Genomic DNA, 57,500 nt, shown 5'->3' on the forward strand with positions numbered 1-57,500 from the left:
TGAAGCCGGAGAGCTACGAGAACGTCCAGTCGCTGCTGACCAACTGCATCTACCTGCAGGACTCAGAGGTGACGGTCCGGGGCTTCCGCATCTACGGCTCGCCGTGGTGAGTTCTTCTTTTTACCTGCTCTCACCCCATTTCCAGTCATGTGTGTGTGTGTGTGTGTGTGTGTGTGTGTGGGGGGGGGGGGGGTGAACCCCCGGAGGACGTCTGGGTGTGGGGTGTCCAATCTCTCTTTCGCAGATAAATGGTCGCTGAGTAAAGATGCTCCCCGGTGTGAATAAAACTGGGGTGGAAGTGAGTAGGCTGTGTGTTGGCACGTCTTACATTTACATTTACAGCATTTACCAGACGCCCTTATCCAGAGCGACTTACAATCAGTAGTTACAGGGACAGTCCCCTCCTGGAGACACTCAGGGTTAAATGTCTTGCTCAGGGACACGATGGTAGCAAGCGGGATTTGAACCTGGGTCTTCTGGTTCATAGGAGAGTGTGTTACCCGCTAGGCTACTAGCACCCTGTGGTATAATCCGACCTTTAACACAGGGCACCGATCTGCCGAATGTACAGGGTGGGTCATTTACATGGATGCCCCTTAATAAAATGGGAATATTGGTGATATTGACGTCCTGTTTGTGGCACATTAGTATATGTGAGGGGGCAAACTTTTCAAGATGTGTGGTGACCATAGTGGCCATTTTGAAGTCGGTCATCTTGGATCCAACTTTTGTTTTTTCAATAGGAAGAGGTTTATGTGACACATCAAATTTATTGCTAATTTCACAAGAAAAACAATGGTATTAACATAACTTTATTCTTTCATGAGTTAGTTACAAGTTTCTGACCACTTATAAAATGTGTTCAATGTCACCAACCATTCCCATTTTATTAAGGTGTATCCATATAAATGGCCCACCCTGTACAGTGGAGGTCCATATTAGTGGGCATGTTGCCACAAATTTAGGCCCATTGGACTCAGTCCCCCCCCCCCAAACCCGAGAAACTCGCTCTCATTTCCCCTCTGTCCTCACAGCACGATCTTCGGAAGGTTGGACTAGCGTTGTAGCTCCTCCTGCCGATGGGAGGCTCGGTCGCTACGGACTGAGCTTTCGCGACGGTGAGACGATGTGTGTCAAGACTGGTCTTTACCCTGGCGAGGAGGACCAGCTGCCACGTTGGACTGGTTCCCCACCGAGAGTCTGTCCTCTCGCGCCTTTACCCCACCAGCAGCATTTCTTTTAAATGCTGGAACATTCCAAAAAAACCACACCAGTCTACGAACCCGAAGAGCACAGAGTTCCTGGTTCAAAACCCCACTTACTACCACTGTGTCCCCGAACAGGACACTCGACTCCTAGAGACTGTCCCTGTAACTACTGATTGTAAGGCCGTCTGATAAATGCCGTAAATGTAAATACTTGGAGAGTAATCGGGAGAGGATGTAAAAGAGCCCATCAGATAAGGACATTTACACCAGTAAGTTCATAAAGAGTTCATAAAGAACCTTCTGTCCTTCTGTTTCAGCTACGATGACGGTATAAACAGCGGTTGTGGAAAATTACACTCTGTTTCCACCACAGATCAGAGGTCATTATTCCAGATTACGGCTATATTTATAGGCATTTCACACTAAATGCAGTTTGGGTTTACCGGTGGCAGAATTTCAGAAATTCCACAGCAGCTGCAGAGCTTCACGTTGCCGAGCGGTTCCGGTTCCGTGTGCTGAACCTGTTCTGAGTTCTCGACCTGAAAGGGCCTTGCCTGTCCCACGCCGGTAATACATCTCGCAACTCGATCAAACCGGGATGGTGGTCTGGGGGGGTAAAAAAAAAAGTTTAATAAAAATAAATACATTTATTCTAAATCACAACGCTCCTGAAATTACTCCGCAGAGTGTCGGAATCAGCATATATGTCAGAGAAAATGGCGATGGAACACCGAGGAAGATGAAAAAGAAAAATTGATTAGGAATATGGATATTGATTAGAAATTGAAAAGTTAAAATGCCAACAGTTGCATAAAAATAAACCGTGCGCCATTAGACCAGTCGGTGGAACAAATGAGCGATATCTACATTCCTGTGTATCCTGCCGTTGCTTGAATCAGTTCAGCGGCACCCGGCACGTTCTGCAGCGTTTTCAGCATATGGGCGGCAGCACTGCCGACTGCCTCGACGTGCTCTGCGGCCAGAAGACGCGCTTCGTCACAGGACAAACTGCCGTCCTGCACCGGAATGTCCGGCACCTCCTCAGTGGTTTAAAAACTCGCTTCTCTGCCGTCCCATCGTAGTCCGGTCTCCTTTCAGAAGCTAGTGAAGCAAGCGCCGATATTTCTTAATGGCCAAAGATTGATTTGTAATGATCGGTTTGAGTTTGGTGTGTGTGTGTTTGAACGAGAGACTCCAGTTGGGCATGTCGTTTGGTTCTGCGTCTCGGTCTGTCTTTCCATCCATCCGTCCACCCCACATGTCGCTGGCTCTGAAGCGGAAAACCACACACACACACACACACCACCCCACCCCCCATCTTCATCAGGAACAGTGGGACGGGGCTGCGAAAAAATCCCGTCTCCATGGAGATCGTTCTCTCATAAAGAGCGGATTTATGGACTGAGTCTTCCGCCGCTCGGAACGTCAGCTGCCCGTCAGCCACACCTGGACGGGGTCGCCACGGCGGATCGCCACGGCGACACCGTCTGTTTATGCGACCGGCCATTTGTCCGTCATTCACCCCGCTTGTAGAAGAAAACACCCCCATCGTTTCATTTCATTTATTCTCAGTCAACCTGAATACATTTTACCTTCCAAACACACACACACACACATGCACTCCATCCTCCTCCTTCTTCTCCTCCTTTGCGCTGCTAAATGAGATCTTGGTGAGCTGCGTTCTTCCATTTTCCCTAAAACCTGACTATTTGTCATGCAGCAGTTTGCAGTTTGCCGGATCGGGACAGCAGTGTGTGTGTGTGTGTGTGTGTGTGTGTTTGTGTGTGTGCGCAATTTCTCCTCCACTGACAGTAATGCAAGTTTACAAGTCATTTGTCATTCCCAGATCACACATTGTCCCTCCTTCCACTGCTGGGGGGGGGGGGTTGCGTCGCTTACTGAAGTCGAGCTGCTGAGGCGGCGTAGGAGGATCAAGTATTAAAGATGCATTCACACACACACACACACACACAAGAAACTGCTGGGGTGGGTATGAAGTGACACACACGCACATGTACGCACCGAGCGTGGCACACGTACACAAACACTGGCGTGGCGTGCATATGCGCCGGTGCTCACGCGCAGTATGGGGCCGTCTGGACGAGCGCCCCGGCGGCATATGGTCCCCCGCCTTGCGTTCCGACTTTTCCAATGACTCCTCAACGCGCCGGCTTCCTTCACGTCACCAGACGCGCCAGAGAACGACGAGTGGCGGCGAATGTCCCTCCGCATGTTCTGCTTGGTCCATGGTTTGGACCTGGTGCCCAGTGTGTCCCTGGCACAGTACATTTACATTTACAGCGTTTACCAGACACCCTTATCCAGAGCGATTTACAATCAGTATTTACAGGGACAGTCCCCCCCCTGGAGACACTCAGGGTTAAGTGTCTTGTTCAGGGACACAATGGTAGTAAGTGGGGTTTGAACCTGGGTCTTCTGGTTCATAGGCGAGTGTGTTACCCACTAGGCTACTAGCACCGTACAATTGGTGGATCCTCGCTGAGGGTTTGTAATATTCGTGCTGCTGAATCCGCACTCGGAGCGGTTTATCCGCAGAATTCTGCGGCGCTTTGAGTTCAGCAGGGGTCCGTGGAACCGAACGCGCGCGGAACAATGATGCATCCTTTATGGAATAAGGACACCAAACCCACATTGTGTGACAGAGCGTCCCCTTCATCGGGAGAAGAGCGGTGGAGGAGGGAGGACGTGAGAAGGAAGTGGGAGTTGGGGTGGTGGGGGAGGAGAGGAGATTCGTGTATTTATTTATTTATTTATTTATTTATTTTCAAAAATTAAAATCGAAGAAACGTTCTCTGCTGCCCGCCGACTCCATGCGGAATAATTAACGGGAGATGCAAAAGACTCCTTAATTAGATTTTTTAATTATTGAGGATTTGCCTCTCTCATATAGTGGCCCAATTAAAGCACCTCATCAAAAAAGAAAGAAAGAAAGAAAGAGAAAGAAAGAAAGACGGGAAGTGTCCCGGTGCTTTGGTGTCAGAAGTGGGAATGGTGCGGCCCATTTGTGTGATGAGGATGAGGAAGGCCGAAGCACTCGGTCACTAATGAACTGTTTTTGTGGGATGGAAGGAATGGAAGGAACAGGAGAACGTTGAATAAAAGAGTAAAGCGTCCGTTAACGACCCGCTGTGTTAATTGTTTTGTGGCTTTGAAGGCGGCAGCTACCTGATGCTTTCTTCCTTTCACTCACGTATCATTAAGGAGTCGCGTTAAAGAAGATTAAAAAAAAAAAAAAAAACGCAGCGTCCTCCGTCCCCGGGGACGCACTGATGGGTTTGGATTTCTGGGCCGCGCCTCTGGGGGACGGCCTAAATTAACAACTGCGGAGCTCAGGGCGCGGTTGTGCCCCCCGGCCCTGTCCCCGGTCCTCTCTGTTTCCTTTACCTCACGATTCCGGGTGCAGCAGTGAACTTCCTGCTGTCCATGGGACTTTACAGCGCGGGACACCGCTGGGATTTGTCTTTTAATGACAAAAAGAAATTGCTGCTATTTTAGCACTTTTCTGGTCTGTTAATGTCCTCCTTCGGCTGCGCTGCCCTGACGTTCATTTGAAGAGCCGTCAGTCACAGCGTCCCGTCCGCAAGTAAACAGGCGGCAGCGAGACAAGGAAGACTGGAGACTTTGTGTCCTTCTCCTGTGAGGAATTTTGCTTTTAAATTACCTGTAAATTGGTCTCCGGGGGATGGACCGTGTCTTACAAATACACACACACGCAACACACACTCTGAGATGTGTGTAAATGAGTGTGATTTTGCGAGCGTGTGTATTTTTACACACTTTCTTAACCCTAAATAACATGTAGCATGTGGGTTGTGTTCACTAATTCTACATTAAAACGCCGTTGACCCCCACGTTGGCGTTGGTAGACGTCCCGTTTGTGTACACGGGGTATCGGGAGTGCAGAGGACGCCTGAGCGGGTTCAAAGAGTCCAGAATGAGGGAGCAGGGTGTGACATTAGTGATCACAACTCATGCTCTGCGTCTTCTGTGCTGTGGTCTTGCACCCCGGACATGTGAACTTTGACCTCAGTGATGCACTGGCCCCGCCCCCGGACTGGCCAATCGCAGTCTGCACGCCAAATCGGCGCCGGGCCAATTAGAGCGACGCCCGCAGCTCCCAACCCTCGACCTGCCAAGCCAATGGCGCTTTGTCTCCCGTCATGCCTTCTGTTGCCATGGCAAGGAAGCGGCGCAAGTGCGATGCCCCTGGTGCCAGCTAATCATCACATTTCGCGCCTCGGGTGGAGGAGACGGAGGTGTTCCGAGGAACGGGGCTCTCTCCCCGTCTCCCGTTTCCTTTTCTTCTCCCTCACGGAGAACTTTGAAATAATTTCGGTCTCCTGGGCTTTTACACATTCTAATTTCCAACTAAATGGGACATCTGTTTGAGAAGAGGAAGATTTGCCACGGTTACCAAGGCAACTATCACTCTGCAGGAACAGGGGGAAAGAAAAGAGAAACGAGTCCAGAGCCTCGCGGACTGAATTAGATTTGAGTGGCTGGAGAGTTTTCTTCAATCTGAAATAAATCTTTACGTTTCTCTCTTCTCCCTCTTTTTCTCTCCATCTTTCTTCTCTTTTTTTTTCTGTCACCAGTCTGTCACCAGTTAGGAGGGGACTCTGTCCCCCCCGCCCACACCCCGCTCCGTCTGGTAATTGGTCATTATTAAATGCTACTTAGACAGGTATTTGTTTGCGTTTGCAGAAATGGGACGGGCACGTTCCAGAATGCGGGAAGGCTGTCCCGTGGTTCCACGGTTCTTTAGCCGCAGGATGGGTTCTATAGGGCTGAGCAGCTTGCTGCAGGTCACTTCTTATTCGCCGTTGGGGGGCAAACCGCCGTTTAACCAAAACACCCCCACCCCCACCCCACCCCCACCCCCCCCCCCCCCTTCGCTCCACTCTTTATCCACAAGGCAGCTCCATATCACACACACACACACACACACACACTCCCCCACTGCTACTGTCCTGCACCTGCTCCTCACAGCACCAGTTTAAGGACCTGGCACCATCCATAGTGCACACGCGCACGCACACACACACACACACACAATGTGATGCGTCAAGTCTTCACGTCACCTCCTTTATGCTGCGTGCTTATTTCAGCCGTTTCCTCCTCATCTGTATTCCCACACTCGGTCCCCGCCGGAACGTTCTCCAGGGTGGATTGGGGTGGTGGCCGCATCAGCCCCTCCCACACCCAGGAAAGACGTCTCTGATGTATTGCCGGCGTGTTTGTTGCGTTCTTGTGCTCGATAAAAGTGTGGTCGTCCAGGGGGATCTCATTACCGCGAGTTTGGCGTCTGTCTGCGCCACCGATTCGTTGCACCGAACCGAGAGAATCGCAAGGAGAGCCCAAGATCCACGCCCATCCCTTCCTGTTGTTGTTCAGGTTATGGAAACTCTACCAATCATCCGTGAACTCTGAACTGTGCCCAGGCTGCAGGAAGTGAGATTCAGATAGAGAGGTGGGGCGGGGCAGGGGGGTGTGGCAAACACCCCATGGTGGGGAGCTACTGAGTTCAAAATGACGAGAAATGACAAAAAAATTGAAAAACTGTGAACTGAACATTAAACATCAACCTGAAATAATAAGGAAATGTGTGCTATGTGCTGGCAAGAATCTGACAACAACGCAATTTATATCGCAAATTATTCATCAGGATATGTTGCCAGGTTTGGGATGTGATCAGAATAAAAAATAAAAGTCTCTGTATTCAGTTCATGTTACATATAGAATGCAGTTACCTAAAAAAAAAAAGAGAGAGAGAAATACTTAATATAGATCTACTGCAATATAAAAATTAAAGCCACTTTACACAAACAATAAAATAATTATGTGCATGAAGTTTGTAGGGCACGTATTTGCTTTGCATGCTCTAATGCGGATGGCGGTCAATATTCTTGCTATTTTAATCATCTTGATGCCGAAATGCAAACTTTCATTGACAATTTCCCCATGTTTCACACATGTATAAGAGATAGAGAGGTAGATGAAGAGGCTTCTTCTGTACCCCTGTATCATTTTTAGTACTCTGAAATCATTGTATTTAAGATTGTATATAAGATTTTTTTTTTAGATTCTGTATTGTTGCTGTTTATACTATTGTGCTTGAGCGACACCATCGGCTGCAATCAAATTTCTTGTATGTGTTCACTCATACTTGGCCAATAAAAGTGATTCTGATTCTTCTCTTACCAACTAGGTTAGTTCGGATGAGAGAGGGGTGTGTTTCGACACAGTCAACATGTACAGTTTGTTCTGGAGACAAACACACACACACACACACACAGACAGCAGCAGTATGAAGCTCGCAGCAGATATTCTCCAGTGACTCTCTTTGTGGAGAATTTGAAGAAGGTTGATTTTCTAAAGGAGTTCTTCTTTCTGCTGCATAAAACACGCACACTCACACCAGGATGGTCCACCTAGGCCAGATAAAGAGCTGAGCAACACCATTCATTATGTACTACTATTACTGCTCTCGCTTTGTGTGGTGTGTGTGTGTGGGTATGTACGCACTTGTCAGGTTGTGTGGGCAGATGTCTCAGTGCGCAGATGGTCACCACAATTTTGGCCTCTTTGTCTCGATCTGTTAGAACAGAATGGTAACACACACACACACACACACACACACACACACACACACACACACACTGCACCTCTGCTGGGACAGGCTATGTGAGGCTTGATTTAGCGTCATCTCTTTTATTTCTGGGTTAATCAAGATTATTTTTTTATCTTTAGGCCTAAGTGTGTGTCTGTGTGTCCACATACCAGCATACAAACAGCTCTGCTGGACGTTGGTCCATTCTTTCTCTGGACTTCAGACCTCCTGTTAATGGTTGGTCTCTATAGTAGGCCGAGAGGATCCTGTTGTCATGATTGACAGCTGTCACACACCCTTCTTCCTCATTCTGGACAATTTAATCCCCCTCCTGTCAATACGTGACACGCCCAGGTGTTGCACAGCGTCCATCTCCTCCCTTTCTCTTCCGTTTCCTCTCGTTCTCTACACCCCTATTACATAAACGTGGCCATGCCCACTACCAACACCAACATGCAGGTTATAAGACGCTTTAATTCCAGTCAACGTGACCACGCCCACTACCAACACCAACATGCAGGTTATAAGACGCTTTAATTCCAGTCAACGTGACCACGCCCACTACCAACACCAACATGCAGGTTATCAGGCGCTTTAATTCCAGTCAACGTGACCACGCCCACTACCAACACCAACATGCAGGTTATAAGACGCTTTAATTCCAGTCAACGTGACCACGCCCACTACCAACACCAACATGCAGGTTATCAGGCGCTTTAATTCCAGTCAACGTGACCACACCCACTACCAACACCAACATGCAGGTTATCAGGCTCTTTAATTCCAGTCAACGCGACCACGCCCACTACCAACACCAACATGCAGGTTATCAGGCACTTTAATTCCTGTCAACTTGACCACGCCCACTACCAACACCAACATGCAGGTTATCAGACGCTTTAATTCCTGTCAACTTGACCACGCCCACTACCAACACCAACATGCAGGTTATCAGACGCTTTAATTCCAGTCAACGTGACCACGCCCACTACCAACACCAACATGCAGGTTATCAGGCGCTTTAATTCCAGCGTTCTGATTGAGGAACTAGTGAACGAGTGACCACAGTGACCACTCCTACATTTCATATAGGGACCCCTAATCTTCCCATCGTATGGGCCAGCGTTGTCATCAAGAACTAGTGTCTGCTGGCTCATGGTGGTAATGTTAACGTCACGGTGTCCTCACTTTTAATGAAGGTTTGGAGGACATGGGGACATGCGGGTCCTTTTCTTCCAAAACACAACTTGTGTGACGATGCAGTCGTTTGTGAGGAGGATAAGTTGTGCGTCGCACTCCACGCGCTTGTCTCTCGTCTTCCTTTTTCGTTCAGCCACATGGCTGATGCGGCACAACAGGAGAGCGCGTGTGTGTTCTGTGTTGTGTATTTTGTGCACGTGTTTATATATTTGAATTTTATTTGTCACGTACACAGTTATACACGGTATGATATGCAGTGAAATGCGTGTTTTGGAGTGTGGTGTGTGTCTGTGTGGGTTTTTTTTGCTGTGTGGGTGTGTGCATGCGTTGTGCTTCTCTTTGATTAAACATCAAAGTCCAGCAGCTCTGAAAGGCTCAGCATGAGAAACAACAGCCCTTCTCCTCCACTAAGAGCTCAGTGTGTGTGTGTGTGTGTGTTGTGTTTGGGAGATTTTTGGAGAACTCTACATACTTGGTCACTAGAGACTCGTGAAGCTGTGATGCTTTTAATTGAAACAAGACCTTAACAAGGTTAGGTGTGTGTGTGTGTGTGTGTGTGTGAGAGAGAGAGAAGGTTAATATTAATTCCAAAGTGTGACTCGTTCTCCCAGAAGAGGTGAGCAAAAGGGAGTTATCAGTCAGAGAAATAATAGTGTTTTCTAATTATACACCAACACACACACACACACACACACACAGTCACTGACCTGCTTTCGTACCCCGCCCAGCTCACCTGACTTCCACTCTGTAATTAGGGTCATTAAGCCATCAGCGTCTGTAATTAAATCATCAAGAGGCACAAATGTTGCTTCACACACATGCACGCACCGACACACACACACACACACACACCCAAACCTAACACTCTTAACTCTGTTCTCCTGTCTCGCTCGATCTTGTTCTTGCGTCTCTCCTGATCGCTTCTCGCTCCTTCCCTCCCGTTCTCTAACGAGGCTGAACTTAACCACCGAGATGAAATATTGAAGATCAGCGTCCTGCTGGCCTCGCGCTCCCAGCAGCCGCTGAATGATTCATAAAGACGCAGCAGTGATATCATTATGGCATGAGAACACACACACACACACACCTCACACACTCGTGGAGTAAGCAAATGTGCTGTAATTGTGTGTTTGAGGGATGCTGGGTTAAAGTTGGCCATGAGGGAAAACGGGCGGGAACATCCTTTACGGTCTTATTCCCTTTCCCTATATTTGTCTGGTGCGCTTTCGGGGGCTGCTGGACATGCGGGGACGGGGGACGGGGTGCTTCTGTGGGAACATCTGTTTCCAGTCCGTCTCTCTCCTCGCACAAGTCATCAATCATTAACGGGCAAAACACCGCGGCGGTGCCGCTGCCTCCGTGCGAGGGTCCGGTCCCCGAGCATCGCAGTGGGGCTGCGGCGGCGTCCTGAATTAAACTGGCCCCGCCCACCCGAGCAGGAGCGCCAGCCTATGTGTGCATGCGTGTATGAACCCCAGGAAAAAAGCTGGGAGAAAGATGGGGATTTGTGTAGGACCGTGATATGCAAAACGCTGCACAATAAAAGCTGTTGTTTCAGATGACTGCAGAACAAAAATGAAGGAAAAAAAAAATGCATTTAGGCAAGCAAATCGGAACACGCGCTCACATACACACACACACAAAGACAAAATACACACACATACAGCACAGGCGTGGAAGATGGATCTGAAGACAGATTGTTAGTGACATTTTAATTTTTACTCCGTCACTCAAGCTTGGTGCTTCTGCCATCAGAGTGATGGGATGTATGGGGGCGGGGCAGGGCGGAGTCTCCCGTCCTCCTCCCCAATATCATCCTGCTTTTCTTTTCTTTTCTCTGCATTTTTTTTCCCATGTTCTTTGTTCTGCACTTCCCAAAAAAATTCCCACCTTTAATGTCACTTCTGTGTGTGTGAGTGTGTGTGGGGAAGGGCAGTGGTGGCCTAGCGGATAAGGAAGCAGACTCTTAATCAGAAAATCCCTTTTATGGCTGCCCACTGCTCAGGGTTAAATGCAGAGGACACATGTCGTTGTGTGCGCTGTGTGATGTGTTGTGTATCACCACGTGTAACTGTGTGCTTAACAGGCAGCCCTGGTATTACGGCTGGGGTTTTAACCTCCCACGAGGTCAGGCGCTTCTGGACAAATGGAACCAGATTCCAGATTCTACAGACATCCTGGTGACACACTGCCCTCCTCTAGGTGAGTAAAGCACACACGTACACGCCCACACAAGTTTATGTGTGTTTGTGAGGACGGAGAATAATTACAGCGTGACATCTGGGTCCCCGTGGGATTTTAAATATTGTATTTAATATGTCTTAAATGATTTAAAAATGGCATGTGTTTTTCTTGTCCTTTCATAGGATTATCTCTCTCTCTCTCTCTCTCTGGGGATTTTTGGTAAATTGGGAATGAAGATTTTGGTTAGTGTGTGTTGATGAGTGGAAAAAAACATTGTGAAAGATGTTGCCCCTGTTAGCCTGTAAAGTTCTAAACAATGAAGTTGCCTTTGGTCTTCATATTGCTGCTGCCTGGCTGCTTTGTTCATTCAAAATGAGTGGAACTCTATGGAACAATGGATAATCCATTCTATTACAGTGATTCATGTTATCCAGGCAAGAACATACAACGTGTCTGTTGTATGTAATTATGACGGGAGCGTTCACTGTGGGGTACCCCAGAGATCAATTTTAGGTCCATTACTATTCACTACTTACTACCCACTTACTACTATTGTGTCCCTGAGCAAGGCACTTAACCCTGAGTGTCTCCAGGTGGACTGTCCCTGTAACTTCTGATTGTAAATCGCTCTCATAAGAGCGTCGGATAAATGCTGCAAATGTAAACTACTGCTGCATGAAATTGAGTGTAGGACATTTACGGATGCATGGATATTTAATGAATCAAATGCAGCAGATCTGAGGAAGACCTGGGTGTGCGCATTGATTTCAAATTTTCACTCTCACCAGTGTGGAGAAGACGTTTAAAAGGTTAATCGAGTGCTGGGTGTGTGGAGCTAAAGTCAAGGGAGATCACGGCACAGTTATATAACTCCCTTGTTAGATGCCCTCATTGGATACCTCAAAAATAAAGGACTTACTGCATGGATTTTAGGTTGTATTTGTTCAAAATGACATAGGTTACATAGACAAACATAGGTTATCCAATGAAAGTTGAACTTGATGGAACTTGAGCAAAGTGTCACGATTTGCTTTGCTTTTAACTTCGGAAGAAATGCTTCAATTTTAAAGTGAAAAAGACGCCAGGTCCTCACATCAATATAAAAACAAACCCGTGTGTCGGCGTGTTCAGTGTGTGCTTGCATGTGTGAATTGGTGGTTAGCAGATGGAACTGCTACACCAGGCCGGTTTCGCTCAGAGACAGGAGACAGTGATCGCAATGCAGCAAATCCCAACTCTACTGTACCAGACCACGACACACGTATACACAAATATACACAGACACATACACACAGGGGAAACACACATATTTCCTCATAGCACCATCAGATACACTAACCCAGACTATTAGGGGTGTTAGAAAATATCGATACAGCAATATATATTATATTTTATTGATATAGGGACATCAAATATCAATGCGTGTGTGTGAATGTGGAATTTTAGGCAGAGTGAAATCGCTCAATCACATCAGCTTTCAGTGAACTATTGCAGTATGTACAGTACCACAACATATCGTGATATAATCGTGTTGTGACCTGTGGATCGTGATACATATCGCATCATGAGATCCTTGCCAATACACACCCCTACAGACTAACACACATGCTTATAAAACACATTGTACATCACTCTGGCACACACACACAAACACACACACACACACACATACACCCTGAAAAAGAAGCTGATTTACTGTCCCAGCGTTTTGCTGAGTGGACAGAAGCAGTACACTGATGTGCACATAAAAATATAGAAAACCCAGCAACCTTCAATGCACTTAACACACACACACACACACACACACACTTTACTCATGGAATCACAACTACCTGATTCCTAATGGCCGAAGTGGTCAACTCGGCCGATGATGTGACCCTCTTGTTAAAAAATGTGTGTAAAACGTATGTGTGTGTGTGTGTGTGTGTCCTGTAGGGTTTCTGGACTGGGTACCCAGGAAGATGCAGCGTGTTGGCTGTATGGAGCTGCTGAACACGGTGCAGAGACGAGTGCAGCCCAAACTCCACGTGTTCGGACACATCCACGAAGGTAACGCGCAGTCACACAGCAGACGTGTGGGATGCCACCAAATGAAATCAGGGCGTGTGACAGAGTGTGTGTCTGGTAGAGTCAGTGAGTGAATCAACTATATGTGCATATGTCACTTTTTTTGTACTGTCGCAGTGTGCGTGTGTGTGTGTATGGAATCAAATTTGTGGCAAAAATTTGAAACGAAAATTCAAATTCTGACGAAAAAATACGACGTTGAAATGTAAAATAAGAGGTTGGAATTTTGACAACATACATTTTTCATTACATCTCTGTGTTTTTCATTTTTGCTAAAGAGACTAGTAATTTTGCTGCTTATTTTTTTAGTTTCACTGCTGGCTTTTCAGTCGCTCCGCCCCCTTTTACGTTTACACTGCCTGAAGATTTGGTTGATTTGGTTTTCTGACAAGTTGGGCCTTATCAGGGCTCTTAGTTTTATAAACTCAAAATCTATAGAAATCGAATGAGAATTGCTGGTGTCGTCCTCTTGTAAGTTGCTTTGGATAAAAGCGTCTGCAAAATAAAGTAAAATAAAGTAAAGGTTGCACTTCTGGGCCAGTTCTCTTGTGTGGGCGGGTCATCGCCTCATCGGCCAGCAGGTATTTGAGTGACAGCTCCATTCCACGAAATTCTGTCACTGCGAGATGCGCGGGGTTCGAGAACACGCAAAGCAGCAACAGCTGACATAGCAGTCACGCGTGGGTCACATCATAATCAGCGTATTTGTTCAATGCTTATGTACACAAGTCTTATTCCATATATGATTGCAAATGGCTGTTCACATTAGTGTTCACATTAGTGAAGGGAAGTGCCTTGGCAAATGTGATTTATCAGCACACAAAACATTCATATGACAGGTAAAGCTAAAATATGAGGCTACAGATGTTAAAAAATTAAGAGTTCGGGGGCCATGCGTCAACTGTCCCATCACTAGTTCAGAGGAACGGAGCTGGCACTCAAATACCTGCTGGCCAATGACGTAAAAGGGGGCGGAGCGACTGAAAAGCCAGCAGTGAAACTGAAAAAAAAGCAGCAAAGAGATGTAATCAAAAATGCATGTTGTCAGAATTCTCTTGTTTTACATTTCAACATTTTTTTTTATATTAGGGAAGCTTTGTTTTAAATTTTTTGGCACCATTCTGATTCCGTATGTGTATGATTTTGTACATGGTATCTGAATCTTTAGTTTAGAATCTGAGCAACATTCACAACATTTCTCATTGCAATAATAATGTCAAACAATTTGTATTTTCGTGAAATGACGCTGTGTTGGTCTCTCAGTTTCAGATCATGAAACTCTTCATTTTATAAATAAATTTCTGTTCTGCAATGGGTGCAATATAAAGGTTTTTATAGCCAACGTGAGTGTTTTAATTTTTTAAATAAGCTTTCATAAAAAGTGAATATGATGTTAGCAGTGATGTGAATTATTGACAGCTTCACTCTCGCTCCTTCAGACACTGTGCGTAGGCTGTAATATGTATATATGTGTGTGTGTGTGTGTTCAGGTTATGGCATGATGACCGATGGCACCACCACGTTCGTGAATGCCTCCGCCTGCACCGTCAACTTTCAGCCCATGAACCCACCCATCGTCTTTGACCTGCCCAATCCCCGGAGTACATGATTGTGCACCTCACTGCCACGCCCCTATATCAATTTCTTCCAATCAGGGAATCAGGTGTATGGACAGGTGGGTGTGGTCTTGTGTACAGAAAACCAGCGTGTCTCCGGACGGAGGTCCTGCGTTCCAGAGAGACGAGCCGCTCTGCATCTGGAAGACGATTGTCAGGACACACAGATGGACGCTTGCTGCACTTCAGTCGGCCCGACAATCTAACGACTGTGTGTCTGTGTGTGTGTGTGTGTGTGTGTGTGTGTGTGTGTGTGTGTGTGTGTGTATGTGTGTGTGAGGTTATGGGTAGGTCAGCTGGGATCGCGATCACTGCATGCACCGTTTCATATCCCTGCTCCCCGCTGCCCCTCTGCTCAGTTTATTTTTGGCCTTTTTAGACTTAATTAATCATTTATAAATCATTTATTTCCTGACTTCCTGCACAAAATATTATATGTCTCTTTATTTCATTTATTTGGTGACATAGAATATCATATGAATATGCAAAAATATTTAAAATGTAACTCAACTAGTCATTTAGTTGGCCGTAAAACTTTCTTATCTCTCTCCCTCCCCGTCTGTCTGGTCATTATGTGACCATTTGTATCCTCGTGGTCTGAATGTCTGCGTCCAACTGGACTCATGATTGATCTGGTGGGAGGGGAAGCTCTGATGCATCAGTGGAATGTAAAATAATGTTGTTTCTTTGCATATTTGCATACTTTCATATGGAATTTCACTGTTTATATATTTTGTCTGTACATTTTCTGTACGTTTTGGTTAATATGCTCAGCTGTCCTGAACTTGTAGAAACGATGCTGTCAAAGGCATGAAATTTGACCAAACTGGGCTGATGAATGTAAATCCTGGTTCTAACAGGTTATTATGGATTTAATGACCTGAGGTGCAGATTCTGTTTACAAATGAGACCCAGAAATTCAGCTCTTGTGTGTGTGTGTGTGTGTGTGTGTGTGTGTGTGCACGCTCATGCATGTGTGCGCCAGAGGAAACAGCCTCAGGACAGAAGAGTGAAAAATGAAGAGAAAAGAGAGAAATCAGTAAAATGATGAAGACAGACTGACAGCTGGAGTCTTTTCTCCGCCTTTCATCTTCGAACTTTTTTCTCCGTGTTTTGATTGGCTCCGTTTGCCGTGGGTCACATGTCGGTTCTCTAATCCCGTGTTCTCTATTGTCTCCATGGCTGCGTTCCGTGTCTCTTTGTTGTTGTGTTTCTCCGTCTGTTTCTAGGGGCATGCCGTACACTGACTGTAGATGTGTTCTGTTCGCTGTGTTGTGTTTCGCTTGACTGCAGTGGAACCCGGAACGTTCTATTCGCAACGTTTACAGAGATCAGCCACACAAATTCAATTAAATTGACAAACTGGCACAAGTGTGTCCTGTGTTGTGTTATCTCTTTCCCACACACATATATTCCACCACATATATGTACTCAAACTATGTTTGGAAACTTTTTATCTGGTTCAATCATAATGTTTCATTCAGATATCTGCCTGGTACCACAAACCTTAAAAAAATCCGCCACCACCTTCCAAAGCTCAGCACGTCTGACTGAAATCCGTCCCCTCGGATAATTACAGACGTGATCTGGGGATTTAACACCATTCCTGTTCTTCCTCTCTTCGTTCCCCCATCATCGTCTTCCCTGCATTCCCCTGGGCCTTCGGTCTCTTCTGCGGTCTGTCTCTTGAAGGCTGTTACTGCATCTTCTGATGAACACACTCTTTAAACAGATGAATAATCACAATAATGCAAACCATAATAGGGCTTTCTCAAATTCTGCTTGTATTTCCCTGCACATGCGAGAATGTTGCTGGATACGTTCAAGTCTGCATGTCCTCCTCAGAACTGGGAATTGTGGGTATCGTTTCATCATTTTATCATGTAATGTCGTGTTATCTGTGGTCTGATGGAATTGTGTTGTGTCGTTTAACATTTTCTTGATTTGCATGGTTAAGTTGTGTCATATTATTTTGAGTTGTATCGTGTTATGTGCTGTCGTAGTGTTGTCATCTTCATGTCATGAATCGTGTCTCCTGTAACCGGCAGGTGGACCAGGCAGGAGAAGCGCTTGTGGTGAGAGGCCAAATCAGAATGAGGAAGAGGAGGATCTGGTGTCTGCGTTGGCTGTTGGATCCTCCTGCCGGTCTGTGGAGGGTTTGGTTGTGGAGATGCCGGTGAACCACAGTCTGTGCATTTTAGCGTTTTGGAAGGTCGTTGATTGAGGGTTGCCAGATTTGTCTTCACCCACCCACTTCCCCGTGGCTCGCGGCTCTGTCGAGCTGCTCCATGGGGAGTCTTGGAGAAGCAGCCCACCCCCTCGCTCTTTGTTCGGCGCTGGCGCTCTCCTGTGCCAAAAAGGACTAAATCTCCCAATTCTGTCATCAAGGAAGTGTCAGAACAGAGCCTGAGGGTGGGAGGTCCCTGCTGAGATTTTACCCAATCTGGCACCCGCCCTCGTTTTTTTTTTCTCCTTCCCTCCTCCCTCGCCACCAAGCTCTTCCTCACTCATTGTGTCTCTGACAAGAGAAATAAAAAAGAGACGCCATTTTATATTCGGACGGGAACGGCAGAAGGGCATTGTTAAAATTGCCCCAACGCCGCTACCAACTTGCAACACGCACCGGTGGAGGGTCTCCTGGTTCATCCACGACGGTCTGAACCACAGCCAACTGTGAAAGTTATGAGCATGAATCTGGGCTTATGTGTTCTGCCTGGGTTCACGTGGGTTTCTTCCTCCGTCCAATGGCGTGACCACTCGGCAACACTGGGTGATTATCATGATAAATGATTGGTGACAACATTTATTGGTAATAAATGCTCAATATGCACAAAAATGACCTCGTGCCGGGTCAACAGGAAGCAGTTGTCTCAGGACAAGGGGTGTGGTTTGAAGTTATCCTCCTCTGTCCTGCTCAGGAGGTTCAGAGAAATAAGGAATTAGTCAGCTGTAGGTCAGAGGTCAGAGTTGAGAGTGGTTAGAAAGACTGTGATGGCCCTACACCCATCAGGAGGCTGTAATGCGCACAGGATGAGCAGAAGTGCTGAAGAACTGGAGGTTTTCCGGTTTGATGTACCTCTGATGCCTTTGTTAGAGTTGAAATCTCCAGAAATGTGCTGATTAGTGGGAATTGGAGCGTCGGGAACCCGAACGTCTCCTCCTTTTCTCATTTAATTGCCATCCACGAATCTCCCGAATCCTAAAACAAAATTCTTCTGCTTTGCAAACACGGCTAACTTTAGCGGCAGGTTCATGCTAATGGGGGTTTTAGAGGATTGAAATGAGACTGACGTCCTGCTGCTTCCCGGGAGCCTCCAAAGCTCGTAATTAGCCAGAACACGGAGAAATCGGAACGATTCTGTTCCGGCGCCGCTGCCTCACACTAATGAGATGCGGGGAGATGTAAACTATATTTACACAGTGAATAATTTCTCCGGTAACTCATGGAGCAAAGAGGAGAGAATGGGTCCAAAAAGCAGACAGCTGTTCCATTTGTGTGTGTGTGCCTGTGGTAATTTTAGTGTGTATTGTGTAAATGTTGTGTTAACCCTGAGTTGCTCTGGGGGGGGCGCGGCCCTTGTAAAGATGGTCATGATGCCCATTAAGGTGTGATGGTTATTTTGTGTGTTCGTGTATTCTGTTTTCATTCAATGGTGTGTTTTGCTAGGGGTGGTAGTAGCCTAGTGGGTAACACACTCGCCTATGAACCAGAAGACCCAGGTTCAAATCCCACTTACTAGCATCGTGTCCATGAGCAAGACACTTAACCCTGAGTGTCTCCAGGGGGGGACTGTCCCTGTAACTACTGATTGTAAGTCGCCTGGATAAGGGCATCTGATAAATGCTGTAAATATAAATGCTTGTGTGCACACTCATGGGCGTTGTGTTTTAGGGTAATGTTCTTTGCTGTGTGTGTACCATACATTTATGGAATTTATCAGACGCCCTTATTCAGAGAGTCTTACAGTCAGTAGACACAGGGACAGTCCCCCCAGGACACAATGGTAGTAAGTGGGGTTCGAACCTGGGTCTTCTGGTTCATAGGCGAGTGTGTTACCCAATAGGCTGTTACCACCCTCAAGGAGACACCCGTTGCCATAATGGCCAGATTTAGTAATGATCATGCGCGTATAATAAGATCAAACGGTGAATAAATATTAGCAATACTCCTTCCCGGAACTGAAGCTTCATCTGGGTGGAGGAGCCAAGTAGCTCTGAGCGCTCCAGAATTCCAGGAATTCCGCGATTCATCATGGTGGTTACCGTGTACTTGTCCAGAATCCCAGACACACTGACAACCGTCAGTTCCATTGCACACCTGCAAAAAGCAGCTCTGTGCCTTTCTTGTAAAATCCTTGGTGAGGACCAAGTATAATTAGTGTTCTATATGTCAAAACGGTATAAATACTTACAGCATTTATCAGAAGACCTTATCCAGAGCAACATACTTCTATGTTACAAAACGTTCGTAATCCAAAACTTATCCCAGTAACCTACATTAGTTGCTGTTATCTTAGTAAGGTCAGTTGTAATAAAGTGCATTATAAATGTTGATGTCATCACCCTTCGCCTGCTCCTGATCTCCTGTGTCCTGGTTGTCCTCACTCAACCCTCCCCATTGGGGGATACACTGCCACCTGCATCGCCAGTCTCTGGGGCTGTGTGTATTATAAACGTGTTGTTTTGGGCACGTTACTTTAAAAAAGAAATTAGTTAACTCCTTGCTACGAATCCCATTCAGCCACCGCGCCAAGGGGGGGACATGCGGACGGACCACCGAGGAGGACCAGCATGAAAATGTTGGCTCATTGTTTGTGCCAGAGGACTGTGCCACTTGCTACGTCCATTGCTGAAACCACAAGCTACAACTTCTCGTTTAGTTCCCAGCCCACTGATGCTGCCGGACTGCAACCTCCACATTCTCGGCCGCCAGTTTTGATGAAGGGTGAGACGATGAGAGGAGCTTCATCAGACTTGAATTGCTCATTACCGACATGGATAATATGGTATTATGGTATAATGTACATTTTACGTAAGGAAAAATAAAGACACTAGTTGTGATCTCGCGTTTCCTGTGTCGCTCTTGCGTGAGGGTTGAGTGTTTCTGGTTGGCCTACAATTAACTTTAACTCAACCTTTGCCAATCGTCCCCTTTTCATTAGTCTCGGCCTTCACCAAAGCATGGATGAAAACAGCTTAATTACAGTAACATGCCGCATGTTATTGTCAGTTACTGTAACAGCGTTGTAATGATAGAAATAGTATCTGGTTACCTGTTTTTTATAGTTATGCCGTTATGGTAACATCACTGTAAATGTGTACAGTTGTTTCTCACTCGACAACACATTTTACATTTACGCCATTTACTAGACGTCCTTCTCCAGAGCGACTTACAATCAGTAGTTACAGGGACAGTACCCCCCTGGAGACACACTTAAGTGTCTTGCTCAGGGACATGATGGTAGTAAGTGGGATTTGAACCTGGGTCTTCTGGTTCATAGGTGAGTGTGTTACCTGCTACTACCACCTTACACCACATAACTGCTTAATAACCCAACTGACTGTTCAACCTAATTAATTTGATTGGCTGATCCTTGCTCTGCATTTGAAAAGTTCGTTTTTAAGCTTTGCGAGCCTTCAGCATGTCTCCTAGCAAGGCTTTGGTTTTGAGAATTCTTTCTGATGAAAAATGTGTGATTAATTCATTAGGATTTTTGTCATTGATTGACTGAAATTATTTAAATACGGTATATTCTCATATACCATATACACGTCATGCCCACGGCCAGGGGGAATTCCAGTCCTGACTATCGAGTGCCTGGCCACACCCTGTTGGCCCTCCTGCTCCTTGTGATCTCTTCCGATGCATTTCAGGATTCTTCATCATCATCATCATCATGATCAGCAGCAGATTTATTTAAATGAGCTGTCAACTTCATCTCAAACATGTATGTGTAAGTGTGTGTGTGTGTGTGTGTGTGTGTGTGTAAAGCATGTCAGAACCCCAGCAGGAAATTGTCACATCACGACCGTGGTGCCGTCAAAGCCAATGACCCAATTAACAACAAAGTCAGATCCGCAGGTGGCCAAACAGCCGCTTTCCCCTAAACAAAGATGCCTCTGCCATCGGTGGGGGGGGGGCGCACACCCACCGGTTGCCATGGACACCGCCCCCACACATCACTTCAAATAGGTGCTTTTGTGTGCGGCGCTACCTTCCAGAAATTAGTCGTAATTAACAAGGCCACTCCGGAGATTATTTTCTGGGCAAACATTTTAATTAAAGCATCTCCATCTGCATCCTGCAGCTTCACTTAGAGCCAATATCCCCCTCCTGCCTGACGGGAGCGCCTGCCGCGCCACGCCTTTTTATCCCTGCCTCAGATGGAGCGGCTGAGGACGGACGGATGTGTCTCGTCCGACTTCGTTTCACCGGGGGTCGGGGGTCACTGCTCTGTTCACTTTACAAACTCTTGGTTCTGACCCACCTTCCGATCTGGTTTCCTGTCTGAATGCGACAAGCCTGTCCCCATTCGGAGGCTCATTTTAAATGCGTCCTTCTCTTCCCAGTCGTTGACAGATCACCCTCATTAACAGCTGACCGCATTACCATTGGTACTATTTGTTTCTCTGACTGTTATTACATCGTGCTCCACATCTACAACATTACTTTGGTCTAATCTCTCTACAGACATTATGGTTCGTTGCACTTTATGTTGTCTTCTTTGTACCATGTATATTGTGCAGTGTTCACATAAAAAATCTTAATTGTGTATTGTGTCATATACTGTATAATTATTTTTTTCGTTATTCAGTAATCAGCTTTAATATGGTGACAGGGGTAACGTCCACCACCAAAAGTGCCTTCAAGTGTGCATTAGAACTGAAGAAGGTTTGATGTAACACGTTTCCTTTGAAATTATATGGATGGGAACAAGGCAAGCCAGTGGAAGCACCAAGACTCCCGCATTCATGTGGATACCAGAAAGCCCAACAGATGCCTTCAGAGGTTATTATGGCCTCTTATGGTGTCTAAGGCCATGACAAGGACGTAGCTAGAATTCTGAGTTTGGTTGCCCAGATCCTTTGGAGGATGCGGACCACAAATGCTCGGCCTTCATAGACCACAGCCACTGGATATTGTTAGATGAGGATGTCTTAGTCTACAGATAACACCATGTTGGTATGCAGTGAATCTTGGGACACAGTAAAGGATGCAAGATCTGACAGTCTCCCAAGTTTATTTCTAGAGCACTTTAACAGCATTTCCACTGCACCATAAAAGTGGAGTGATCGTCATCGTGAAACACTGCAGCACACGGTGACGCCGCGAAATGTGTCCTCTGCTTTTAACCATCATCCTTGGTGAGCAGTGGGCAGCCATGACAGGCGCCCGGGGAGCAGTGTGTGGGGACGGTGCTCCTCAGTGCCACCTTGGCGGGTCGGGATTCGAATCGGCAACCTTCCGATTACGGGCCCACTTCCTTAACCGCTAGGCCACCACTGTGTACAAGTGTATACAACAAATACAATATGTAAATAAGACCAGGAATAGTACCAACTTTAAAAGCCTGAGAAGGCTAAAGAGAACAAATTAGTTCTACGCCTAGAGTTAAAAGTAGAGGAATTGGAAGCAAATTGAATTTGCGAAGGCTCCGCGACTCTTCTGCTTAAGGCCAGATTGGAGGATGTGCAGCAGGGCATTGCCATTAGATCTCAAAGATCTGGGGACTGGATGAAGATGATCAATATCAGTTATGTATTGTGGCAATGACCTTTCAACCCTCAGTAGAAGATGCCTATATATTTACATACACACACACACACACCCTACATGACTTTTGGGTTCACAATCATAGACTCTATTGTTATCAGCATTGTAGCCAGATAATCTTTGTTCTCTGTAAAGCTTTGTGAATTCGGGTTTGGCGACACACAGAACAATCGAAGCAAAAAAAAAAAAAAAAGATCAAATGGAAGGATACGTATCAGAATGGATATAAATAAAGACTCGGCCCCCGAAAACTTTAGCGAATTAGGAGCTAATTAGAAGTGTGTCGAAATCACAGAGGAGCGAGAGGATCTTCAACAATTAATGAGCTGAAAGGATCTAATCTAATCTCCACTCTTCATCTCATCTCTCATCTCCCCACTGCCCGGCCCATCCTCCCGCTCCCGCCGGCTCTGTGGGTCGCACGTCTGCCAGCTTTCCACGAAACGCGTGGCGTGGCACTGAGGTTGGCGCAGAAGTGCGTCAAAAGTGTACAAGTACAGGTCATCACTGCTCCAGATGTGTGTTGGCGTGTGTGAGGGTTTAAGGGGCTGATGGGACTGATGATAAAAATTGAATAAAATTGCTGAAACAGAAACAAAGAGTCAGACGCAAAGTGAAAGAGAGAGTAGTGTGTGTGTGTGTGTGTGTCTGTCTCTGTGTGTGGAGGACAGAAAAAAAAACACCAGAGGAACCCAATGCAGAGGATTCTGCCGGTTTCAGTGTCCTGATTGGCTCCTCCGTCTCCAGTGGAGTTTTGTTCTTAATAGGAAACTGATAAGAGACGAGAGGGAACAGCTGTCACACACACACACACACACAAATACTCAAACATACACAAGTACATCAGTCATTAGGAAGCCCAGCTGTTCATCCTGCTCTTCATCAGCACACATTACACACACACTCACGCACACACATACACACGCATGCAGTGGTGGCCTAGCGGTTAATGAAGTGGCCCCATAATCATAAGGTTGCCGGTTCAAATCCCGATCCACCGAGGTGCCACTGAGCAAAGCACCGTCCCCACACACTGCTCCCCGGGCGCCTGTCATGGCTGCCAAACTGCTCACCAAGGGTGATGGTTAAAAGCAGCGGACACTTTTCACCGTGTCACCATGTGCTGTGGTGCAGTGTTTCACCATGACATTCACTTCACTTACACACACACTTCAGAGCCACTGTTTCATCAGAAAATGCTATTGAGATACACACCTTTGTGAGTGTGTGTGTGTGTGTGTGCGCGCGCTCAGAGTTGTCAAAGAAGAAAGAAAAGGAGGAGACTTAGAGGAGAGACTGACTGCAGTGGAGACTAGAAGATGGAGTAAAGAGGTAGTGAGACAGGTGGACTTCAATTCCTTACGAAAAAGAAACCCATTCTATTTTTCTTCTCCTATGCCTGGTGGTTTACTGAATATATTACACACACACACACACACACACACACACACACAGAATCACACAACAGCAGCCGCTGCACCAGCAGGGACCGGGAAATTAATCGGAGTGAATCAGAATCACAGCAGCACTGAACAGGTGAGAGCGTGGCACATACACCTCAAGTGTGTGTTTTGCTGCTGAAATGTGTTTGTGTGCAAGGCTGATTGTGTGTGTGTGTGTGTGTGTGTGTGTCAGCCAGCTGCTTCAGGAGCGGGCAGAGTTTTCTGTTGTTCTGTCTCGCTGTACGCTGGACCAGACAGAGAAATGTTTAAAAATGTTTCTGTAAATGTGGTGTGGTGATGGATGAGTGGTTGCCATGGCAACCGAGAACCCCATTTAGTCTAATGGCAGATTTGCGCATATGGAAAAAGTCCCAGACCCGTCAGAACCGGCCTCAGCTTTCATGGCTTCTGGGAAATATGCAGCGTTTGAGTCTATTGAGAGTAGGTAAACAACTCAAATCACCTTCACACACACACACACACACACACACACCTGTCTCTGTTGTGAACACTTATTGGCCTACATCAAGTCTCCCGAGTGGGTGAAGTCTTATTATAGAGCGCAGAGCCTGGCATTCACCGTACGCCAGAGTGGTGCACTGGCACCGATCCTCAACACACACACGCACACAAACACACACACAACTCCCAATGCAGCCATTAAGAAGAACATTCATACCTTCTTCTGCCAATGGGCTACATCAACACACACCTTCCCATTCAAGACTACTTCCTACTGACCTGAACAACATCAGTGCCAGGGTGTGTGGAGCAGGACGTGTCAAGGCCTTCAGTGCCACGGTGACATCTGAACACGCAAGGCGCTGTGCCACTGCCCATCTGCTTCACGCTGCTTCTGCGACTGGCCATTGGGAGCTGCTAATAACTGGGGTGGCGGCCAGAGGCCACCGGCTCTCCCACAGCCTGTCACTTGACCGGTCAATTGGCTGGTCAGCCTCTCTCCACGCCAGTTATCTGGCCAATTCTCATTCCGATTCGAAATCTTTACACTAGTTTAGCACATTTGGAGTCATTTTTCAACCCAAAAATGCCACCATTCAGGAGAGATTTTTTGAAGATACAAGGCATAATGTGATTATATTCCTCGTCCATCTGTCTCAGACACACTGTAATTCAATCTAATGCTTCATTGGTCCAAAGATAAGGAGGGATATCGATCCTACATGTGACCCACGCAGACAGTCACCAGCTACACTGCTTTGTGTGTTTTGGACACGTCCAAAGTTATCAAGTTTTTGTGATTTTCCAAAATGAATTGCTCCATCTTCCACTGTTTCGATGTTTGGTGTTAATCCCTAAGATGTAAATTGAACTGAAGGGCTAGCAGACCTGATCGCTTTCTGTTCACTTGTTGCTAGGAGATACATTCTGCGTAAATGGGAAGACTCTTCACCTCCAACATATGGACATTGAATCAGGGACACAATGTGCAACGCGAGAAAGTTTGTGAAGGGGAACATTAAGAGAGTCTACTTTGTTGGAAGCTGGTGGATTCCGTTAGCTGCTGTATTTATTAGGCATCCTCCGTTTGTCTTCATAATATATAATTCAGTCTGTCTTGTCTGGCTTCTTGCAGTTGTTACTGTTCTTTTTTTTTTTACCCCCCTCAGGGGGTCGGGGTTTGATGTTTGTTCTCATTTGAAATGTTATAATGGGAATGTTGATTTAAAAGCAATACTTTGGTTAAAAGAGAAAATACATCTGGTTGACTTAAATGTTTTAAATGATGGATAACTGTAAGATTAAAACCAAATTTAGTCTTGTGCATGTGTGTGTGTGTGTGTTTTTGTGAAGACTGAGTTCCCTGCATCTGTTCCTCTGTCTCTCTTTTTGTCTGTCAGACGGTGGAACACACTGTACTGAAGTGTGTGACGCATTCATGCTGTCTGTGCCAGCCTATATTTTACACACACACACACACACTTCTGTGTGACTTGTGTATGATTGTGTATGAGTGTGTGTGTACGGGCGTGGATATTTCGCTTCTGTCTGGCTGCGTCCCGGTGACAGTTCGAACAGATCGGAGCTCCGCCTCCCCGCATCAGCCGCACCGCTCAAGTTTTACTTTCAGCAGCAGCTGCTCTGTGTCGCTGTGATGGAATCTGAGTGTGTGTGGGTGGGTGTGTGTGTGTGTGTGTGTGTGTCAGATCTGTGCTCAAGGGAGGAAATTTTCTAATTTACCTTAAATTCGCAAGGAAGAGGCTGAGGGACAGGCGGGCAGCGCTTTCTTTTTACAGACATCAATTATTTATCCAGTCAGACAGACAGAGCGAGCGAGAGTGAGCGGCATGAAGTGCGAGAGGCAGACAGGCAGACAGTAAATGCAGGAAATGGCCCTACAAACTTGGACTTTGGCAAATAATTCTTTTGACTCGATAAGTATGACCAGAGGTTTATTTTTGACCACCATCATCTATGCTTCTGTCTGACACACCCTGCGTACAAGGAGCATCAGGAGTGTAGAGAACGGGGGCAAACGGAGGAGAAAGGCAGGAGATGGACGCTGGGCGTGTCATGTATTGACAAGAGGGGGTTTAAATCATCCAGAAGGAGGAAGTAGCGTGTGTGATACATGTCCGTCATGTCTGCAGGCCCCTCCTTTTTCTTATAAAAAAACGGAATCAAATTCATCTTCTGATCGTCATAAATAGTCACTCAGCAACAACAACAAAAACATTCCGAACAGCATCCTAAAACTGGTCATGCGCTGTTGGCAGTGGTGCCGTATCAAATCCCGAGGTACAACTGAGATGCCACCGAGCAAAGTGCCGTACGCTGCTCCCCGGGCGCCTTTCATGGCCGCCCACTGCTCACTAAGGGGAGGGGTTAAATGCAGAGACCGCATTTCACTGTGTGCACTGGGTGCTGTGCTTTCACATCACGTCCCAAATAAGCCCTGCCTGGCCACATCTTTGCTGAGTGGTGATGCTTCTCCTCATGCTCCACAAAAGCCGGGTGAGGTCTTTGTTGCATTGGGTGGGTGGTAGTAGCCTAGTGGGTAACACACTCGCCTATGAGGGGGGACTGTCCCTGTAACTACTGATTGTAAGTCGCTCTGGATAAGGGCGTCTGATAAATGCTGTAAATGGGGGGCAGTGGTCGCCTAGCGGTTAAGGAAGCGGCCCTGTAATCTGAAGGTTGCCGGTTCGAATCCCGATCCACCAATGTGCCACTGAGGTGCCACTGAGCAAATAATATAATAATATAAATAAAGTGAAGTGATTGTCACATGTGATACACAGCAGCACAGCACATGATGCACACAGTGAAATTTGTCCTCTGCGTTTAACCCATAACCCTGAGTGAGCAGAGGGCAGCCATGACAGGCAGTATGTGGGGGTGGCGCTTTGCTCAGTGGCACCTTGGCGGATCGGGATTCGAACCGGCAACCTTCTGATTACTGGGCCACTTCTTTAACCGCTGGGCCACCACTGCCCCACTGCAAAGCACCGTCCCCACACACTGCTCCCCGGGCACCTGTCATGGCCGCCCACTGCTGTGATGGGTTAAATGCAGAGGACAAATTTCACTGTGTGCACTCTGCTGCTGTGTATCACAATGACAATCATTTCACTTTTAAATCTGTATTATGTTATGCCTCTAACCCTTGCAGACCCTTTGTTTTGTCCTTTATTAATAATTTTATGTCTGATGTTTGCACTACATCAGTGAACCGGACACGAGCACAACATTTTCTGCTGCTTTCCCCCCTGAAACGCATGAATATTGCTGTAAAAGGCAATAATTGTGTTGCTACACATGAGCCTCTGCTTAATTAAATGCAATCTGAAGCTGCCAGAAGGTTAATAACAGAAACATTCATACTTTTTGCGTTTATTAAACACGCCGCTGAGCCGTTATTGGCTAAGAAATGAAGGTTTTAGGCCATTTTCAAATGACTGAATCTGAATAACAATGGGCCTGTGTGGGTGAAAGTGTGGTGGGTGGGAGGGGGGCGGAGATGCCGTTTGATTGACAGGACACATTGCAGCTCTAACTACTTTTCTAAAGCCGCTGACGATCGCTTTTGTTCAGGAGCGGTTCGTCACTGTCATTTTTCTTTCCACAGAAAACACCAAACACACAGCCTGAGGACACAACTTTATTAATAAACCAGCAAGCAGCATGATTGTTGTTTTATTGAGAAAGGAAAAGAGAAAAAAATTAAGTTGCCTGCAGACAATCGTGTGGCATAGAGCAGAGGCCTGAGCGGCGACGCCCTGTCCAGTACAGACATTCAAAAGCAGTGGCGGGGAAGGGAGGATGATGGGTGATTTACGCTGTGCCACACCCCCTCCTGAGTCTAGCTGCTGTGCACACGCACACACACACACACATACACACATCCAAACACTGATTAATGATGTGCTGAAACAAAGACGGTCAGGAGCTCAATGTGAAACTGAGGCAGAAATGTCAACATCATACAGCCACCAATCAGAATGCTGTGCCACTAGTGTAGGGTGGGGACAACGTTTGGTGAATTTTGGAAATGAAAATGCCGTATTGAGTGGCCTATGTGGCAGCAGCGCTGGATGTAAACAATGAATCTTTATGGGCGTCACGCGGACGCTGTTGTGAAGGCGGGGCACCTGCAGACTGACCTGGGATCAACACCAGGAGCTACTATGCTCAACTGATTCCAGGTCAGTGGCTCACAACAGTTGAATTGGTGAGAGGTCACAGGTCATTGACAAGGGTTGGCTTGAGTGGCTTGTTGATTGGTGGACAGCTTGATTGACCGTTTGGGGGTGGAGCCTGTGAGGCGTCTCACAGGCTGAAGTCAAACATCAGGTCGGACTTGCCCATCTTCTGTCGATACATGGCGTCAAACTTGTCATTCATGGAGACGGTGAAGATGTCCTTCCACAGCCCAACACGTCCTGTGGGACAAATGGGAGTGGTCAGCGGGTCACATGACCAACAGAAACGTGCACCCCAGGAGCCAGTCCACAATCTTTAGTGGACTTCAGTGTTTACTGGATTCCCACTCACCTTCACTCCCTGTGTGTGTCAGTTAACCTAAAGCCCTACAGCCAGCAGCACTCAGAATCCATGCACTAAAAAAGTACACGAGGGAAACAAAAGACAGAGACTCACAGCAAATTAACCAACAAATAAGCAAACAAATACACAGCGCATCATCAAAATCATAAGGAAATCATAAAAAACAGCAACAAAAATAATAAACCAGCCAAAATCATTTCTTTAGTTTTTCTCTAAAGAGAAAGGGTCTCAACATTCGGCTGCATGGGCTCCATCTCACCACAAGGGGGCTCTGTAAACCCATGCAGTGTAAATCAAACACGGACAAGCTGAAATATTAAAAAAAAATCTCGAAATGTTTCTGTTCAATCATTACAATGAGCGGCTGATCATGTGACCCCCTCCATCACTCTTTAGAACATTCTCACACCAGGCTGGGAGAACACGTGGAGCATGTGGTACTTGTAGCTGAAGTGGTGCTGATATCAGTGTTTCAATAACCACACCTCTGTATTTACTATTTGCTGTGTGTGAAAAGCATTCTGGGATATTTGACTAACTGTGTCACCACCTGATGCATCCTTGACCAACAGTTTATTTTTTTACATTACAATTAACACAGCCTCTAGGGACGCACGTGACAGTGTATTTCTTGGTGTTGGTCCCAATCCCGGGTAAATGGGGAGGGTTGCGTCAGGAAAGGTCGATTGTGTGGACAACCAGACTGGCAGTTCCGCTGAGGCGACCTTTAATGCCTAACCCCTAACCCCCGAAGGAAAAAACTACAGATCTCTACATTAAAGTTTTCCTCATCTATCTATCTCATATAGTTGTATCTCATATATGCTTTCTTTATATACAGTACAGGCCAAAAGTTTGGACACACCTTCTCATTCAATGTGTTTTTTCCCAGAGGGTCACCACAGCCACCAGCACCGTTACAACTACAGCTTCAAGTGGACCAGTAGCATCATTATGGACACGTAATCTAGACCATGACACTGGACTACATTCTCCAACCCTACAACTGTAGGACTTATTTTTCTTATTGGACAAATCATCCCCAACCCTGCACTGACACCATTCGCAGGCTCACTCTACCCTGGAAGGGGGTCCCTCTCTGTATCACTCCTTCCCAAGGTTTCTTCCTTTCTTTTTTCTCTCTCCTAGAGTTTTTTTGTGTGGAGTTTTTCCTTGTGTGCAGAGGGGTCAAGTGTGGGGGGTGTCAACTGTAGGGCCTGTCAAAGCCCATTGAGACATACTGTATGTGATTTTGGTCTATATAAGAAATAAATGTTGTTGTTGTTATTTTCATTTACATTTACATTTACATTTACAGCATTTATCAGACGCCCTTATCCAGAGCGACTTACAACCAGTAGTTACAGGGACAGTCTCCCTGGAGCAACTTAGGGTTAAGTGTCTTGCTCAGGGACACAATGGTAGTAAGGGGGATTCGAACCCGGGTCTTCTGGTTCATAGGCGAGTGTGTTACCCACTAGGCTACTACCACCCTGGTCATTTTCATGACCATTTACTTTGGTAGATTCTCACTGAAGGCATCAAAACTATGAATAAACACATGTGGAATTATTATATACTTAACAAACATGAAAACATGTTTTATATTCTAGTTTCTTCAAAATAGCCACCTTTTGCTCTGATTACTGCTTTGCACACTCTTGGCATTCTCTCGATGAGCTTCAAGAGGTCGTCACCTGAAATGGTTCTCCAACAGTCTTGAAGGAGTTCCCAGAGGTGTTTAGCACTTGTTGGGGTCCAGCTCACCCCAAACCATCTGGATTGGGTTCAGGTCCGGTGACTGTGGAGGTCTCCACTTTTTGTTAAGTACATAACTCCACATGTGTTCATTCATAGTTTTGATGCCTTCAGTGAGAATCTACCAACGTAAATGGTCATGAAAATAAAGAAAACACATTGAATGAGAAGGTGCATCCAAACTTTTGGCCTGTTCTGTACATATATAAACAGACACACAAAAATACAATAAGCCATCAATGAAGTACTCACAAGTAATTAACAGGGTATAAACCTTTTTATATTCACTGTAGTCACAGCCCTGTTAATAAATTGTGAGTACTTCATTGATGGGAACATGAAAGCACTCTGGATAAGGGTGTCTGCCAAACGTCATAAATGTAAATGTAATGTAAATGTTTAAACGTCAGGTTTTCATGACGTGGCTGTGTGTGTGTGTGTGTGTGTGTGTGTGTGTGTGTGTGTGTGTGCATTTAAATATACAACCATCTTATTGTATTTTTAGCTGTCTGTAAGGGTTATGTGTCACAGTAAAGGTGGGAAAAGTTTTGCATCACACACTTTTTTTTACATCCACTGTACATGTGAACTTTGTCACAGAACAGCAGCTGGTCCACGACAGAGGATGTTTCACAAGTTACATTCTGCACCCTTGATGCTTGGCTCCCCCTCGCCACTGCCCTCCGTGACCTCTACATCCTCGCCCTCTACTGCCTCCACCAGTACATCTTCCTAGCAACCTGGATGGCATAACTCGACAAATGCCCCCCTCCCCAACTACGTTCATCAGTTTACAAAGAAAATGGAGGCGCAAGGGCAGTTAAAGGAATGGATGCCAGATTTACCAGTGACTCCTGTTGATTTTTTAAAAATTAGCATTTCGGAACTATTTGGTGAAATGCTGCCCCCTGTTTGCGTTGAGCTTAAATTCTCCAGGTGAAAAAAATCTTGCACATTGCAGCTTTAAACCAAGATGAACATTTTATGCTACGTTTTTTTTATCAAATGCAAGGTTTTGCTGTATGTGTATTTTTAGACAGGCTCAGCCGGACTGTCTCTTTCTCTCTCTCTCTCTCTCTCTCTCTCTCTCTCTCTCTCTGTGTCTGACGAAATGAGGCCAGTGGGTCGGACTGAACTGAGGAGGTCTGTTGCAATTCAGGGTCACTTCGGTTCAAACTCAGCATCTCCCCTCAGGGGCTCAGCAGTCTCCGTCTCGCCAACTGGACACGAGGTCAGGGGGACGCCTGATTCCTGAACGTCGGTGCAGATAGCTGTCTGTCCCTCGCTCCGTCTATCTGTGCCGCCCCGGCTCACCTCTGCAGATTGACAGCGCCTCCGAGTTGCAGCACTGTTCGATCAGCTGACTGCAGCTCTCCAGCTGGGCTTTGCTGTAGGACACGCCCAGGAACCGAGCCAACTGTTCCACCAGCGTGCTGAGGTCCTGCGCACATGCACACACACACACACACACACACACACACACACACAATAAAGTTTTTCCTTTGCGTGGACTGTAGAGACATAAGGGTCTCTTCATCATGCAGAACACATCACACAGAAACCATGGTGTGTATGCATGTGCCAACATGGGTATGCATGTCTGTGTGTGTGTGTATGTTTCAGTGTTTCAAGGTGTGTGTGTGTGTGTGTGTGCATGTGTGTCTATGTCTGTATAGGGGGTGGGGTCTTGTGTACTCTGGACCCTCTCCTGTTCATTCAGCCTATAGAACCATGTCAACAGTCTATTTACTTAATCTGTGTGCCATCGTCTAACCTACACATCACCTTCCCCGGAAACTTCCACCACACTCACACCATGCTGACCACACCTCCTCCCAACATCCACAACATCAGAACTGGAACTTAGAAAAACTACAGCAAGGCTAAATATTACAGTATACCTGAACTGAGACTAAACCATGAGAGCAAACCCAGGACATTGTTAGTGGTGGAGAGCCATTTACCTTGTACATGTCTTCGTATTTCAGGAAAAGAACATTTGAGTCCATGCGGTGTTCCCAGAATTCCTCAACGTGCTCAAACCAGGAACCGTACCCCACTGAGGACAGAGGGAGGAGGGGGAGTTTAATGGGCCTCCAGACAGAAGTTGGCATCTCTTCTGTTGGCAGTCGCTGTACCCACGTTTGTCATTCATGAACCTGCGACAGAACTCCTGGAAGGTTCCGCGATAGCTCATGGTCCTCAGAGAGCGGTGGAATTGGTAGTATGACACCACCAGATCTTTAGGGTTCCTGGCCATGTAGATCACCTGTACACACACAAACCGGCCATGGCCGTTGAACTAGTCAGATCTGAGAACACAACATTATTGCCACGACAAGCAATTTTACCAAGAACCAAGAAAGGACGACTTGCTGGTTACCTGTATGTTGGAGAGGAGGAACTAAATACCCATCCTGACCTTTTTTTGTGCAAGGGTCATTATTTCCAAAACCCAGAAGAATCTTGTTTGTCAGCTCATGAGAGAACGTAATCCCACACATAAAGGAGTGCAAGCATTGTTGCCAGATTTAATCGCTGAAACTATCTGATAAATAAAGTCTGGGCAGTTAAACACCAAACCCACTTCAGATGGATTCCTTATTCTCAATGAGCACAAAATATATCAAAATCAATACTGCCCAATCTGGCAACGCCTCCCTTCCTCCAAAGGTTTTAAAAATACTGGTTTTCACAAAGTTTGTTGCTTCGGTGTTTTTAGATCATTTATCAGTTGTTTCTGTGGTGTATTGAAGAAGAGTAATTGAAGGATGCCTGTCACAAGACAGGACTGATGGTATCGCTCAATTTTTCCAGACACCCCAAACCATCGGAAAGGAGCTTCATCACAGAAAATGACTTTTCCCCAATCCCTGTACGTTTCGCAGAATATCAGTCTGGCTTCTTTGCTGCCCTTCGTTCCATCCTCCAGAAGTCTTCGTCTCACTGTGCGAGCAGATGCCCTCACACCTGCCTGCTGCCATACCTGAGCAAGCTCTGCACTGGTGGCACCGCAGCTGAATCATCTTTAGACCTTCTTGGGCGCCCTGAAGCCTTCTTCACAACACTTGGACCTCTAACCTTGAAGTTTATTAAATGTTTGATTATGGTGGAATCATAGTAGCAGCAATATCCTTGCACGTGAAGAACTGCACGTGTTTCCTTGCAGGTAACCATGGTTAAAAAAAGAAGAACGATGATTTCAAGCATCACCGTCCTTTTAAAGCATCCGGTCTGCTATTCTAACTCAGTCAGCAGGACAGAACGATCTCCAGCCTTGTGCTCCTCAACACTCTCACTGGAATGATCTCAGCAGGTCCTTTTGTGGGAAGAAGTTCATTTTCATGTGCAAAGAAGGACTTCGCAATTCATCTGATTGCTCTTCATAACATTCTGTGGTATATTCAAATTACCGTAATAAAAACGGAAGCAGCAAACTTTGTGAAAAACAGTAATTATTTTCATTCTCAAAACTTTTTGGAGCCCCTTGTATTCTCTCTTCTGTATTTCATGTGCTGCACAACTAATTCGTTACAAATCTCAGTCGTGTCTTAATCAAGAAACATTTGTGATTTTACTTGATGGACTTTTTAATTAGCACGGACCCACCTTCCCTTCTCCGTTATGAATGGCTGAGGGCAAAAAGCGGTAGGGCAGGTGGCTCTTAATCAGACGTGGAGATGTCAGCTCCTGCGGAGGTAAAAACACGCCACAACGGACCAATAGGAGACGAGCTGCAGCACGTGACATCACAGCGAACGTCTGCAGTGTGTCAGTGCGTGTGAATACCTGTATGATGTCCAGGCCGGGCTGGGGATACTCCAGCACAGGAAGCTGCTCGTCGATGTTCATGAGGCCGATCTCGTCGGGGTCCGCCCCCTGGCTCACCAGATAGACGATTTCCTGCAGAAGACTGGTACCTAGGGGAGAGCGAGTGAGGAGGCGGAGCCTTTTTAGTACAGAACATCGGATGGACCCAGTCACTGATGTCTGGTGATGAATCAGGGTCAAAGTCTTGAATCTGGATTCAATGGGAAAGCGCAGCGTTCCTCTGGATAATTTCTGTCACAAAAGGTCAAAGGTCACATAATTCTCAAAAGAGACAAAGAAAGAGAGTAAGATCAATGAGTCCGAATGTCACACAGAGCTGCTCTTTCATTCGCTCTAAGATGTGCGTGAAAATATGGTTATAATTCACGTTGCAAAACAACATGTGAAGGCGAGAAAAGTCTGGAGAAAATGCAGAACTGATCTCGGTGAACATCATAACACAAGGTTCCTTCATACTGATGACCACTGGAGGATGATCCTCTGATAAGGTCCCATCTAAGGAACAACAATATTCACAAGACCAGCGGTGATGCAAACGGAGGACGTTTCATAATTAACAAATTATGAATAGCTTATTCTCCAGGTTGCATCTGCATCGCTTCCCTTTCTTATAGTGGTTCAGTGGTAACATCTACATGGGCTTCATCATATGTTTAGTCTGTGTCTGAAAGCCACTGATGAATGAACGGAATGGCACAAGCTTAGCTAATGAGTCGCTGATTCTTATTGACGGCTTGGAGTGACAGTCTGGTTGGTCTGATGTCACCGGTGGGTCCTATCTGCACAGGGCCCAGATGTGACAAATCATCAAAACACTTGCCTAATATGTCACCTAATGAGACAGCTGCAGTGAAAATGTGCCAGGCATTTGGACAACAGACGGTGGCCTAGCGGTTAAGGACACCTTTTGTAGTGGACACCTTTTGTAGTGTCACCGTGTGCTGTGCTGCAGTGTTTCCCAATGACAGTCAGTTCACTTTCAAGCAAATGCTTGTGAAACCGAAGTGTCCCTCTCCTCCTTCAGAGGAGCCGGGAAGACTGGGGCTGCCATGGTTAGGAAGGGAAGCCACCTGGGTGTCTGCAGCAGGAGGTGACGACGCAGCTGTCACGTTTTCTTTTATTGGGGTTTGGCGGGAGGCGGCCGGGTGCCACGTGACGTGGACCCACCCACGCAGGACGGCAGCCGTGCACGCGGCGCAGCAGCGGCAATGCAGCAAAGCGACGTCATCCCGACAGGCTGGCCGAGTGTAAACACGGTGACGTCACTTCCGCACATCGGTCGCGTACAGAACAGCGACCTTCCAAAGTTTTTTTTTTTTTTTTTTTAGTACACATGAAATGTCCTTATCGAATGTGGCGTTTAAAAATGTCATTCCTCTACGCGTAAACGCGCACGGGAAAAAAAACCCGCCAACGTTACGTAATGTGGTGGAGGGGGGGGTCATTCTGTCTGATTAAAAAAATATCTAAAAACAATGCCCGCAACGTGGCGGGTCGTTCGTTCTACCTGATTTGGGGTAAGTGACGATCCAGATGTCGCTCCTCCGGATGGAGAAGTTGGAGATCTCCTCCATCTTCCCCCTGCAGAAGGGAGGCAGCCGGACTCCATGATGCTCGAAGTACTTGCTCTCGTACTCGATGGGAGTGCTGGGGGTGTCCACCTCGCTCTCCGCCATCACCGCAGCAGCGACCGCAACCACTGACCACCGGCCTTTTTTATACCTTTATTACTTTTAATTTGGTGCTTTTTAGCGTTAAAAACGGTCTCTTCCCCCCCCCGCAGAATGAACGTGTGGCGATGCTGCAGCCGCCAGCGCACCGACCTCCAGCCAATCACGGCGGGCCAAAGTGACGTAATGTGACTCCGGCTGAAGCAGCATCAGCACCAGGGCGGTTCCCCTCGCGCGAATCTGTTATAGTGCAAATTAAAACGCTTCTATAATATATTATAATAACCAAGCAGCCGCTTCCGCTGTGGGCGGGGTTACATTTCGTGGTCAACCTGCAGTTTAATAAATAATAAATAAATAACACCATCCATTCATCATTATGATGCTTTATAATAATATAATAATGAATCATTCGATCGCGAACATTTTATAATAATATAATTATTAAAATTATCGACTGCTCATGTTGTTGTTTAGTAACAGAATCGTATTGGTTGGATGTCTGTGGCATTATTGATGGTCGACTTTTGTGTCTGGGTTTGTTTGAGGGTGGTAGTAGCCTAGTGGGTAACACACTCGCCTATGAACCAGAAGACCCAGGTTCAAATCCCGCTTACTAAACCCTAAAATTGCTCCAGGGGGACTGTCCACTGTAACTACTGATTGTAAGTCGCTCTGGATAAGGGCGTCTGATAAATGCCATAAATGTAAATGTTTGTTTGTGACATGATGACGTCACGCGGGCGACCCGCGCCACCGGCACCGGGAGGTAAACCTCGGTCACGCGCGCCCGGGGGGCGGCGCCATCGCGCCAGAGACGCACCGTCTCCCCATTGGCCGGCGCGCTCGGGCTCCCGCGCCGCGCCATAAATCGGCGCGCCGTGCGCGGCCGGGGTCGAGATCCGGGCTCCGCGCTCCCGCTCCGCCTGCTCGGTCGCCGCGATGCTGGACCTGGACGGCGGCTGGAGCCTCTCCTTCGCCGGCTGCGGCTTTCTGGGCGTCTATCACATCGGGGTGGCGAGCTGCCTGGTGGAGCAGGCGCCCCAGCTGGTCCGTGGTGCCACCCGGATCTACGGGGCTTCAGCGGGAGCCCTGACTGCGGCCATGCTGGCCAGCGGAGCCTCCATAGGTACCTGCTGCGTCCTCAAATTTTCATTATTATTGTGCAAAAGTCCTGCTCAGAGAGCAGATTCGTTTATGACTGGCCGTTTATTGACACACATTTATACACACAGAGACACCGTGGTTCGAGTAAATAGTGGTTTTGATAGATCAGTGTAAAGCTGCCAGGAGGTCAACAGTCATGTCTGGACGCTTTTAAGCCTTCAATCTGCTCTCAGATAACATTTTGTCAACCAGGTTTCACTTTCACACTGAGCTCAGCGTAAATGTGTGTGTGAGTGTGTGTGTGTGTAACACTGTTTCTGTTTCACAACCCTGACCAATCAGGATGTGCACTTTGAGCTTCCTGACGCTGACCTGCAGCTGTTCCCTTGCTCCTGCAGCCAGGTGCTGCGAGGACGTGATGGAGGTGGCGAAGGAAGCCCGGAGACGCAACCTCGGGCCCCTGCACCCCTCGTTCAACCTGGTGAAAGTGATGAAGGGCGGCCTTCAGCGCGACTTCCCAGACGAAGCCCACCTGCTGACCTCGGACCGCCTGCACGTGTCTCTCACCCGCGTCTCTGACGGGAAGAATGTCCTTGTGTCCAAATTCAGTTCTAAGGACGAGCTGATCCAGGTTAGGACGAAGTCTACTGGGGGGCATTTCTGCCAAAACCCCTTAACCAGACCACAAACTTTAGGCTTTCGGCTTTTAGGAGCTGGAGTCTGCGGAACCCGACCTGATGTTGTGGTTTTGGGTTCTTTTGTCTCCGCTCTGCAGGCTCTGGTCTGCAGCTGCTTCATTCCGGTGTACTGTGGACTGATTCCCCCGTCGTTCCGCGGGGTGGTGAGTATCAGCCGGGCGGGGCGGGTGTGGCTCCCGGGGAAATGTCCAGACGTGTGTGACTTTAGTGCGGTGAGACCAGAGTCCACGTCAGGATCTAGGAGACATTAGTCACCGGCGACGGCAGCGTGGAGGATAAATTAGTCACCGGGGCAACAGGGGCAAAGTGGCTCTCTGCAGCGTTGTCCTGTCCCCTGCAGTGTCTGAAGTAGACAGGTGTGTGTGTGTGTGTGTGTGTGTCGTGGGCACCTTGTCAAAAATGTCCCCTCATGTCACTCCAGGCTGAGGACGTTATGTCCACATGTCACTGCGGAGCAGGACAGAGGGAGACAGACCAATATTATTGACGCAGCAGCCCTGGTCCAGACTCCGTGGTGGAGCTGGGCAGATAAGCAGCGACATTAAAAGATAAGATCCAAAAAAGGAAAACAGTTTATGGATAACAGCAACTAATTATTATATTTACAGCCTCTGCATCTCAACAGATAGTGAAACGGTTGTCATGCATCTTTCATAATTTAGTTCTAAAAGGCAATCCTCTGTACACACTGTGTTTTTGCCACAGGAATCTCAAATTACTAAAATCTTGCCTGTTGTCCAAGTCCAATTTAGAAAATCTGTCTTCATTAATATGGTCAGTGCATGGTTGATGAGTTGAAGGTTTACTTATTTAATTTATTTAATTTTTTATTCCTGATTTTATCATTTATTGGAGATTTGACGGCCATCAGGTATCACATGGTTTTCTGAAAGAACCAAAAAGGGAATATTGATATTGAGTCACTTGTGGTTGGGTATATTATCAGTAAATATTTTATCAGAAATCACAAGAAGCAGCTCTGTAGAACAGGAGAACGTTGCTGGGGTCTCACACACTACCAGTCAAAAGATTGGACACATCTACACTATGGTAGTCATGGAGACGAAGATGGAGCCATTATAAAAAGAATCCAACGCAAGAAACATATTTCGTGTTTGTTGTATGAGGAGAAAGTGAAGTACGTTTGATGAATCTGTTCCTTTCCTCTTTTTACCTTCATGGCTGCTTCGTTCACTATCGTCAACATCAATAGCCGCTGGATGAGATGCTCATTAACATGAGTGAATGAGAAGAAAGTGTTCAGCATGAAACTTAATAACCTCGTGTTTGTTATTTCATAGTCCCCATAGTGTCTTCAGTTTTATTCTTTAATGTAAAAAATTAAAACCCATAGATGAGTAGGTGTGTCCAAGTTTCTGTGATTTGTCTACAGTATCATACAGACCGGACCTGCACGGTGATTGGACAGTTAAACAATGAGGCTACGTGCTGATTGGTCCACTATGCAGAACACACGCTGGTGGGAATTATAGTATGGTTCCTCAGGTGCCAGGTCGGCACAGTGGGGATTGGGTTAAAACGCCTCCGCTGGTCCTGTTCTAACCCCAATGCAGCGAACGCAAAGCTGCATCAGGCCATTATATAAGATGGACGAGGAGAGCAGGTGAGGGGGTGTAGGTGTAACTCTCTCTCTCTCTCTCTCTCTCCCAGAGGTACGTGGACGGGGGCATCAGCGACAACCTGCCGCAGTCGGCCCGGAACACCATCACCGTCTCCCCGTTCTCTGGCGAGAGCGACATCTGTCCCCGGGACAACTCCTCCAGCTTCCACGAACTGCGCTTCACCAACACCAGCATTCAGATGAATCTGGGCAACGCGTGCCGCCTCGGCCGCGCCTTCTTCCCTCCGGAGCCCAAGGCAGGAACACTGCGTTCCTCTCATCACCACAATTCTCAGATCTCACTGTGTGCATTCAGTGTGTGTGTGTGTGTGTGTGTGTGTTGAAATAAGCCCAAAATGTTTGCATACACCATTCTCTCTTTCACACACACACACTTGTGTCCAACCTGGCCTGTTTCTGCCTCTTTGCAGATCATGGCGGAGATGTGTCAGAACGGGTATAAGGATGCTCTGCGCTTCCTCCAGGAAAACAGTGAGTTTTCTTCCACTCACAAGTTTATCTTTATTACTTAAGTGCACGGAATAAAAAATATGACTGCGTTACAGTGATTTGTATTCATATGAGTAGGAGATCTGTACAGTAAGCTCTTTATATTGTGAAATCCGCAGTGTAAAGTGTCTAAAGACAGATGAAACTCATGGGGCCGGTTTCTAAAGCCCAGCTTGATCCTAATCTATTGCTCAACCCCCTTCTTAAAGGGCCAGTGTGATGAAAATGGGTCTGTTGGCACCTGAACAAGTGGTCTGAACATGTCCAGACCCGACATGTACTGGGACAGTAAATCTAGAGGCAAACACCTGCCCAGTTGTTGGCCAGGATTTCTGCTGAGACAACTCCCTGTGTCCCACAGATTTACTGAGGCTCCAGGGTCCGACTGCTGGCCCCGCCCTCTCTTGTGCGCCGCCCACCTGCTGCTGTCCTGGGAACAGCGTGGAGGTCACTGAGAGCACCAAAGAGTGGGTGCTGCGGAACCTCCGCCTCCTGCGGAAGCAGCACTGGTGGTTGGACGAGGAGATCGTCAACAACCTGCCCGGGCCGATTAGGAAAGGTTGGTGCGATCGGGGTTGAAAGGTCGCAGGGTATTAAAAAAAAAACAACCATTAGAGCTTCAAATGCATCTTTCAGTTAAAGGCATTTTTGAAGTGCATTGTGGGAGTGGACGCAGTACAGAATATACCAGAGCTCTGTTACTGGTGTGTGTGTGTGTGTATCCAGCATGTCGGTGCAGACACGTTTTTACCAGCTGACCTCTCACTCCAGCAGCCCGAGCTACAGCCAGTGTAGCAGCATCATGAAGTAGACTTTCACCGCGGGCGTTTTCACTGGACCTTGAACTTCAGCTTTCGCTGATCACGTTGTTCTTCCAGGTTTCTGAGAAGCGATGGGTTGGTTCTCAGATCTGAGCTTGGAACGCGATGTTCTGCCGAATGATAGCGAGGCAGCCTGATCTAATATACCTGTAGACTCATTTATCATTCACAGTGTGTGAGCTTCAGGCTGATGCATGTTTTTTTTTGTCTGTTCCAGTGTTTTGTGAAGCCTGTCGGGAGAAGCACAGTTTATATGCTCAGGTGTCCGGTCTCTTGCCCGTGCGTTTGGCCTCCTACATGCTCCTGCCGTACACGCTGCCCGTGGAATCGGCCTACTCCGCCGCACAGAGGTCAGCCTGTGGCCGCCTTCACTTTTTCCCCGCCCTTCTGATCAGCAGCCATGTTCATGTGGCTCACGTGGGCGAAACTGTGGGTTTTATATTGTTCCTAGTGGCGCCACCCAGTGGTCGTTGAAAGAACAGTTGATACAGCTGATAATATTCTGTCTATTGCTTCAAAAAATGCAGTGAAATTGAATCTTTCTTAGCTGTTTGCTTTACCCCACGTTTTTTTTTCTTAATGCATTGTGGTTGACTCTTATTCTCAGCATTGACTGCATTCTTGTTACATTTCAGGTTTGTGGAATGGATCCCTGAGGTCCCTGCAGACATCCGATGGCTGTTCGGGGTGGCTGGGGATGTGTACCGTCACACATGGGGTGGGGCGACATCAGACAAAGTTGGGTAAGGGACACCCCGTCTTCATCTTAGATTTTATACAAAGAATAAGACTTTGTGCTGACTGGACTGTGTTTGCGTGTTGACACTCTCATCAAAGTGTCTTTTTGCCTCCTTTCACCTGCTCAGAGTACCCATGCGGAAGTGCATTAGCGGCCCCGTGGCGCTGGACGTGCATGGCGCCACTGCACAGAGAGATCCTCACCTGCCTTTCTCTGCCATTGACCTCCGTGGTTACAGTCCAGACTTCCCTGACCCCGCCCAGCAGCCACCCAGCCCTCAAAACCACTCCCCCAAACAGATATGCTTCTTCCTGGGCTCTGCGGATCAGGAAGACGGCTAAACTCAACCAACACAAGGCTTCTGCGTTTCTGTGCTATGTGACTGGACAGAATGGGCAGAACCCTGCGTCAGACCCGTGGCCTGAACTTGTGGGAGCCAAAACTGGGGGAGAGTGACCTCAGCCCTGAGAACCTCTGCTGGGAGTTTTGTGTTTGAATGCTGGATAAACCTCACAAGCCAAAGATTTTTTTAAAACTGGCATTTTAATCCGTGTTGGTAGCCACGTTTCCCCAAAATTTAACTGTGTGGACTGTAAGTTTCCTCCGTATGTGTGTGTGTGTACAGTGTTCCAACCATATACCTCTTATTAAGATTAGGGGACTGTATGGGATTTCTCAGTATCTCAGGTGTGGACCAGTGAAAATCCTGAAAATGTGCTGCAGTTGATCATAAATTAAATAGATTTTCAATTTTATCAATACTGTAAACATGGATAGTCTCTTGGTAATCCATAGTACTGATTATCTGCCCAACCCTACCTCTTACAATGACACTTCCTGACCCTCAGGTCTGATATGTTAAAATGTTTTAATTTGTATAAGATTTGTTGGTTTCATTATGAAATGGGTGCCTTTTAAAAAAAAACGTGACAATCTGTACTAAAAGCAAGGTAAACTGCCTGAATAACATAAATAATAAGTTTATTAATAAAGAATGCCCAAAAATGCAATGAATCATATTGTCCATGGATGTCACTGACAATCCGGCTTATTAATTTTTCCATCATACATTCATAACTATGTTTCTCCTGCCTGTCAAAACCTGCTTCTTATCTTACGAACTTGATCATTTAAAAAATTCCACTCCATTCCACGCTGGGTTTCATTTGAATGTGAAAGAGACTTGATTTGCAGTTAAACACAAAAACAGTGAACATTTCAGCACAGTGTCAGCACAATGCTGACCTCTGGTTCTTATCTCTAAGGGCCCATTATATTGAGGCAGTACTTTTTTCTGCGTATATGAATCGAAGTGACTGAAAATGATTAATAACGACGGAATAATGTGCTGCGTGGGCTGGTAAAAAACATTGAGCTGCAGAGAACCGGAACCATTTGTCACAGGTAAAAGCGCGCACTTTATTTTAGCAATTGCAACATTAAGGCGAGAGCTGTTATATATAGACAAATGTTGCACTGGTTTTGCTTTGACATTAAGCACCACAATGGCAATATTTCTGTGGCTTTAATGTTATTATTTGTCATGTTTTGACCTGAAATTGGACGTTTCATCTTTAAAATGGCAGAATGTATCTACAGGAATTTAAAAGCCTATAACATATGATATTTAGGAATTTTATGACTTCTATTGCTTCTGTTGAAAATACAAATTACTTCATTATGAATAATTTGGTTAAGAATAACTAACTTATGTTAATGTTTCTTATTCCTGTTCTTGAAGGACTGCACAGTAACACCCAGAATATTCCATGTCTGGGTTGGCCACTTGCAAGTACCATTTGCCAGAGGAATAAGTAGCTTTATTTCCAATATTAATGACAACGCTGTGCTCCCTCACCAACATGGCGGACACGCCCACGCTGTTTGAGGCCTTGTCCCACACTGCACCGCGCGCCTCACCTCTGCACATGCGCACGGCGTCCACGTGTGCGGCAGAGGGGACGGCGCGGAAATGAAGGTGCCGGACGGGGGACGGCGCGACAGCGGCGACAGCGAGGAGGATGAGGCCTTCCGGCTCTTCCTCGGCGCGCACACGGCCGCGCTGCAGGCGTCCAAGATCCCCGCGCTTTACTGGCGGAGTCTGCACCTGAAACTGGCCAATGAGGTCGGTGCGGAAGGCCGGGGTCGCGTCCCTGGGAAAGTTGATGTTGGAATTTAATTTGAAAACCTTAAAGTTAAAATGTTAAATACCTTTTAATTAAGGCAGTTTTTTGCTTATAACCGTGCTTGTGCGGTCAATAAATGATATAACAGCGCCACTGTCGTTTCATTTCACTTTAGGGCTTCTAGTAAAAAGGCACATGAAGGGCCCTAAGTCGCTCCAAGCCAGGTCCAAGGCATATTCATTTGTCTATGTTAATTGATGTATTAATATGTATGTAAATTCACATTTTGCATCTTGAACATCTACCGGGAGTTTATGGACTGTCCCTTATTCTGTAGCTCGGACTTTACTATTCAGTTGTTTTTGGGATCTGACCAATCAGAACACAGCTAGAGTCCTGACAAAATGATGTTACTCGTTCTCACTGGTGACCTGAACCCCACTGAGGTTATTTTACAGTTGTTTTTTTTTTTGTTTTTGGTTCTTTCTTCTAACAGGTGTTTGATGCTGGGGAGGTTTTTGGAATCCTGCAGGTGCAGGTGCAGGAGGAGGAGGAGGAGGGTGATGAAGAAAAGAAAACGGTGAACATCAATGTTGAGATGAGCAGCAAGGTGGTGGTGACCAGAGAGAGCGGTCTCCAGAAATCTGACCCAACCAGGTGAGGTCCTCTCAAACATCTTATGTACATCTGACAGTTATGTACATCTCTTTTATCCTCCTGTTCACCCTAGTTGTGTTATTAATTATTCTATTCTATTACAGCAATGATAATAAGCATTATTATTGTGCTAATAATGTAGTATTTGAAGCTGAATTTATTACATTGGCCAGGATATGGGTCAGATTTATTTAGCACAAGACATTTTTACATTATATATATGTAAAATATATATGTATGTATTAATTTTGGTATATTTTACCAATGCTGAGAAACATTATATCGAAACGCACTGAATTGTCATGTTATTGAGGGTCTATTGAGGAACTAGTTAATGTGCCTCTGTGTTCTAACACTGCAGTGTGTTCCTGGTGGACCACGCCTGGACGTTTCGGGCGGAGAACGCGCGGCAGCAGCTGGAGCAGGTCCCGGGGCTGCTGGGAAGGATGTCCAGCCTGATGGGTCTGCCGTTCCACGGAGAAGCTCCGGAGCCATCGGCCGTGGAGCGGGTGCTGGAGGACATGTGGAGATACACCCAGACCTACCATCTGTCTCAGGGGGTATGAGCAGAAGCTTTGGTCGATCCACACTATGCGGCCTCTTTTTTTAAAGTACTGTATTAAAATATGGTTTCAAAGATTATGTAAATGACCGATACACTGTCTGATATGAATATGGTACTAATCAAGTGCTCCAATATGGTCATTCATATGACTTGCAAATAATTAGTCATATTAGTCAATAATTTTCAAAATATTTTAGGGTTTGTTACTTTTGTTTTGATAGATGGTGACCTATTGACCTTTACCCGACCCCAAAGGTGAAGTCATATATATTGACAGTTGTAGACATTTTTGCAGATTTATTAACAAAGAAAAACTGCATTGGGGTGCATTTGTGGGGTTTTCACGCTAACGTCATAATGCATGTTACAACCATTAAAGAATTTGTGAAATCTCAGTTTGACGCTACTACGCTAGGGCCGCTCTTCATAGGTGTGGCTTGCTTGTAAATGGCAAAGCAGAAATCAGATTTGCAGAATCTTCTACAGTCGCCACGATATCTCGACAAACCCCGTCTCTCTCTCTTTAACTAGAGATACCAATATAAGCTCTGAACTGGTAAAACTGACGTTAAATGGTCATGGGTAAACCTGTATGAAACCCTCATCACTAGGTCATATTCCATTTGTTTTATTCATTTATCTGTAAAATATTGGTGCAATTTGGACTTAGATTCTGGACCTCAAACACACACAGGTCTGGGTATAGACATGCTCCTAATTTGACTCGTTCCTGTGCACAGTCAGCTGAGGAGAAGGTTCCGCTCTGGTACATCATGGATGAGTTCGGTTCCCAGGTTCAACACTCGGACCAGCCGACCTGCTGCATGGCGCCACTGTTCTACACCCCCCAGCAGATGGCGTACTCAGTGCTCTGGCCCCTGCAGGACCTGGAGAATGGAGGTAGCATCAGCACTGCAATGCAGACGAACAACTTACAATCAGTAGTTACAGGGACAGTCCCGCCCTGGAGACACTCAGGGTAAAGTGTTTTACTCAGGGACACAATGGTAGTAAGTGGGGTTTGAAACTGGGTCTTCTGGTTCATAGTCAAGTGTGTTTCCCTCTAGGCTACTAGCACCCATTTATAAGGCCCTGCATTGTTCTGTTCTAAGTAAATGGGCCGATTATTTCTGTTCCATATTTGGGGTAGTAGTAGAGGTCAAGACTGGCCAGTGAGGTCGGGTCAGTTGTGTGTGTGTGTGTGTGTGTGTGTGTGTGTGTGTGTGAGTGAATGGGGGGGTCTGTATGTAATCATTGATGAACAAGTCATTGTTCTCCCTGTTTGGTTCTCTGTTCTCAGATGAGGTGACGCGGGACTTTGCCTATGGGGAGAGCGACCCCCTCCTCAGACAGTGCAGGCTGTTGCCATGGAGACCAGCTGACCTTTTGGCGTTTGGTGTCGCCGTCTCGGAGGTCCCGGACCTGTACTTTGAAGTGAGTTCTGTCTGCTCAGGTCCGTCAGGTGTTGAGTTCTGCAGTTCCACCCCTTGCATATTCTACCTCTGGTTCCAGTTTGATGTTTAGTATGACTAAATAAAGGAACCATGATCGAATAAATGCACACATATATATTAGTCTAGATTTAACATCCATATTTAAAATATAGAAATACACACACATATATAAAACTATAACTAGAAGGCTATTGTATTGTTCTTGTCTAAAACAGTATACAAAGCATGAGTATATAGAGAAATGTAAAATTCTACTTTGTTAACAGGTCAGATGAAAATGATTATTTTATTTTTTTTGTATCTCCAGACCATCATGCAGGAGAACAGAGAGACTCTTCCACAACAGATCGAGCCACACACTGTGCCTGATGGGAAAGTGTTGAAGTGAGTTGCCCTCTGGTTAAAACTGGTTTCAGGCCGAACTCCCACCACTTTCATGAAAAGGGAGTAGAATCTTTCTTAGCTCTCCATTTATGTGGGATGATGGAGCTCCCTCAGGAACCTTGGACTCAAAACAAGTGTCTCCTTCTTTCAGCCAGAAAGTGTGTAGCTGCCGAGGCGAGTAGAACTGGATGAAGTGAGAAATGATTCCTATGTGGCAGTGTGGTTTCCAATTTCTCACTACAAAACCACTGTATTTTTATAATTTTATATGTATATCATACAGTAAATAAAATAACAGTATTTTAAAAATTAACACTTTAAAACAAGGGCCAGTCTGCAAGCAGAGTGTCATGGGATCATGCATTAAAAAAAAAAACTTGTTCTTTCAAACCTGGATGCAGTGTGAGGAGGGGGTGCAAACACACACACACACACACACACACACACACACACAGACAGAGGGTGAAGTCATATTGTTACTGCCAAATCTCAGAATCTAAAGCTGATTGTGATTTTGTGTGTGTGCGTGTACAGGGTTTATACAGAAATAAAACAGGTGAGGGAGAATCTGAAACACCCTCGTTTCGAGCTGACCGAGGATGAAGGAGAGGCAGACATCCTCTGGCTCTTCTCACACTTCCGAGACTACCGGTACGTAACGTCACTCAGCATTCTGTCACGTTTGGCCACTGTCATCGTGACCCCTTCCCACTGGCCACAGGAAGCTGAGTGAAGAAAGGCCATTTGTCCTGATCAACCAGTTCCCTTGCGAAACTGCTGTCACGACGAAGGACTGTCTGGCTGCGATAGCTCGCCGAGCACGAGGTGGCCAGGGGGCGCCATGGATCCCCAAAACCTTCAACCTCCAGTTGGAACTTCCACAGTTCATCGCACACTTTCTACAGAACGCAGAGAGGTGAGTCTCCACATGGAGAACCGGCATGATGGTCAGCTTTGAGATTGTCCCACACTGTTTCCTTTTGGATATATTTTTTTATCATTTATTTAAATAAAAAATGCCTTGCAAATGGATCCTTTGAAATGAATCATTAAAATGATAATAATTACCTGGGTAAGGTGGGAGATTCCTGGTCCATGACTTTTATCATGTGTTGATTTGGACCCCCCACTTTATCACCGAGCTGTGACCTCCCCTTCTCATACAAGGATGATCACAATGTTGCCAAAAAGGGCAACAAATGGTCTAAAGTGTCGAAACAAATGGGTCTTGTGGGGGGGTTGGATGACCAATGAATGGTCTACATGCCTGTATCAGGGGTTCTCTCTGGACAAAACAAAAACATCAAAGGACAACTTTTTCAGGGGGCCAAATGTCTAGTATAAAGGAGGTGCTCAGACTTCCTTTGGGGGTCTGACGGTGGAAGTAACCTGGTGGGTTAGACACTTGCCTATGAACCCGAAGACAACAAAGGATCAGAGGATCCCAGGTTCAGACCCCACTTACAACCAGTGTGAGAAAAAAACACCTAACCCTGATAAGTGTGGATTTAGGTGTGTAAGGCTGTCTAACAAACGCTGTAAGTGTAAATGGAAATGGGTTCTACTCTTCTTTTTTCTCTCCTGCTTCTCTGAGCTCCAGGTTCGTTGTCGGGGGTCCTGCTATTGATCAATCATAATCACAGAAATTTACCACTGTAGACTGTAGTTTCATTTAGTTTCATTTAAGTGTAACACGCATAGGTGGCAGTGGGTAAGGAATGGGACTCGTAAGGGTTCGGGTTCAATTCCCAAACTGGCAAGGTGCCACTGAGTCCCCACACACTGCTCCCCGGGCACCTTTCAAGGTTGACTGAGGACACATTTTGTTGTGTCACCGTGTGCTGTGCTTTAGTGTTTCACAATGACTATCAGAATCAACAAGTGTTTATGTGATATATTGTAAGTCATGCTTATCTCTTAATTTTCTCTTAATTGTCTCGTCTCACGGGGCTCATGAAAATGGTCTCTTGGTCTCTCCCTAGTTCCATAAATGTTGTATTAGGGATCACCATGAAATAATTCTATTAATTTGAGTATTTATTTACTCAGCAACAAGTTAAAATCAGAGCTTCTTCACTCTCCGACTGTGTTTTTTTTTAAGAGGTGAGGATAACCACTGGATCTGTAAACCCTGGAACCTGGCGCGAGGTCTGGACACACACATCACCAACAACCTGAACTGCATCATACGGCAGAGGGAGAGTTCGCCAAAGGTAAGCCCACACACACACTCAACTATAACTGCCTCCTGTTAATGTCAAAAAAATAATTTCTCAGATAATAATCCGTAGTAAAATTCAGTATCGATTTCTATTTCAGTTAGCACTGCTATGCATACTTAGATTCCAGTTTTGCATCTGCCGGATCGCGGGCATCCTCTCCCACAGCTATCCGGTGGGCCGACTGTTTACACGACACACACTTTAAAAAAGCTTGCTGCAAAATGTAAAAGGCAAGAGCACTCTCTGGAATAGGGAAAACCAGCACGTTTTCAAGAAGAGCTTCACGACAAATTTAGCAAAGCGTTTGAAACATCACTCTGAATTTTTACGAGTTTGGAGAGGGGAGTAAAGTTTTAATTAACACTGTCAGTGGTGGCCTAGCGGTTAAGGCAGCGGCCCCGTTATCAGAAGGTTGTCTGTTCGAATCCCGATCCGCCAAGGTGCCACTGAGGTGCCACTGAGCAAAGCACCGTCCCCACACGCTGCTCCCCGGGCGCCTGTCATGGCCGCCCACTGCTCACTCAGGGTGATGGATTAAATGCAGAGGGCAAATTTCACTGTGTGCACCGTGTGCTGTGCTGCTGTGTATCACATGTAACAATCACTTCACTTTACTTATTATTATTCTTATTATTATTATTAATACTGTTGAAGTAAATTAACTATAAGGATGGTCATGTCTTTGTTCCTCGGCATTTTGCACAACACGCATATATTAGCGAAATGAGAAGTTTGACTCAAAAATATTAAAATAAAATTTTCACTAATTAATTAATTAATTCATGTATATGTATGTATATGTTTTTATGTATGTATAAAAAAATTTTAATGCTATGCAAAATTAGTAATTTTGGGATGGCCAGCATGGATTTAAATGATAGTAGCCTAGGGTGGTAGTAGCCTAGTGGGTAACACACTTGCCTATGAACCAGAAGACGAAATGTGTACTCTGCTTTTAACCTGACACCCTTAGTGAGCAGCCATGACATCAATGCTTTGCAAGAATACTGAGCCTATTCTTCTGTAGAACTTGATTGAAGTAGAACATCCTCTGATTATGATGTGTGTGTGTGTGTGTGTGTGTGTGTGTGTGTGTGTGTTAGGTAGTGTGTAAGTATCTGGAGGATCCCGTGCTGTTTGCCCGGGAGGAGGTCGGGATGGTGAAGTTTGATATCCGCTACATGGTCCTGCTGCGCTCGGTCCGCCCGCTGCGGCTCTTCGTCTACGACGTGTTCTGGCTCCGCTTTGCCAACAGGTCTGCCAATCAGCACGCAGCTTCAGCTTCATTCACATGTATAATGGAGCAGAGATAGTGATCTGTGTGTGTCCTCAGGCCGTTTTCCCTTGAGCATTTTGATGATTACCAGAAGCATTTCACTGTAATGAACTATGCCGAAGGGGTGCAGCTTAAACAGGTGAGGTCACACACACACACACAAACACACACACACACACACACACACACCTGATTCCAATTCAGAATAATCAAGAGTAGTGGTATAATATACTTTGTCAAAAAATGATTGATGTCTTATCGATATAAGGAAAAGGCGTGTGATTTATGTCTTCTTTCCCTCTTCCCTGTTTCCCCCTGGACACCCCCGCGCATTCCAGACCTTTCTCTCTCACAACCTTTCTCTGAAGTTTTGTGTTGCATTACAGACATAATGTAAAACACTTAGGCTCATTTAAAAAACAGATTTATTAACACCTGTTTACAACTATGGCTGTTGCCGATGCCGTCTACCCCTTTCTCGCAACCTCTGAACGTACCCTGCCACCATGCAGAGAATGTATTCTTCGCCAGCGCACACACAGGTGTTGTTCTTTTACGACCACCATAAACTTGCACACCCCTTACCCATCTCATTACAGGGTCGCTCTCTCTCTCTCTCTCTCACACACACACACACACACACACACACACACACATAAACCAAGTCATAAACCAAGAAATGCATTTAAACTACTTTTAATGTTATCTTTTAAATTTAATATTTTCTTTCAAACATTTGAACAACCACTCCTAATTTGTATTACCCTAGGTTCACCCCCAATGGGATTCTCAATTAAAATTATTCTATTTTTAATGACACTAATTATTATTATTATTATTATGTTTTGATTGTCGTCCTTACAGGTCCACTATGATGAGTTCATCCCTCAGTTTGAGAAGCAGTACCCACAGTTTCCATGGAAACAGGTGGAGGTAAATGGGCCCTTTTGAAGCATGCGACACAAGGAAAAGAGCAGTAGAGTTGCAAAATTTGTGTTGATGTGAAATATTATGTACAATTTAACAAAATGAACATGAACCTTGCCAGGTACATTCATAATAAAAATGTGTAGAGATGCATTAATTTGTATTAAGTCTTGTAAGTGTTAGTAGGTATATTCAGGTTAGTTAATCTTTTACACATATCAGTTCAGGGAAAAGTGATTGTCATTGTGAAACAGCACACAGTGCACACAATGAAATGTGTCCTCTGCATTTAACCCATCACCCGGGGAGCAGTGCTTGCACCTGTGCCAACATTTAAATGTTCACTATTCTTGACTTGAATAAGTAAAAGAAACTGATTTCTCATTAACGTATGTTACACTAAGTAACATACAGTACGTTTTGGCAGTTTCATGTGCCTTTTTGTCAAATTATCTGGCAACATTTCAGTAAGGAACAACAGTAATGCGGCCATTGTTCCCTTTCACTCGGTACAACACGAAGTATGGGATAACCATGCCTCTGCGTCCCATGCTGAAGGCACCTCCAATCACACCAATAGGCAGGAGATGGGACAACAGGGGGAGGGGCCGCGCCCCCCAATAAAACCACCTGTGCCACAATCTCCTTTCAGTTCTTACGCTCTTCACCTTGATAAAGACACGCCTATCAAAATTAGTTTAAGCTGCTTCTAACGGTTTTGGATTTAATGACATTAGAGTTAAGCGTTTTCGCTCCAAAAAGGCTTGACAGAAAACAGCCTCTCTTGGGTTTTTTCTGCGGAGCACTGAGTTCATAGGAAATTCCACAATGATGTCAGCTGATGCTCCTGTGGCTTCTCCATCCACGATAGAGATCGCCATGAGGCTAGACTGGTTCTAGGGCTTCCTCAACCAGGGGTCTTTTTTCAGCTCTGGTGTTAGGAGAAGGGTCTGGATCCATCCCTCTATTCCATTGAGGGCATTCTAACATTTCTGCAGGACCTGCTGGAGCAAGGTTGCTCATTTTCAACTATAAAGGTTTATTTGGCAGCTATTTCAGCTTGTCATGTTGGTATTGATAGGGGTCGCCAGGGTCTCACCCGCTTGCCATACGTGCTCTGAAGGGTGTGTGCCAGCTGAGTGTCCTCCCTGGGACGTTCCCTTACTGACCAAAAGCATTGATTACGTCATTCCAAAACTGCCATGTGTTTGCTGCACATGTGAAATGAAATAGTGGAATCTCATGTGCATTCTGACAATGCGTCACTATGAATTAAATTTTTCCCTGATCGTCCATGTTGAACACTGTCTGATGTAGATGTTGTGTGTGTCTGCAGGAGAGTGTGTTTAAAGCTTTTACCGAGCTTTTCCTTGCTGCTAGTTCACGCCCAGTGCCGTATGGGATCTGTGACTACCCCTCCTCTCGGGCCATCTACGCCATAGACCTGATGCTGAAATGGGACACGCAGGTCGGAGGTAGGAATGTGTCTAGTAGGGTTTGTACTTTTGGCAACTAGATACCACAAGTGTTTCTGAGACAGTTAATAAAGTTTTAATTGTGTGTTTGTGTGTTGTTTAAATCTGGTGAATTAGGTATGTATGTGTTGTGGAGGATTTTTTGCTGAAGATCTGATCAATAAACTCAAGCAACAGTAAACTATTGTAGACAAAGTTGTTTAATGCACAACGATACAACAGTCAGCCAGTCCACAGATCTGCCCCCCCCACCCCTCCGAGCCATCGTTTTTATAAATTTCTCTTATCATTAGTCAAGTCATAAAGAAACACCAAGAACACCAAAAAAGGTCTTGTGTGTGTGTGTGTGTGTGTCCTGTCTTAATAAGGCATTTGATTGTCTGTTTTATCTAAGTTTTCTGCAGCTGCGGTTAGTTATAATGTATCAGAGGCCTGATTTAAATGATTCGCGCTCACTCCAAGAATTCATGTTGCATTTTGCCAAGGACAGACCCTGTCTCTTCTGTCTGCATGTAGGCATTTCAATTCATATTACACTTCCATGATTTCAGTTTACAATGAAGTGTTCAAAGTATAAATGCATAATGCTTACAATGTTATATAAGTCTCCAACAAACATCTTGTTTTTCTGTGTTCCTTCACGCACTACACATGTGTAGTGACACACAGAGTTAGACCCGTAGTAAAATGTATGTGGACCAAAGTTTAAGTGTGCAAGTTCAGTTAATGTCTCACAATCTCACATCTATTATCGTAACACAATGCTTAATGATAAGTTCTTATCATTAAGCATTGTGCAGTTTAAGCATTGTGTTGGGCACACCAACCCTCCCCATAATTTATTAGGCCTTGGCTGGGCCTTGCTAGTCTTATCTCATTTCTTCCCATACCTCCCAAACCTTGGTTGGCCTTCAACCTCTAGGAAGTGTTCTGCAGGTGTGCATGTGAGCGTATGATCTCGTTGAAAGGGCATATAAAGTTCTAGACTGAACTCGGCTGGAATGTCAAGTTCTGTGATTGCTGCAAAGGCCCACAAACATTCAATGTGATTCAAAATATACCATACATGTAGGTAGGTAGAACTTTATTAATCCATCAGGAAGGCTCTTCTGGGATCTCTAGCAGCAGTACACCAGCATAGGGTGACTGCAGTCACTGATGGGAAATCTCTGTCCCCAGGTGAGCGCACAATGACCCCTCAGATCCTGGAGGTGAATTTCAGCCCAGACTGTGAGCGAGCCTGCAAGTACCACCCACACTTTTACAACCACATGTTCCAGACGCTGTTCCTGGACGCCGCGGCCGACTGCCCGGTCAAGCAGATTTTCTGAGCACCAGTCCAAAAAAAAATGGTTTCTTCTATTTATATCGCATTCTATGGAAATTCAAATAAATGTTTGACAACAACTCAGCAGCCTGGTTATGTGTGTGTGTTGTGTACCATTGTTCTTTTCAACACTTTTATAATTCAGAACATTTCCTTCTGAATTCGCACACACCACCCTATAAGCTGTTTTAGAACCCAATTGTTTGTTTTTTTTTAGTTGAGTCTGACACTCAACTAAAAAAATGAAGAAAAATGAATTTACATACAATTACAATTTATTTCCATCGGTTTCCCCAAACACCACTGTAATTGCAACTGTGGATAAAGCCCATATACACATAAAAAAAATATATGTGTACTTCTACACAGTGTAAAATTTCCTTCAGTAATTCTGACCCCAAATATATTATTTTGCCTTCAAAATATGTTGGTGTTTTGTTTCATAATGTCTGTTATGACCTAGCAGCACAAGGTGGTGCAATGGGTCAAGTTTGTTGAACAGTCCTGCTTTCTACATTTACATTAAGGCTTTTGGCAGACACCCATATCCAGAGTACTGTGTGTCATGGAAGTTATTTCCATCACCGAGTGTCTGAGGAGTCACAATGAGAAACAGTTAAATGAATTTAGTCAGGCTTTATTTACATGCGCACAATCACTTTATCACAATAATCACTTAGACAGGCTTTAAAAAAACAGATGTCTTATCACGTGTTTACAAACTATGGCTGTTGATATGTTGTCAACCTCTACCCCTTTCTCGCAAACACTGAATCAATGTGGGGCCTTACAAATGTCATATACTCACGCACACACACACACACACACACACACACACACACACACACACCCATACACTTAGACCACCTTGGTTGAAACCAGATAACACAGATATCTTAAACATTTTGACACTATGTATAAAGTATAATTTCACAGAATTGTTTAATATATGATTTTAATTATGTCTTAAGCAATCTCTAAAACCAGAAACCTTATGGTTTTACTCAACCTACTGTTTCAGTGTTAAACACATTTAAACACAATACTTACACAAAACTTATTTTAAAAATACAACGCATACGCTATTCATATACTGACAAAGAATTTCTAGTTAAAGAAAAACACATTTAAACACAATACTTATTTTAAATATACAACACATTTAGTCGTTTTTCCAAAAGATACATCACACAATGGTATGTAGGAGGCATCACATCACTGACACAAGCTGCATAGCCATCAGGCACACACACACACACACACACACACACACAAACAGACTTTTTTCTTTTTCTTGCTAAAATAAAACTAATCATAACGCTGTTTTATGAACAAACCTTTCTCCAAAGGTGTCTCATCTATGGTATTCAGATGATATGCCACACAAAAACGTTAACAAACTATATTTTCTATTTAATTGAACCACACACAGACTTCTGTTTATCAAACTGATATATTTATGAACATGAAAAAAAACTTTAAAACGTTGAAAACCACTATGCTTTTTAATCATGTTTTAATCAAGTAACTTCAAATAAATTTCTGAAATCGTATCAAGGGGTGTGATTTTTAGAAAGGGGGCTTGCAACTTTAGGGCTATAATATGAAGAATTTAAAGTTTCAGTTGTTTGTATATTTTTTCTACAGTATTGTTAGAGTTATCCATCTTATCCAACACTTATAAACCAGAGAGAAATGACACGAAGCAGTTGAACTCTTTTTACTTGCAAGGAGCGCGATCAGAGACGATCGTGCCTCCAAAAGCTCTGCCGTCTCTTCCGCTTCATCTCTTTTTATTTAATAAAGGGCAGTACATTCATCACAGGATCACACCAAATAAGCTTATCATTTGCATGTAGGGTTGTCTCTTGGTAGACGCTCCATCGCAAGGTCTTCTTATTTCCTTCTCCGCGGCTGCAGGCCTCCTCTTATCAAGTCGCGGTCATTCTGTTCTGCAAACAACCCACCAGTTTCTCAAGAGACTAATGATTAAATATAGTGCGCATATTAAAAATATTAATATAGTTTAATGCATGTGAGATATATATATATATATATGTCAAAAGGATTAATACAGTTTAATACATGTGGGATATATATGTCAAAAAGGTAATAAAGGGTAATAGCATGATAACTTATATACATTTTCCAACAAGTATATTTGCATTTTTTTATCCTTCTGATGCTGAAGTGCTTCATTGTTCGTAGATTCTCACTGGCCATATTATTAGGTAGACCTTGTTAGTACTCGGGTGGACCACCTTTTGCCTTTAGAACGACCTTATTCTTCATGGCATAGCCTCAAAAAGGTGTGGAAATATTCCTCAGATATATTGGTCCATACTGACATGATAGCATCATGTAGCTGAGGCAGATTTGTCTGCTGGTTGTCTATGATATCCGAAGCCAATATCCGAAGGTGTTCTGTTTGGATTGAGACCTGGTGAATGTAGAGTATAGTGTACTCAAGGTCATGTTCAAGTAACTAGTCTGAGATAGTTTGAGCTTTGTGACTTGGTGTTATATGCTGTATTTTAAGTAGCCATCAAAAAGGGTGGTAATAAGGGGATGGACATGTCAGCAGCAATACTAATTTATGTTTACATCTATGGTATTTATCAGACAGCCTTATTCCAAAGTGACTTACAATCGGTAGTTTCATGGACAAGCCCCCCTGAGAGACCAACACCAGCCTGAACCACTAGGTCCAGGGTTGGATGCATCCATGCCTACATGTTGATTACACCACATTTTGACCCTACCAACTGAATGTTAAATTGTTTTGATAATTCTTCAATCTTCAGTTTTCTAGTTAATAAAGTAGAAAAAAAATGAAATATACTTTTTTGGCATTTATTGTCAATATTACTCTTCCACAAATAATTTCAAAATACTAAAGATCCTTCAATACAAATCATATATTTTAAACTTGATGTGACAATGACAAAATGCACTTTAAACCTTGCCACCAGATATCTTTTTAAACACAAGACAATATATGTTTTATGCAACCCAGCAACATTACTTCATGGCCATTTACAAGAACCCTCTAAGGTGTCAGTGCTGAACTGTTTGGTTGAAAAAAAAAACAAAATCCAATAATTGGCTAACAGTTGGCATAAACATATGAGGTGCTGCTTTTCTAATGCTTGCAAAAAAAAAAACACTAAGTTTACTAAATA

General features: G+C 45.4%; 4 protein-coding genes across 7 annotated transcripts in view; 3 read left to right on the plus strand and 1 right to left on the minus strand.

Moving 5' to 3' along the window:
* The window catches only part of mpped1 (metallophosphoesterase domain containing 1), a 21,116-nt gene extending 4,842 nt beyond the window's left edge, over positions 1 to 16,274 (plus strand). Inside the window, exons 4-7 of one of the 2 annotated variants that reach the window (XM_028954005.1) lie at positions 1 to 106; positions 11,126 to 11,241; positions 13,159 to 13,272; positions 14,781 to 16,274. The exon at positions 1 to 106 is cut by the window's left edge and continues 120 nt beyond it. In XM_028954005.1, coding sequence (XP_028809838.1) covers positions 1 to 106; positions 11,126 to 11,241; positions 13,159 to 13,272; positions 14,781 to 14,899 — 455 coding nt within the window. In that variant the 3' untranslated portion in view covers positions 14,900 to 16,274. The remainder of the gene's footprint in view (positions 107 to 11,125; positions 11,242 to 13,158; positions 13,273 to 14,780) is intronic. The other variant, XM_028954006.1, reaches the window with a different exon arrangement.
* Positions 16,275 to 28,231: 11,957 nt separating this feature from the next.
* Positions 28,232 to 36,580, minus strand: sult4a1 (sulfotransferase family 4A, member 1). 2 transcript variants are annotated; one of them, XR_003742565.1, is made up of 8 exons: positions 36,247 to 36,580; positions 34,698 to 34,828; positions 34,518 to 34,598; positions 33,051 to 33,177; positions 32,873 to 32,967; positions 32,223 to 32,349; positions 29,139 to 29,203; positions 28,232 to 29,026 (listed from the first exon to the last, which is right to left on the minus strand). XR_003742565.1 is itself a non-coding variant. In XM_028954894.1 (7 exons), the coding sequence occupies exons 1-7, from the start codon at positions 36,413 to 36,415 to the stop codon at positions 28,914 to 28,916; spliced, it is 843 nt and encodes a 280-aa protein (XP_028810727.1). In that variant the 5' UTR covers positions 36,416 to 36,579; the 3' UTR covers positions 28,232 to 28,913. The 2 variants fall into 2 exon arrangements, 1 of the variants encoding a protein (XP_028810727.1); XM_028954894.1 differs by lacking the exon at positions 29,139 to 29,203 and having other exon boundaries at positions 36,247 to 36,579.
* A 564-nt stretch (positions 36,581 to 37,144) lies between these two features.
* On the plus strand, positions 37,145 to 42,919 carry pnpla3 (patatin-like phospholipase domain containing 3). Its single transcript, XM_028954829.1, has 9 exons — positions 37,145 to 37,538; positions 37,915 to 38,147; positions 38,292 to 38,357; positions 39,886 to 40,092; positions 40,267 to 40,327; positions 40,707 to 40,904; positions 41,384 to 41,516; positions 41,802 to 41,909; positions 42,033 to 42,919. The coding sequence occupies exons 1-9, from the start codon at positions 37,352 to 37,354 to the stop codon at positions 42,244 to 42,246; spliced, it is 1,407 nt and encodes a 468-aa protein (XP_028810662.1). The 5' UTR covers positions 37,145 to 37,351; the 3' UTR covers positions 42,247 to 42,919.
* A 939-nt stretch (positions 42,920 to 43,858) lies between these two features.
* On the plus strand, positions 43,859 to 54,402 carry ttll12 (tubulin tyrosine ligase-like family, member 12). 2 transcript variants are annotated; one of them, XR_003742549.1, is made up of 14 exons: positions 43,859 to 44,030; positions 44,528 to 44,688; positions 45,050 to 45,248; positions 45,994 to 46,153; positions 46,554 to 46,687; positions 47,015 to 47,091; positions 47,626 to 47,742; positions 47,813 to 48,007; positions 49,193 to 49,304; positions 50,417 to 50,568; positions 50,647 to 50,728; positions 51,454 to 51,522; positions 52,897 to 52,991; positions 54,171 to 54,298. XR_003742549.1 is itself a non-coding variant. In XM_028954766.1 (14 exons), exons 1-14 carry the CDS (start codon positions 43,878 to 43,880, stop codon positions 54,320 to 54,322), a joined length of 1,902 nt encoding a protein of 633 aa, XP_028810599.1. In that variant the 5' UTR covers positions 43,859 to 43,877; the 3' UTR covers positions 54,323 to 54,402. The 2 variants fall into 2 exon arrangements, 1 of the variants encoding a protein (XP_028810599.1); XM_028954766.1 differs by having other exon boundaries at positions 52,853 to 52,991; positions 54,171 to 54,402.
* Positions 54,403 to 57,500: the final 3,098 nt, after the last annotated feature.

The sequence above is a fragment of the Denticeps clupeoides genome, chromosome 15 (assembly GCF_900700375.1).
Source record: "Denticeps clupeoides chromosome 15, fDenClu1.1, whole genome shotgun sequence".
Classification (NCBI taxonomy): Eukaryota; Metazoa; Chordata; class Actinopteri; order Clupeiformes; family Denticipitidae; genus Denticeps; species Denticeps clupeoides.

Excerpts from the sequence above, each read along its gene's own strand:
- sult4a1 (XM_028954894.1), bottom strand. The coding sequence starts at position 36,415 with ATGGCGGAGAGCGAGGTGGACACCCCCAGCACTCCCATCGAGTACGAG. Across the intron at positions 34,599-34,697 it reads CCGGCCTGGACATCATACAG|GAGCTGACATCTCCACGTCT; the intron begins GTATTCACACGC and ends TTACCTCCGCAG. Across the intron at positions 33,178-34,517 it reads TTCATAACGGAGAAGGGAAG|GTGATCTACATGGCCAGGAA; the intron begins GTGGGTCCGTGC and ends GTGTGTGTACAG.
- pnpla3 (XM_028954829.1), top strand. The coding sequence starts at position 37,352 with ATGCTGGACCTGGACGGCGGCTGGAGCCTCTCCTTCGCCGGCTGCGGC. Across the intron at positions 37,539-37,914 it reads GGCCAGCGGAGCCTCCATAG|CCAGGTGCTGCGAGGACGTG; the intron begins GTACCTGCTGCG and ends TTGCTCCTGCAG. Across the intron at positions 40,328-40,706 it reads GCGCTTCCTCCAGGAAAACA|ATTTACTGAGGCTCCAGGGT; the intron begins GTGAGTTTTCTT and ends TGTGTCCCACAG.
- ttll12 (XM_028954766.1), top strand. The coding sequence starts at position 43,878 with ATGAAGGTGCCGGACGGGGGACGGCGCGACAGCGGCGACAGCGAGGAG. Across the intron at positions 46,688-47,014 it reads TCCCGGACCTGTACTTTGAA|ACCATCATGCAGGAGAACAG; the intron begins GTGAGTTCTGTC and ends TTGTATCTCCAG. Across the intron at positions 52,992-54,170 it reads ATGGGACACGCAGGTCGGAG|GTGAGCGCACAATGACCCCT; the intron begins GTAGGAATGTGT and ends CTCTGTCCCCAG.